General features: G+C 39.1%; 1 protein-coding gene and 2 non-coding genes across 3 annotated transcripts; all 3 read left to right on the plus strand.

Moving 5' to 3' along the window:
• The first annotated feature begins 13,103 nt into the window (after positions 1-13,103).
• Positions 13,104-13,212, plus strand: LOC141650224 (small nucleolar RNA R71). The gene has a single exon (XR_012546270.1). It is a non-coding gene; the product is annotated as a small nucleolar RNA R71 (small nucleolar RNA).
• A 14,795-nt stretch (positions 13,213-28,007) lies between these two features.
• Positions 28,008-30,672, plus strand: LOC141646292 (gibberellin 3-beta-dioxygenase 1-like). The gene is made up of 2 exons (XM_074454239.1): positions 28,008-28,582; positions 29,785-30,672. Exons 1-2 carry the CDS (start codon positions 28,074-28,076, stop codon positions 30,470-30,472), a joined length of 1,197 nt encoding a protein of 398 aa, XP_074310340.1. The 5' UTR covers positions 28,008-28,073; the 3' UTR covers positions 30,473-30,672.
• A 14,670-nt stretch (positions 30,673-45,342) lies between these two features.
• LOC141650720 (small nucleolar RNA R71) lies at positions 45,343-45,449 on the plus strand. The gene has a single exon (XR_012546738.1). It is a non-coding gene; the product is annotated as a small nucleolar RNA R71 (small nucleolar RNA).
• Positions 45,450-72,089: the final 26,640 nt, after the last annotated feature.

Genomic DNA, 72,089 nt, shown 5'->3' on the forward strand with positions numbered 1-72,089 from the left:
AAGTGCAAGGAAAGGGCAATGAGACAATATGTAATTTAAACTCATCATTGAAATCCTTCCGTTCCGACTCGACCTAAATGCGAAAGTAAACGTGATTTTTTGGATTTTTGGTGGTTTTTCAATTTTTTTTTTTTTTTTTTTTTTTTGTTTGTTTGTTTTTTGAATTGAAAACAAATGCAAGCTGAAATGCAATAAAAACAAATTCAAATGCAATAGACATATGCATATACCCTCCCCAAACCAAAACGCACAATGCCCTCATTGTGCTCAGCAGCAAATCACCAGCATCAACAACAGTAATGGGAAGAATATAAGTAACAATAAAATAAAAGAAAACTAACAAAGCGGGATCGGAAACTCACAAAAGAAGACCTCCCCAAACCAGCCAAAAATGGAGGAGGTCAGAATGCGTCTAATCCCCACCATCATACTCGCTAACCTCATCCTCCTCGGATTCCGAGTCATCCTCCTCTTCCGCCTCAGCAGCAGCGGCAGTAGTAGTCGTGGGAGTAGATCTCGTAGCAGGCGGAGGGTATCCGCCCACCGGGGGAACAAAGAAGGACGGGTGAGTCCAGGGACCTCGTGGGAGCATCCCCGTCCGAGCGTACTCCTCGTAAACTGGGTACATGGCTAGAGCCATGTCTATCCGGTGCTGATCAAAACTCATGCACAAGTCACCCGACACACGTAAAACCGCCCTTTGGTCCATGACCGCAGGGATAACAATAGGTGTAGGGGGACGAAAAGTAGCCGGGAAACCCGTGGGAGCAGGAGTGGAGGAGGAGGGGGCCTGTGAAGAGGAGGCACGAGCTCGCCTCGAGGTACTAGCAGTAGTGGTGCCCGCCCTAATAGGGAGCCTGTAGCTAGGCAAGGGCGGGCGAGTCGCCCCCAAAACAGTGGTAAGGGGCAAGATGGGAGGGAGGCCAAGGACAGGGATGGAGTCGCAAATGGAAGAATCAATCTTCCACCGACCCCGTGTATCAACCCACTTCACAGACCTGGCGTAGTCAAGGTCCATGAAGCGTGCGTCAGGGTCAAGAGGGGCCTCCTCTCGAGGGAAGACAAGAACCAGACGGTTGGCGATACGAGTCACCAACCCACCACAAACAATAGTGGCCAAAGAGGTACCCTCACTTATAGTGTGAAAGTGAGAGGCAGTCAAATAAGCTATGTTATAAATACGGGCTACCCGACTTTCAATGTTCAGATAGCCCGCCAAGATAGACAATTCAATGGTATTAACATTATTTGACTCCTTGCGGCCGAAAATGGTATTACCCATCAGCCGGAAAAAATAACGAAAAGGGGGTAAGTGGACGGAAGTGCCCGTCCTCTTAGGGTCATTCCAGTCAGAGATACACGACCACATTACCCTGTGCACATCAGAAGGTTCCGAGGTGTTACCCTCGAAACAAAGACCCAAATAACCAGCAAATTCGGCCAATGTCAAGGAGTAGGTGACATTAAACAGCCGAAAAGAAATGCAAGAGCTACTCCTATTAGCTTCAAAAGAAGCCTGGTCAAAAGCAAAAGACGAGAAAAACTCAAGGGTAAGAGTGTAGTAGGTGAACTCAGCCATGTCCACCAGTCCCGACATCCCTGTCTCATTTAGCAGAGACACGACAGATTCAAGACACCCTAGTTTCTCTAAAGTTGGGTTATGAATAAAACGAGTTGCCTGAACTTTTATTTTTTCGACCAAGGTAATAAATTTGGCTCTCTGAGTAGAGGTAGAGAAAGTCACCTGCGGATAGTCAGGTAGACTATCCGTAGTTGCCTCGATCATTAATCGGCACCCGCAGCCCGTTTAGCCGCTCCTTGATCGGATCGCCCACCGAACATCGTCTGCTTTCCTTTTGTCATTGTTGCTTCCTACAAAATTAACAAATCAACAACTAGCTTCCCATAATTTGAACAATGAAAATTTATAAACCCTAAACAAAATCAGAAATTGAGCACGAAATTAAGGTTTCGAAAATTTGGGGGAAACGGATTTAAGCATCTCCTAGTTGCTAAGATGGCTTGAAAATCAAAGGAAAAGGATAGCAGAAGCAATTAAAGCATAAATTTGACAAGAAATCAACCCCAAATAGATTTTCCCCAAATCGATTTTTCGACACAAGGTAACAATGCTCGAAATTTGGGCATAAAAATTCAGCGAGAATCGAATTTAAAGGACGAAAATAGGATTAGAAACATACCTTTGATGAGAACTCGGGAATTTGAGCAGGAAAAATCGAAGTAAAAGGGGTAGATGAGCAGGGAAAATCGCGAAAACGGGAAGAACAAGGGGTTTTCTATTTTTTTTTTTTTTTTGATTAAATGAGAATGAAAGAATGAATAAAGTAAGAAATAGAACTTCCTTATTAACTTGCATTCTGGTTTCGCGTGGTGGTCGATCGACTATCTTACCCAGTCGATCGACCAATCTTCCCTTATACAGCTCTCTGACTTTTCCTCTTCAGTCGATCGACTGATGCACTTGGTCGATCGATTGCATGTGCTGGCAAATAAACTCAAATACGTCAAAAATTTATTTTTCCACTTCAATTTCCCGTCTTTTTCATATAAACATTCAGTAAAGGAAGAACAATAAAATTGGTCCTAACATATTACTACCACGGCTTCCCTAATCCTAACATACTAAGAGAATTAGCTAGACATGATTAAAGGGAGAACATGAATAAAGGAAGAACAATAAATTAAAGAGGAATAGAAAGAGAAAGAAAGAAATACTGAATTAGATCCGGAAGAAAGTAACAGTAACAAAGTAACAAAGTGTTAAGAATAATTAGAGAGGAGAAGCCCCTCTAATTATGTCGTCCTAATATCCTATTTATAAGAAAAATAGGATTTATTAAACCTAATTGACGGAAATAAGCTTAAAAGTCCAGCCCATCAGCGAATCCACTCGATCGAGTGGAATAAAACCACTCGATCGAGTAAACTAAGCTCAAAACTGGTCGATCGAGAGGAAAAGTTACTCGATCGACTAAAGCTAAATATGCAACTGGTCGATCGAGTAGAAAAAGGACTCGATCGAGCAAAATTCTACTCGATCGAGTACTTTCCAGCAACAGTTTCCTGCTTTGCGCACTGAACTTCAAACGGCTGCCATTTCTTCGTTACTTGGGCAAACATGGTGATTCTGGTGGCGTTGGAAAGCTAAAAGGACAAGCTTTCATATAAAACTGGAATCACCTGAATATCAGTTGTAGAACTCGAGATATGGCTCTCCAAAGTAGGCACTAGCAATTTGAAGTTCTTCCTTTGCTCGCCTAGCTATCTTTCTTCTTTGTGCATCTCAAAATAGCTACACTCCCGCTCCAAATTCACTCGTCCTCCAAATGCATGCTAAATGGACGGTAAAAGGCTTGATTTCACTACTTTCTGGTCCATTCCTGCAAATAAGACAAAATAACCCAAAGTAGCATATTCGGGGCATTTCGTAGCATAAAGCTACGATAAAAGCGTAGAAATACGTGCATAAATAGGCTAAAAAGACTATACAAAATGCACGTATCAAATCTCCCCAAACCAAACCTTTACTCGTCCTCGAGTAAACTAAATGCAAATTAATGGAACGGTAAAGATAACTCAGAGCTAGCTACAAATGCCCACTTAAACCAATTTAATGCAGCAAACTAACACCTATAGCAAATAGTCAAATGCAAACGAGTTGTAAGATGTCTATAATAAAGCTGAACCGTCGACCTTGCAAGACCTTTAAAATCAGACTCTCACGGGTCACTCTTCTCTCATGAAGCAAAGGGTGAACATATATATGTAAGAGAGAAAGAAAAATAGTCGCTCACCTAGACTACGACCCACATAAACATCCATGCAGCTAATATGATAGACAATTCTAACTACCGTACATACATTCCAACCAAACAAGGTCCTGTCACAGCCGAGGGCTTACAAAAATATGGTAAAGTGAGGCAATGGGTAAGAAAAGGCAAAATATTTATGGGAATGTGGAGATATAGGCGGCCAAGCTAGTACCTAAACAAAACCATATAACAACATCCATTTCCAACTCAATTATGAATTAAGCACGAGTGCCCTTCATTTGGCACAAACTCACCAAACCGAACTGAAAATACTCCTCAATAAATATAAGTAAAGCATAGGAGCAGAAACCAACTTATCAAACAACATTTTTTTTTCTTTCTCTTTCTATTTTTTTTCGGTTTCTTTTTTTTTCTTTTTGAATTCTTTTTTTTTTCATTTTTCACGTCCTTTTTTTTCTTTTCATTTCTTTTTTTTCATCATCCTCCTTTTCTTCATAAATTACCAACTCCGAATTAATAGATACAAGCCAAACTTGATACAATAGACAATATACCGCAGAACAATCTAAACTAGCTTGACAAGGCAGGCTAAATTTGGGATTTAGCTAAGGATCAATAGGCAAATTTGGCTAAATGTGGAGTTAAATGGGTAAAAATGAAAGAAAGGGAAAATTGTAAGCACCTCCCTACATGTGACACCAACCACTAACCCGAATGTATGAAGGCAAAAAGCAATTGAATTTCATATACGTGCAAATTAATGAACATGTTATGCAAGGAGTAACTACTCACAATCCTACATGAAATCGGTCATAAATGACACCAGTTTATAAGACTCTAATCCTTAGAATATATAAGTAGGTTGCCAAAATTTTCAGGTCAAGTCTATTCGTTCAACTAAATTTTAACATAAACTCGTAGATATGCAAAAGACAAAGCTAAAAGATAATAGTTCATGCAAGGCTTAAGCAAAAAGACAATTATAGTACAATTTCATCACTGAAATCCACCGTTCCGACTCAACCTATATGCTAAAATAAACGTGAATTTTTGAATTTTTTTGAATTTTTTCTATTTTTATGAGATTTTTGAATTTTTATTAAAAATAAACAACAATGCATACAGAAATTAAACGTGACAACAGAAGTGCAATAAAAACAACATGCAGACACAGATATGGATGCATAACCTCCCCAAACCAAACCGTACAATGCCCCCATTGTACCAAAACATGGAAAGGAAATGCAAACTAAAAGAGAAAGAGAGTAAATACGGAAAGCTCACAAGATTGCGTGAATAAAGGGACCTCCCCAAACCGACCATGAACATGGGAGGTTGCTAAAGGCCCGGAAAACATCGTCACAAGAAGTTAATCCAAGTCAAACGAGTGAATGGGCATCCAAAAACTGCTCGATCGATAGGAATTCAGGTCGATCGAGTAGATTCTCTTTTTGCAGGTGGTCGATCGAGTAGAAAAACTGCTCGATCGAGAGGATTTGGCGGCAAAAGTGCTCGATCGAGTACAAAAAGTACTCGATCGAGTGATCCTCAGTGAAATTCCTGCAAAACGCAGTAAAAACAGCTCGCAAACTAACAAGACAAGCATTACTGATAAAGTTTATGGTACGAAGACCATTTATTACAACTTAAATGAAATAAAATGCAAAATAAAATCTCCGAGTTGCCTCCCGGGTAGCGCTAGCTTCAGACAGGTCCCAGCTCGACCTTTCTTTTTCTTCGAGGCTCTCTAATTAGTTACAATCAAAACAGCTCAAAGCGCGCAGCATGAGATCGTACACCTGCGCATGTGCTGCACAAAAGCATAAGTAGCACCATAGTGGATTGAAGAAATAGCAAATAAAAAATATGTAAACATTTAAGTCTAACAAATTTCCTATGCGAGCTCCTAAATTTATCCACAAAATAAAGGAGCGCGGGAGCAATTGTCAATATATTAGGGTCCCGTTTTAGTTTGACAAGATTAAAACGACAAGGATGGTGAAAAATCGTTAAATTACGCGTCCACATATGAGGAGGTATAGCTTTAAAAGAAGAAGTACGAATCAAATTAGGCAAAATACTATTAAAACAAACAATAATAAAATTATCATTTACTACCTCAGGTTGGTCGCTCTCAATGACAGAATCATAGATAAAAGAATTTATTACCTCTTCCGTGCTAGGAGTAATTACCGACTCAGCTGCTTCTTCATCAATCTCCTCAATGGATTTCATCCCGTAAATCTCAGCCTCAAGCGCATCCAGCTCGGCTTTGAATAGGGGAGACTCACCGTATCCATTATTATCGTCAAAATTGTCATCTAAAACGACCCCAAGTAACGCATCAATGCTCCCAATGGCCAGACTACTCGATCGAGTAGAATTAATACTCGATCGACCACTTTCCTCCTGCGTTTCACTCGATCGAGTAGAAATTTCACTCGATCGAGCACTTTCTTCTGGGAATCCACTCGATCGACTAATATTAGTCACTCGATCGAGCGATTCCTCCTGTACAGGGCTGAAATCCTCGTGTAAGGCAGTGAAATGTGATAGAAACTCGTCGTCCGAGTCATAAAAGTCATCCTCAGCATTGGCCAACACGGTTTCCTCAGGGGAAAAACCGCTCTCAAAGAAGGTATACCTCTTCTGGTTGCCAATTATTCGACTCAGCTGCTAACTGAGCAATTTCAGACTCCAGCTCAATGATTTGAGCATCCATACATCTATCACTCTCTTGCCTCATGGATACGAATGTCTTCATTAAAGACCTCAGTTCCACAACCTCTTTTTCTTGCATCTCAGCTGCTAACTGAGCAATGTCAGTTTCGAGCTTATTAAGTCGCGAATAAGTGCGTCTATCATAATCTTGCCTCACTCGATCATAATCTTGCATTTGAGATGCAAGTGTCTCCAATAAAGATTTCAGCTCCGCAATTTCTTCTTCTTGTATAACAGGAGGATCTTGTTGCGGTGGCCATTGATAGGGTGGATGTGGCGGCGCAATTACAGCTGCATTGTGCTCAGCAGAACCACATCTCCCGCAGCAAATCACCGGCTGTTCCATATAATAGGACATTGGTGATGGGTCAACGGTACTCAAGCCTTCCCTTTGACGATCTTTCACCTAGAACTGTCTAGGTAGTACCTGTAAGGCCTATCAAAACAGCACTAAAGGAAAGATTAGAACGACCTCAAGGGAAAAATCCCCTGAGGCTAAAAACAGACAAAAATTAAACAAGTAAATAATTATTTGCCTCCCTGGCAACGGCGCCAAAATTTGATACGGTCGTTTATGTACCAAAAATAAACCTAAATATACTAACAGAAGCTAGTGATAAGTAGGGTCGATCTCCACAGGGAGGCTAAGTTGCTATCTATCTGTTTAATTCGGTCTGTCGGGATGTCACAGTGTGGGGTTTTGATTAAACTACTGGGGCTAAGGCAAGAGGGAAAGGAAAGCGAGAAATTAACAGTAAGAGAGATTAACAGTAAGAGAAGGGAAATATGCTAGGAGTCGGTCTACCGTGACAGCTACACTATCGGGTCAACTGAGTCAATTAAATTATTGATAAGAAGAGCGAGGTCGTCACCTTTCGGTCCTTAAACCTACGATTATACCCTTTCGGTCTCTAATCGCCCTAGGGTCTCCTAACTTAGCTTTCGCCCTAATTAGGTATCACCTATTGTAATTAAGCAAGCTTTCCCTTCCAATCTTTCGATCCAGGTCGGGGTTAACTAGATAAATGGTCTCCTGCATGCATACATTCGACCTAATAGCAATTATATTGCCTAATACAATTCTTATCACAAGACTAATCTAATCAAATTGGTCCTAACATATTACTACCACGGCTTCCCTAATCCTAACATACTAAGAGAATTAGCTAGACATGATTAAAGGGAGAACATGAATAAAGGAAGAACAATAAATTAAAGAGGAATAGAAAGAGAAAGAAAGAAATACTGAATTAGATCCGGAAGAAAGTAACAGTAACAAAGTAACAAAGTGTTAAGAATAATTAGAGAGGAGAAGCCCCTCTAATTATGTCGTCCTAATATCCTATTTATAAGAAAAATAGGATTTATTAAACCTAATTGACGGAAATAAGCTTAAAAGTCCAGCCCATCAGCGAATCCACTCGATCGAGTGGAATAAAACCACTCGATCGAGTAAACTAAGCTCAAAACTGGTCGATCGAGAGGAAAAGTTACTCGATCGACTAAAGCTAAATATGCAACTGGTCCATCGAGTAGAAAAAGGACTCGATCGAGCAAAATTCTACTCGATCGAGTACTTTCCAGCAACAGTTTCCTGCTTTGCGCACTGAACCTCAAACGGCTGCCATTTCTTCGTTACTTGGGCAAACATGGTGATTCTGGTGGCGTTGGAAAGCTAAAAGGACAAGCTTTCATCTCCAACTGGAATCCCCTGAATATGAATTGTAGAACTCGAGATATGGCTCTCCAAAGTAGGCACTAGCAATTTGAAGTTCTTCCTTTGCTCGCCTAGCTATCTTTCTTCTTTGCGCATCTCAAAATAGCTACACTCCCGCTCCAAATTCACTCTTCCTCCAAATACATGCTAAACGGACGGTAAAAGGTTTGATTTCACTACTTTCTGGTCCATTCCTGCAAATAAGACAAAATAACCCAAAGTAGCATATTCGGGGCATTTCGTAGCATAAAGCTACGATAAAAGCGTAGAAATATGTGCATAAATAGGCTAAAAAGACTATACAAAATGCACGTATCAGTACCTTATCGCCAATATGGAACTCGCGCTTAATAATTCTCTTGTCGTGCCAGCGCTTCGTTTTCTCTTTGTAGATCCTAGCATTATCATAGGCCAGCAGCCTAAATTCCTCCAGCTCATTTAGCTGTGTCATACGTTTCTCACGAGAGAGGTTAGGATCCAAATTCAAATCACATATAGCCCACCAAGACTTACGCTCCAACTCAACAGGTAAATGACATGTCTTACCATAAATCAATCGGAATGGTGACATCCCAATCGGCATTTTAAACGCGGTCCGATAAGCCCATAAGACATCATCTAACTTAAGACTCCAATCTTTCCGTGATTTAGAAACAACTTTAGCTAAATCTTCTTTCAATTCTCGGTTAGAAATCTCAACCTGACCACTAGTTTGGGGATGATACCCCAAACCTCTACGATGTTGGACACCGAATTTAGTCAATAAAGCACTAAGTTGTTTCTCTTTAAAATGCATTCCACCATCGCTAATGACAACCCGAGGGACACCAAAACGAGGGAAAATAATCTTTTTAAACAGTTTAATCACGGCCTTCGCATCGCAATGGGGAGTAGCAATAGCTTCCACCCATTTGGACACATAATCTACAGCTACGAGGATATATTTATTACCTTGACTGCTCGGAAAGGGTCCTTGATAATCAATGCCCCAGACATCGAAAATCTCAACCTCAAGAATGCCTACCTGTGGCATCTCGTGTCTCTTAGAAATATTCCCCAATCTTTGACAAGCATCGCACTCAGCAACAAAATTGCGACAATCTGCATGCAAAGTTGGCCAATAGAAACCAGATTGGAGTACCTTAGCCACAGTCCGGGACGGACCATGGTGACCACCATAGGCAGAAGAGTGGCAAGCTTCTAGGATATCCTTCACCTCCCATTGAGGCACACATCTCCGGATAAGACCGTCTGCGCATTCCTTGAAAACATAAGGATCATCCCAAAAGAATTGTCTAGCATCATAAGCGAACCGCTTCTTCTGCTGCCATGAAAGCTCGGGTGGTATCTTACCTGTCACAGCAAAATTAGCGTAATCAGCAAACCACGGAGGTGGATAAGACCCCGAAGTAGTAATAGCTAACAGACTCTCATAAGGAAAAGAATCATTAATGGGTAACGAATCCTCCCTTTCTGTCAGCTGCAGACGAGATAAATGGTCAACCACCACATTCTCTGCACCTTTCTTATCTTTGATCTCCAAATCAAACTCCTGCAAAAGGAGTATCCACCTCAAAAGCCTCGGCTTCGCATCCTTCTTAAGAAAGAGAGTCTTCAGCGCTGCATGGTCAGTATAAACAATAACCTTAGAACCTAACAAATAAGACCGAAATTTATCTAAGGCAAAAACTACAGCTAGAAACTCCTTCTCAGTGGTGTAATAATTGACTTGAGCCTCATCCAGAGTTCGGCTCGCATAATATATGGCATTCAAAACTTTATTTTTCCACTGTCCCAAAACTGCACCAATCGCATAATCGCTGGCATCACATATAATCTCGAATGGGAGGTCCCAATCAGGCGGCTGAATGATTGGCGCAGAAACTAGAGCCTCATTTAACCTGTTAAAAGCTAAAAGGCACTCATCAGTAAACTCAAAGACAGCATCCTTAAGGAGCAATTGTGTAAGTGGTTTAGCAATTTTTGAAAAATCCTTAATGAAACGCCGATAAAAACCAGCGTGACCAAGGAAACTCCTCATTCCTTTAACATTCACGGGAGGAGGCAATTGCTCAATCACCTGCACTTTTGCCTTATCAACATGTATACCCTTATCAGAAATCAGATGCCCTAACACAACTCCCTCATTGACCATGAACTGACATTTTTCCCAGTTTAAAACAAGATTAACATCAATACAACGCTGCATGACTTTATCAAGATTAGCTAAACAACGATCAAAGTCATTACCATAAACTGAGAAATCATCCATAAATACCTCCATAATGTTCTCTATATAATCAGAAAAAATTCCCATCATGCACCTCTGAAAGGTAGCTGGGGCGTTACACAATCCGAAAGGCATTCTGCGGTATGCAAAAACACCCTGTGGACAGGTAAAAGTGGTCTTACTCTGATCATCCGGATGAATAGGGATCTGAAAGAACCCTGAATATCCGTCTAGAAAACAGAAAAATTTGTTAGAAGCAAGTCTTTCAGTCATTTGGTCAACAAAAGGGAGGGGGAAGTGGTCTTTCTTGGTGGCGGCATTCAACTGTCTATAATCAATGCACATCCGCCACCCTGTCACAACTCGCGTTGGTATTAATTTATTTTTCTCATTTTTAACCACGGTAGTCCCTTCTTTCTTCGAAACTACCTGAACTGGGCTAACCCACTTGGAGTTGCCAACTGTATAAATAATACCTGCATCGAGTAGTTTCATCACCTCGGCCATAACAACTTCCTGCATCTTCGGGTTCAACTTGCGTTGACCCCTGTCGTAAGGCTTGTGGCCTTCCTCCAGCTCTATCTTGTGCATACAAATATCAGGGCTGATGCCCTTAATATCATCCAAAGAATAACCTAAAGCTTTCCAGTTTTTCTTAAGCACTCACATCAAAGCAGAAAGCTGGTCATCATTAAGCTTGGCACTAACAATAGCTGGGTATTGCTCCGTATCATCTAGAAAAACATACTTAAGATTAGGAGGAAGTGGCTTACGCTCTGGCACCTTTACCTCTACAGCATAGGAAGAATCAGCTTCAATGGTATAGCAAGTGTTTACCAAATTTTCATTGGCCAGGCTTATGAGCATCTCATTTTCTTCCTCCGTGAGCTCGTAGCTTTCCATTGAGGCTACCAAAACATCTAGCTCCTCAGCATTCTCCGCTGTATTATCTGCACACTCATCTAAACGGGTTAGATCAGCTAGGGGATCCTTGGCTAAGGATTCCCTCCAGTTACAATTAACAGCCCTGTCAACAATATCAACGGAATAACACGTATCTTCATCAGCAGGTTCAGTCACCTTACGAGCAAGACTGAACTCAATGGTGTCATCCCCTACCTCTAAGGTTATGATTCCGCGTTTGACATCTATTACAGCCCCAGTTATATGTAAAAATGGTCTACCTAAAATAATAGGTATCTGACTGTCCTCTGCAATGTCCAAAACAACAAAATCGACAGGAATAAAAAACTTACCCACTCGAACGGGTACATCCTCTAAGACTCCTAAAGGTCTCTGAGTCTATATATTTGCCATCTGAAGGGTAATATCGGTCACCTTAAGTCTACCAATATTTAGCTTTTCGCAAACAGAATATGGCATGACACTGACACTGGCCCCTAAATCACAAAGGGCCTTTCCAATTTCGTGGTTACCTATAGTACAAGGAATTGAAAAGCTACCCGGGTCCTTTAATTTAGGTGGTATGTTAATTTGCGAAAGAGCATTACATTCTTCCACAAAAGCAACAGCACCATCATCATGAAAATTTCTCATACGATTCAAAATGTCTTTCATAAATTTAGCGTAAGAGGGTACCTGGGTAATTAGATCAGTGAAAGGAATGGTTACCTCAAGATTCTTGACCATCTCCAAAAACTTACCAAACTTGCGCTCCAGCTTAGTATTCTTTAAACGCTCCGGATACGGGACTGCAACACTGGCCGTAGGATCAGCAACCTTCGGCTTCCGTAAATTTAAAACCTCCGTCAAATCATCAATAAGTATAGAATCATGCAAATTAATTGACGGATTTGCGTCCTGCACTGGAGACCCAGTCGATCGACCATTGGGCTCGGTCGATCGACCACATACACTGGGTTCGAACAGTTTCTGGTCAGAAACTCCTTCGTCAGGAACTTCGGTCGATCGACTGATATTGTTGGTCGATCGACCACATGCGCTGGGTTTAATTAGTTTCTGGTCAGAAACTTTTTCATCAGAGATTCCAGTCGATCGACTGATGATGTTGGTCGATCGACCGCTGGTATTGGCAGTAAAGCTCGTTTTCGCACCAGAATTCAAATTTGTCTTTTCATCATTTCCCGAGTCTTCTCTTGGCTTATCGTGACCATCATAAGAAAGGCCACTTCGGAGATTAATGGCATTAATGGTTTTAATTGGCCCCTCACATTTGCTTGAAGAATTGGCGACTTGGTTAGCCGCTAAATTCTCTAACTGCTTCACAAAATTCTTTGCAGATTCAATCTCAGCTTCTTCTATTTTCGTGACTTGAACCAAAAGAGCTCGGATTATTTCTCTCAATTCCGCGATCTCATCTGAGTTATGAACAGGAATTTCAATTTCTCTCTCGGAAACCTTAGAAGTCTCGAGCTTTTCGAGTCGGGCTGTAATAGAAGCTATGAGTGTCGCAACGGCACTCATTTCATCACTTTGCTTTCGCGAGTTTCCACGCGAACTCCCAAACTCAGCTCTATGGACTGCCATCTCCTCAATAGTGTTCCAACCTTTATTCTGACCAGTATTATTTTGGAACCTACCATTCGCAGCTGCATCCAGGATAACCTTGTAGTCATCATATAAAGAATTGTAGAATAGGTTGCAAAGGTACCACTGCTAGAAACCGTGGTGAGGGACAGACCGAACCAAACTCTTGAAACGTCCCCATGCTTCACAAAATTCCTCATCAGGTCCTTGATGGAAATTTGTAATTTTGCTTCTCAAGGCATCAGTCTTTGCGAGTGGGAAGTATTTTTTGTAGAAAGCTAATGCAAGAGATATCCAATCCGTGACTCCAGCTGCTACCCTATCAAGGTAGCGGTACCAATCTCGCGCAGAATCCTTCAAGGAGTATAAGAACATCATCCCCTTTACTTCATCTTGGGTCACCCCAGTGACATGGTATGGAACAGCAGAGAGTCCGTGAAAATTTCCATATGCTTCAAAGGATCCTCGTCCGGTAGACCAGCAAACTGATTTCGCTCCACTAAATCGATATTGGAGGAACGAAATTCGAAGTGACCATGAGTAGGGGTGGGTAAATCGTATCCCTTTGGAACATGCTGCACTTTTGGCTGAAGATTATCATATATTGTAGTCATGATCGCGAAACAGAGAGTACTCAAGCCTTCCTCTCAAAAATCTGTCTTCTAACTGTGCAAAAGCAAAACTAGAAGCAAGAGTAAGCAACGGCCTCAAGGAACCAAAGTTCCTTGAGACAAGAAAAATAAACTAAAAATAAAGCAAACAGAATTACACCGTCTCCCCGGCAACGGCGCCAAAATTTGATACCGTCGTTTTGTATCAAAATTAAATTTATAAATCCGAACTAAAACTATAGCTAGTGATAGTAAGGGTCGAACCACAGAGAGACAAGATCAATTCTATTTGCTATTTTCAGTCTATAAATGTAACAATTGTGGGGGGGGGTTGGTTGATTGATTCTCTACTAACTACTGAAAATTAAATGAAGTTTAAGTAGATAATAAAAGGTAGCTAGGAATTTCGGTTCACCATGGCTTAAGGGTCAGTCTAGTAAAGTCAAGGTCTGTCCAATACCGTCTCAGGATGTCAAATAGGTCGTCAAAGTCCCTATTCAAATTAAGCCTTTCGGTCTCTTTTCCACCCTAGAAAGAAACTAAATTACTTTCGCTCTATAGTCCTTCCAACTACTTGTAAGAAATCTAACTCCGCTAATTTCTCAATTTAGCAAAGGGGTAAAATCTCACAGCAGTAAATAAGACCGGTACGGGTTCAACCTAGACTTAATAAAATCATCTCATGGCGCCATGGATTCCCTAATTCCTAGCATAGGAGTTTTACCTACGCATGATTAAAACTATAACAATTGCAAACTTAAAGACATACAATGAAATTGACATGATTGAATTGAAAATTAGATAGAAGATTAAAACTGAATTACTTGAAAATAAATTGGTAACAACAAGAATTAAAAGGACAAGAATAAAGGAAGATTGAAATTAAATTAAAGCTTACTAAGGAAATTGATGAACAAACAATTAATTCGAATCCGTGCCTCCACTTCGTGTCTCCAAAACTAGATCTAAAACTTCAGTTGTTGAATAATAAAAAACATAACCTAAATTATTGTTGCCTCCTACTGATAAACGTTCTGCCCATCAGATAATTACAAGTGGGCTTTCAAAAGTTTAACGCATAAAGTAAATCACAGGTTCGCGACCTGGTCGATCGACCAAGTGGCACGGTCGATCGACCACCAAGACAAGATCTTTGCCTCTCTTTGCACTTCCACGGTCGATCGACTGGAGATGTTGGTCGAACGACCAACTACGCTGTGCAGTAACTTCTTTTCTCTTCCAACCAGCCTCTTCACTCCATGCACGCATCCCAAGGTGAACAAGTCCGAACTCCCATCTTCCGAGTTTCCATGAAGTTGCCTCTGGAGGACGATTAAAGCTTGATTTAGCTCACTTCCACTCATTCCTACAATAAATCATAGAAATTCTAAAGTAAACCGTTTCGGGAAAAATAGTAGCTTTAAGCTAACAAATACGCATAGAAATACGTGCCAAAAATGTGAATAAAGTGTATAGAATATGCACGTATCAGCATGCATGCTGGTGTTGTCTTATTTTCTTGATCTTATTATTAGATGTGGATGCTGGTGTTGAAATTCTTTGAATAATGTTGCAAAGATATGGTGCTTTCATTGTTACAATATGTATTGTTACAGGTTTGGACTGTAATGGAATTACAGTAATTTTAAAAAAAAAAAGGTTCAACAATAACAACGGTTATATTTAAATTACCCGTTGTTAATACTTTCAACAACGGTTATAGTTACATTACCCGTTGTTATTACTATCAACAACGGTTATAGTTACATTACCCGTTGTTATTACTTTCAACAACGGTTGTAGTACCCCTACCCGTTGTCATTTATTTTTTTGGACATATTTCATTTTGGCGCAAATTTGGTGAAAATATATTACAACGGGTATATTTTAACCGTTGTAATAAAGTTTTGACAACGGTTGACTTTAATTGACCCGTTGTTATTAACATATAACAACGGTTTTGTTTTGAGGACCCATTGTCAATAGTTTGTCTTAAAAAAAACTAATTTACAAACACATATAGCATACCACACAAACACACACAACACCAGTTCAACCGTTGGTATCCTGAGTTTATTATTCTCTCTTCCTCGCTTTCTACATTCTCGTTGCCGGCCGTCGCCCAGATTCTGTTGCCTTCCCTTATCATCCTGCTCGTTCTCTTTATCATCATCATCATCAGGTATGTTCACTTTAATTTTGTGTTTCGTCATTAGGGTTTTAAGACGATCATCTTTTTTTCTTTTTCATGCATCTGTTTGTTTTTCGTCTTCTTTGTTATTTTTATCATCCCGCATCATCTACTTCACTCCTCTTATTAGGGTTTAGGATTTTAGAAGCTCAATCTGTTGTTTTAAATTTTCATTCCTATTAGGGTTTAGGGTTTTAGATAATACTCTGCATGTACGTTGTTAAGTTGTTCATTTCCTATTTCATTCATATTTGGGTTTTAGGATTATCATGAGTGAAAAACGGAAAAAAAGTCAAAAGAATAATAAGCCTGGGGATAATAAGCCTGGTGAGAGGGGTGCTACGAAGTGCAAGGAAGCCCTTGCAGCTATAGTCGTTAAAGAGCCGATGAAAATAACATGGAGCTCGAAGGGTTTCCCTACTGGTCCAAATGCGGGTTATTTATCCGGTTGGATTGGATGTTGCACAAGACAGTTTGTGCCTATCCATTTAGATGACATTAGAAATTTGAATCCAAAATTGGCGGAGTTATACTTAGCTCGTGTAAAGGAAGCCTTTGATATTGCCGATGAATGCCATGATAAATATTTAATGCATAAGGCAGGGGATGCCCTAAGGCAGTGGAAGTGTGACGTTGCTAGGGATTGGTTGTATGTGGACAAGGCAACGGGGGAGATGCGTAAGAACCCACCGAGAGACAATAAGTGTCCCACCATCAGTCAGGAACAATGGGATCTTTTCAAAGAGATGAGAACTACTGAGAAGTTTCAGGTTAAATATCCTCGCCTTTTAATGATTTGCCTATCATTATTTTAATTAATGAGTTCTTTATATAATCTTTTTATTATCTCATCTACTTGCGCTTTTATATAATTATTTGAAGGCCGTTAGCAGAAGAAATCGTGCTAACATTTCATGCAAGAAGGGGAAATGGTATGGTTCTCGAGGCGGTTACAGAAAGATAGAAGAGAACCTCGTAAGTAGCATGCATTCCCCTGTGAGACTTTATTTTTTTAATCACACTTGGACTTGCATTGATACACATTTACATGTATAACTGTTACCATGTTAATGTGTAGGTGGCAAAGGGAGTGACCAACTTGGATCGGCATGTAACTTATAAAGAAGGACACACGCCTAAAGGATCCCGGTCGCGTGACAAATATGATGAGGAAGTGTTGGCCAACATAGTAAGCATTATTTTATTAAGACGAGTTCATTACTAACTTTAATATTTTAGTCACAAATATAATTTGAATTTTATTTAATATATTATAGGACAACGTATTGAAGGAGGTAGAAGAAGGGAAATTCACTCCCAATGGTCGTAATGACGTTCTTGCTAGAGCGATTGGCCGACCCGAACATCCAGGTCGATTGAGGGGCGTCCCGTTACAGGTTGGAGTAACGAAATATTATGGAAAAACTGCCCCGATAAAGAAGAAAAGGAAGACTAAGTCTGAGAAGGCTGACATGGTACCATTTATTCTATTATTTTCATTTAAGTTCAATTCACATGTTATTATTGGGATAAAAACTGCTGAAACATTACATTCTTGGCACGCAGCTTCAGTTAATGGCATCGGTACTACTAAAGTTGAATGCTGGAGGCAAGCTTTCCGAAGAAGAAGTGAAGATGATGGAGGATGTCATTTATAAAGGGGGTAATAAGGTACAACAGATTGGTCAAGAGGCCGCTACTACCTTGGCAATACATGAGAAGGAAGTATCGGTCAACGAGATTCAGAAAGATCAGGTACCTAATGCTTCTGAAGTTGCAACAACTAAAGCCGATCAGGGACCTAATACTTCCTTATTTTTATTTTTTTTTTTTGGGTAAGATCAGGGGGTGTGTTCCCTGCCAGCTCTAAAATGCTATAACTTCTGACATCGTGCCATTGGTTAATTTTTGCCCCTTATAATGAAAAAGGGTAATAAACAAATTAATATTACGTTTCCCCCTACAATTGCATTTTCATAACTAATATATCTACTTGTTAATAATGATGATGTCTCTTGATGTAGGACTCATTGGGTGCTAGCAGCCATCATGCCGACGAAGAAGAAAGTATTTTGGTTGGACTCTATACATCATCCACCAAGCGAGACTTTTAAGCGCTTGATTATTAAGTAAGTTTATAATACTGATTTATTTATAATAACATTAAGTTTCAATTTTTATTTATAGCAAAAAGCTCATTTTTGCCACAAAAATATGAGTTTCTGCCTCCTTTTTTTTTTTATAAAAAAGGGGCCTTTGAGAAGAAAAGAGCTAACGAGGATCAACCCACGAAAGATTCTGATCATGACCCTACTTTTATTACGATAACAGGGGTACGTGCTCAAATACAATATCTTAAGTGCAAAAATCTGTGTTTAATACCAATACAATACCTAAAGTTCAAGATTCTGATGTGAGCCTTCTCTCGTCTGTTTGTTTTTATGTAATAATAGGTCCTTCGCTAGCCGGATAGCATACAATGTGGATACTACGTTTGTCGGTTCATGTTGGAGATTATTAGGCGAAGATTTATCCTTATTCCAGAAAAGGTTAGTAATTTAATAATGTGTTTATTACTTTTTTTAAATTAGAGCTGATGTTGTCTTGCTTGCTGCTATACCATGATGTTGCTATGCAGTATTTGATGTTGTTACAATAATGTCTTGTCTTTGTTTTTTCCGCAGTATGTAATCAACCCGTCACAAGAGATTCAGCAGTACAAAAGTTTAGATATAGACAAGGTAAGGGACATGTTGGGCAAATACGTCTTAGAACATAGAAATGCATGATACTCAGAGCTTAGATCAGCTTATTAGTAAAATTTTTGTTGAAGTTAGGGAATGATTAGTTCATGTAAATTTAACTCCTTGTAAGTATATATATATATATATATATATATATATATATATATATATATATATATATATATATATATATATATATATGATCTTCTTCTTTGTGGTTGAATTGAATCTATTGAGTTCGATGAACCCATTTGTGATTTATCTTTGTCTTTGGTATATGGTCTTTGCGATATATGCGAGGTTTTTGAATGGCATGAAACAAATTTAATTTTTAAAAATATTAGGAGTTCGTAATAAAAACGGTTACTAAAAAAACCGTTGTGAATACCTTTCACAACGGTTACTAAAAAAAAACCGTTGTGAATACCTTTCACAAATACCGCGCATAATATTCAACAACAGGTTTTAAACGAAGAACCGTTGTTAAAAGTCTTCACAATTTTGGAGGGAAAGTTACAACAACGGGTTTTAAACAAAGAACCGTTGTTACTACAAATTTCAACAACGGGTATGTAGCATATACCCGTTGTTAAAAGTCTTCACAATTTTGGAGGGAAAGTTACAACAACGGTTATACATATGACAACAGTTGTTATATTATTCCCACCAAATTTTTGAAACACTTTCCACAACGGCTTACACGCAACAACAACGGCTTTTAACCGTGGTGAATACTTTCGACAACGGTTTAAGTAAATAACCTAACCGTTGTAAATACCTTTTACAACGGCCGCTTTAACAACGTCCGCTTTTTGTTTTTACAACGGTTTTTACCCATTGTTATAGCCTGTATCTGTAGTAGTGAATTCTCTACCCTAGCCTAACCGTTACTCCATTCAACTCTCATACTAATTTTGCAATAATTTCTACCACCATAAAGATTATATAAAGCAACCCATTATATACAACCCTTTGAATGCTTTGTTTTTTTCCTAATTAATATTTGTGTTATTTAAAGTTTGTGAACACTAATTTTAGTGTACATCATTTAACTTCCAAATTAGCATTATTTAGCCTCTCCTATTTAAGATCTTCTCATTTTTTTTCCTCCAAAACAATCATTTGGGGGTGGTAAAAATTTGCAGTATTTTCTTTAACTTGAATTTGGAATGACGAATTACTAATTTGTGTATTGTTTTTTGTTGTACTTTTGTTTTGTAGGCGGTACGAAAGGAAGACCTTGTGGTGAAGTCGTATGATTAGCGGCTAACTTTTGATGCCATGCACACTTCACAGGTAAATTCACTTTTTATACAACTAACAACTTCAATATTTCAATTTGGTTTTAAAGTTTTCTAATTCGTACATAATCAAATTCTAAAATTTATGAATTTTTATTAGATGATGATCAAAATTAAAGAATAGGATATGTATCAATGATGAAATAAATTCCGATTTCATTTGATATTCACAAAAAAAAAATCAACTATCTAAATTTTAATTTACTAGAGATAACCTGTGATTTTCACGGGTAACAAAACTAGTTAATTGTCTTATCTAAAAATGCACGCGGTGCCCTTGAACTTTGATGTTTTGCCCGAAATACCCAATTTTTTTATCCGAAAACCTTTAAGAGGCTATAACTTGTGTTTACGAGCTCAGAAAGTGACGATTTTTTTTTCAAATTGATTGTCTTTTCGAGAACTACGACTTGAAAAAAAAAATTGTCGAGTTTGGAATTCGTGACCAAGAGATATGGTCACTCAAAGTTTGTTCGGTAAAAAAAACTTTGACGTACAAAAACTCCTAGCCACGAGATCCAAATACGATAATTTTTTTTTTCAAATCGTAGTTCTCAGAAAGATAATCGATTTGAAAAAAAAAATTCACTTTCTGAACTCGTAGACACGAGTTATAGCCTCTTAAATTTTTCCGAAACAAAAAATTGGGTATTTCGGGCAAAAATCGAAACTTCAAGGACACTTATTTCTTCGTATTGTAAGTAAAAATAGAGAACTTTTCATTATACTCCTAGTTAGATAACCCCTCCTTTTCTATTTTACTTATATTTGTATTTAAGTTTATTGATTAAGGGGTATTTATGATATTTCACTAATTTTTCTTAAATATTACTTTAAATCAAAGTAAAGTGAAATGAAGGTAGTATTTGATGAAAGAAATAGAGATATATGTAATGGGACAAAAGAGGCACAAATCTAAGCGCCACTTCCTATGGAAGAGGGTTTCTCTCCATTTCCTAAAAAGAAATGGAGAGGCAATTTCCTTTCGGTGGTCCAGATCGTATTCTGGCATCATTGAACGGCTCAAAATTAATGGGTAAAAATAAAGGGATAATAAGGTTTGGTGGGAAAAATATTATTAAATGAGTTTAAGAGAGAAAATGGAGAGGATCCATTTTGCTTCCTATGTGCTTACAAAACCTATCTTTACCTTCTACACAACTCTAAGAAATTATTAAAAAAAATGTAGCATTTTCCTTTGTTTTTGATTTATTTCCAGCTACTTGTCATATACTACGATATTATACAAATAATTACGGAATATTTCATATACATTTTGAACCTTTTACTAGAAGGACAAAGATGGCCTTCCACATTTTTTGCAAATGGCAATTGGTGTCTTAACAAGTTTTGAAAGGTTAATACATGTATTTTAATAATACAATTTCTATGTTGAAACAAAATGTAAGGGGCGATTGACAAGTTGGTTAAGATATAGAGTCCTTACGGTCTAGGTAATTTGGAGGTTGATTTCGTCGCATCACATTGATACAAATCACAAATTATATTATCCGACAATTGTATATTATGTCGACTTAGAAAGCGAACATTTTATAATAAAAAGTAGAGGTAGCAATTATTGACACGACTCGAAAACATGATACGAACCCGATACGAAATAAACGGGTTCGGGTTAAAGCGTGTGACCCATTTAAGTAATTGGGTTGACACGAACACGACACGAAACTTAAATGGGTCGGGTTAGGATTGAGCTCTTTTGACACGAACTCGACACGAATAACCCATTTATTTAAAAGTTTCATAATATAGTTGAATTTAATCAATAATCCAACCAAATAACCTAAAAATAATCATTTTCATTTATCATTTTTGGGATAAAGGGCTACAAAGCTTACCTTAGTTTATTAGTTATTGGTTTAAACGGGTTAAATGGGTTAAGAATGACCTGCTAAAAGATGAATCGGTTAAACAGGTCGGGTTGAGTTATAGAAAAATTAAATGGGTTGGGTTAGGGTTAAGACAAATGACCCGTTTATGTAATTGGGTCGGGTTAAGGTTGAGGTAGTGAACTAGTGATGACCCGTTTAAAGTTGACACGACCTGATCTGTTTACCAGGTTATTAAAAAGTAACACTTTTATGTTAAAAGTAGCCACATTTTATTATTATAAAATAAGCATTTTTTAAAAGTGATTATTTTTTGACATAAAATGTTCACTATTTATGAAAATAAATGATCACGTTTTATCCATTATACCATATAATAGCACTAGACATATCAAAACTTGACCCGACCCGAAAATCGACCGTAACCCGACCCGTAAATAATCTGTTTTTTTCAACCTGAACCCGAAAGAAACCCGAACCCGTTTTGACCCGTAAACAGAGGGTCAAAACTCGACCCGCGGCGGATTGACCGTTGGGTCAAGACAATATATCTTTTTTAAAATACACAATGTCATATATGTATTAATGACTTGAAATTTTTGAGGAAATATATGTATATATGCGGTATGTCACGTCATCACCTTGAAGTGAGTGTCATGCCGTCACTTTCACCGTAGTACGTCAAACCGCATTCCACGTCAACCTGCTGCCACCTTATCATTTCGATCGACCACATGCATGCCACATCATCACCTCAAAATGTGAGTCACGCCGTCACTTTCACCGCATTCCACGTCATCACTGCCACCTTATCACCCCGGACCATATGCCACGTCATCACCTCAAAGTGTGTGCCATACCGTCACTTTCACTGTATTACGTCGACTCGCATTCCACATCAACACCGCCTCTTCATCACCTCGACTCGCGTGTTATCCAAGTCAACATGCCATTTCATAAGCTTGAACCCCGTGACACGCCAACATAGCCACCTACTACCTCGAGTTGCGCATGTCAGGCATCACTTCCACATTATTATCACCTCGAACCGCATGCCACGTCATCATTGTCATCTTACTTGACTGTCCCTTTCGTACTTAGCTAGTTAGTGAAGGTAATAATGTTGATAATGATGGCGATGGTGGTGGTGGTGGTGGTGATGGCGAGAATGGTGACAATTAAGTTAACTAAGATGAGTAAGAGGAGACAAAACGTATAAATGATAGGAATTACATCATAAAATAAAAATGTTATGAAAAGTTGGTGAACGACCCGTTTTTTGACCAGAACCCGTATACCCTTGACCCGTATTTTACCCAACCCGAAATACACCCGACCCGTATTTTACTCGAACCCAAAACTACCCGACCCGTAACCCGCCCTTTTGACCCGTTTGACAGGTCTAAATGGCACACAACAACTAAATACAAATACAGTAGGTCTTGTGTAAGGCGGTTTACACTAATATAATTGTAAAACGAATCCAAATACAACCCATTTAGTGGGTAAAATTGATTTTTAAAAGATCTCGTCTATGATAAATTTGTGTAAAACGATCTTACGCAATTTTTTTATACCAATAAGTATAATAGACTTTTTCTTTTTTTTTCTTTTTTGAGTTCGAATGAACACATTATATCGCGGTGAGAAACAAACCCCCAACTTAATAATTGAGGTAAAAAGCTCTTATCACTTTAGTTAACTCTTGTTCTTAGTATACTAGACTCCTCACAAATTAAAAAAAAAAAAAAAAAACTAACGTATTGTTTGAATAAACAAAGCGTCTTGCTTGTGACGGCCGTCTTCATTGAGATTTTGTGTTGAATAAATAGCTACTTGTGTGCCGACATTCCACGTAGTAAAAGAAAAAGAATCTCATTAACTTATCAACTTGTGAGCTTGTGACGAATACTATCCGTCTTCAATGAGAATTTGTGTTAACTTATTATAAACATTTTTGTTAATCCTATTTAGAGAATTAAATGCTCTACCAACTGTTGAGAAATCACTAATGCTCCTTATCTACTGGTAAGTTAGTTCCTACAAGCTTATCTTTGCCAAATTATATTCTAAGCTACAAAATTTTTGAACTATTAATATATTCTAATAGTTTAGCTTAATTTTTCGCTAACTATATTGGACCCACATTTTAAGATACTAATTTTTTATTGGTTGTTTCCTTATAATAGGCCCATTTAAGCAACTAATTTAATAAAGTTAGTTACTTAAACAAAGCTAACCTACATGGGCAAGTCCAATAGTTTGGCCACTAGCTTGCAATTTTAAAAAATTGAAAGCAAGTCCCTAGGTCATATCATTGGACTTGCTTATGGTAGCTGTTGAGAAATCACCAACTTGTAAACATATTTTATGTGTCAAATTATCAATTCATAAATTATACAACCAGATATACAATATTGTTATACATCAAAGGTTATTTTAGTCTTTCTCAATTACTTTTGTTATAACCTAAACAAAACTAACGTAATTTAATTCATCCCCTTGTATCTCTAATTACTTTATTTTTAAAGTTGTTACAATCAAAGTAGGAAGAAAAACCACCATTTCACTTGCTCTAAGTGAGCTTTTAATTTGTTACCTCTTACAAGCACTTATTTTGTATTTAATTTTGAAATTTTCAACTTCTGTTAAAATCCTATTTTTTTTGTGTGTTTGCTCATTGTTTAATTGCATAAAAATTTACTGTTAATGCATAATATTGACGACCTCTTTATATAAAAATTAATTACTCAATCATTGACGAATTTTGTACTTCGAGATCTTGGTGACATTGCTAAGAAATAAATCAAATTGTTACTCTAGGATTTCTTTTATACTCAATCATTGACGAATTTTGTACTTCGAGATATGCTAGTGACATTTTCATTCTAATCTTTCATTTTATTATCTTAAGTTTGGTGAAGAGTTTCCTAAAATTTAATGACACTAGCATATCTCGCTCATATTAATTTATTAGAGGATCTCCAATGGTTATAATTAAGGATCGATCTGTTTGCAATTTTGTAAAAATTTCAAGCATATTGCTCACCATTGGAGACGGAAAATTATGACCCGCTTGTAAGCTACACCTGCTCTATCAAGCTACATGCTTGATTTTTGTTGCTTGATTTTTATTGGTCGATTAATGTTAAGTGGGTTTATTCAAGCTACAAGGTATACTAGCATACCATTGGGAGAACATGTAGCTTGAGAGCAATATTGTTGAAAATAATTATATGGCATGTCAAGCTACAATATAATTCAGCTTACCATTAAAGATGCTCTTAAGAGCATCTCCAATGGTTACAACAAAGGACCTGCTCTACCAAGCTACATGCTTGATTTCAAGGTGCTTGCTTTTTATTGATTGGTTTTATAAAGTGGGCTTATTCAAACTACAAGATAATGTAGCTCACCATTATGAAGGTATGTAGCTTATAACCAAAGGTTGCTAGAAATAACTATATGCCAAGTCAAACTACAATAACATATGGCTCACCACTAAAGATGCAGCGGCATAGCTAATAAACAAATTTAACAAAAATATTCTCATCTTGTAAAGGCTCTTATTTATATTAATTGTAAGGTTTTTTTGTTAAGCACAATCTTTAACTTAAATTATTTCTGTTCATTTGCAATGGGGTGATTTTCAGTCGATGTTTGAGATAGCAAATGAGGTCGGTTTGAGGTGTTCCTGAACTCCCTGAACATGTGGGAATACAGGCTTTTCAGGGGTTGTCAAGATAGTGGTCAAAGGTGGTATTATGTGGAGCATTTTCGGTCACTTAAGTATTTCGCACGTGAGAACCTACTTTGACTTTTTTGTTTTCTTTTTCCCTCCAATTCACTCCCCTCAAACCATCAGTTGCAACCAACAACCACCACAAACAACACAACTACGACCTACCTTGCACTCCCCTCTACCTGCATACCAAATTTCAGACCAAACAAAGCATCATAACCCCATTAAAAGGCCCACGTAAAACCCCCGACCACCCGCTATAAACCCAAGTTTACAGCAACCCTCTGTGAACACACCAATGGACCCCACATAAGGCCACCTTTGACCACCGTGTTGACAACCCCTGGAAAGCATGTACCCCACCTTTCCAACGAGTTCAAGGGCACCTCAAACCGACCTCGTTTGCTATCTCAAATATCATCTGAAAGTCACTCCATTGCAAGTGATCGGGAAGTTGTCGGAATTCGGCAAAAAAGTTGTGTTTGACCAAAAAAATTTATTAAAGGTTGTGTTTCCTAAAATTATTTTTAAAGGTCGTGTTTGTAAATAATTTTTTTTGGGATATTCTCTCGTGTACCCCTCAACTTTTTCATTTTCTAAGATATACCTTTTTTTTTGCAAAAAAAACTTTGAACGTCAATAACTCTTGGCCACAAGTTCAGAATACAATAAATTTTTTTTTTTTCAAATTGACCGTCTTTAAGAGGTCTTTAGTTTGAAAAAGAATTCACCGACGTCTCAACTCGTAGTCGGGAATTATGGTCGGTTAAAATTTATTCGTTAAAAAAGCTTTGACCAACCATAACTAAAGGCTACGAATTCAAACAATGGTGAATTTTTTTTTTCAAATTCAAGGCCTTGACGAGATAATTGGTTTGAAAAAAAAAATTTACCGTTTTCTGAACTCGTAACATAAAATTATTGTCGGTCAAAGTGTTTTTGAGAAAAACGAGGGGTATACTTTAGAAAACGAAAAAGTTCAGGGTACACGAGAGAATATCCCTTTTTTTAAAGGGTGTGTTTGACAAAAAAAAACCCTTAATTATAATAGTACAAGGTTATTTGGTTAGTAAAAATTAATTTTCTAAACCTCTTTTCTATATGATTTGGGATAGCGACTGCTAAACCTATTACTACATAACTCCCCTTTGGATACGGATAAACCCTTTAACCTATTTATTTTGACCACTTATATTTATATGATGATTTGATAATCTATTTTAACTTTTTAAGGCTTTGTTTGGTAAATTAGCTGAAAAAGTACCTGAAATCTGAAAAGGTAGCTGATAAGATAGCTGGAAATTAGTAGCTAATAAGGTAACTGATTATATACAAAAATGTTTGGCAAGTTAACTAAAAAAGTAGCTTATTTTCGTGAAATGACGTAAAAGAATATAATAATAATTATTTAATATATAAATTGAAGGGGTCTAAAATCTCAAATGTTACTCTAGGTAGCATTTCATTTCAGGTAGCTTATTTGTGCAATTAAGCTATTTGCCAAGAAACACTTACAAAAATATAAGCTACCTGAAATTTTGGTCAAATAAACTATTTTGACCAAATAAGGTATCTGAAATGTACCGCCAAATGGAGCCTAAATATGATTCTCATTTTGACGTCATTAAAAACATATTCGTTACAACATTATTAGTTTTTTTTTTTTTTTTTTTAAACACACATCTAAACCATTAGCCTATTAAAAACAAGTAAGTCACTTGTAATTAGGGATGGCAATGGGTCGGGTCCACCCAGACCCGGCCCCGGACCCGAGATTTTTCCTTTGGACCCGTACCCGACCCAGACCCGCAAGGGTCTAAAATTTGAGGACCCATACCCGGACCCTATGGGTAAGGGTCGGGTCCGGGTCTACCCGCGGGTCCGAGTTTCAGCCACTTTAATAACAGGATTAACAGGTATGGGGTCTATAATATTAAAAAAAAAAGCATACTACTTTAACATTATGAGTTTATTAATGTTTATTGTACACTACCAAATCCAATATACATACATACCAAAGAGATTAAGAAAAACAAAGAAGACCTAAATTAATTTTACCTCCAAATACATGTGAAAGAATCAAACTCGGAATCCTAAAATCAATACCGTATGAATTCAGAAAAGTTGTGATTTTGATTTTTTTTTTTTTTTTTTTTTTTAATAAAGGGTCTAAGGGTCGGGTATGGGTCTCATAACTTAGACCTGGACCCGAAATATTTTCTTAAGACCCATACCCGACTCATACCTATTGGGTCTGAAAAAATAAGACCCATACTCGACTTATTAGGGTCTAACCCTCAGAATCTGGGTCGGATCCCCGACCCAGTGCCATCCCTACTTGTAATACTTGGCCAATTTTGTTGGGATTGTTTGTTGTTAAGTGGAAGGTAGAGCCCCCCTAATTTAGAATTCATGTAGATTTTATTGATGGTCCTTGATTATTTTTGTTTTTTCCATCGTCATATACCAAATGCCCCTCTCACTTTCACCCTCTTGTCCTTTCCTTAAACCATTTTACCGCCAAAAAAATGTACATTATCTCCCAACTCAAATTTTATTCATTCCTCATGCACTTTCTATATAAGTACACTCATTTTGTACCATATCTCTCCACTTCTTCTACTCCTTCTATTTCTTCATTTCTTTACATTTCCCATAAAAATAATAATGGCATTTAGAGTGTTAGATTCAATTAAATCTCAAACAATCAACAACAATAATAATAATAATAATAATAATAATAATAATAATAATAATGTCTTAGACTTAAGTTCAATAAAAGAACTACCCGATTCATATGCATGGAGTCAATATGATGATCCGAACCCGGTTGTACAAGCCGGGGATGAATCGGTACCCGTTATTGATCTCGAAAACCCGAATGCCCTAGAACAAATCGGGCTTGCATGCAAGTCATGGGGAGTTTTTCAAGTTACAAACCATGGAATACAAAAGAAGTTGTTGGATACAGTTGAGGATAATTGTAAGAGCCTTTTCGGTCTGCCGGCCGAGCAGAAGCTCAAAGCGGCCCGACTGAGTAATAGCGTTACGGGTTACGGCCCGGCACGTATCTCGTCCTTTTTTAAGAAGAAAATGTGGTCGGAAGGGTTCACCATTTTTGGGTCTCCCCTTGAAAATGCTCGCCAACTTTGGCCTAATGATTATATGAATTTCTGGTAGGTATTTTTCTTTGATCACATGCATGCATGCAATCACATGCAAAACAAATAACTTTCTTAAAATTAATTGTAAAAATGATAAATTGGCATGTCTAAAAAAATTGGTAATTATTCTAAAAATGCTAAGTCATAAATATAAGTAAAAACAGCAAATCTTGTTTAAGACAGTCTTAAATTAAGACCTTTCACAACTTCTTTTTATTTTACATTATTTAAAACGGCTTTGAATACGTCTTGACTTAAGATCATCATAAACACGAATTTGCGAAGTAAAAAGTCTTTGCACTATTAAGCAATATTCGGTCTACTACTGTAAGTCGGTTATATTAAAACTCAGTATCACTTATTAACACCTTGACATTTTCCTTTAATTCAAAAAAAAAAAATATCAATAAGTAGTGGTGAAAGCACCACCAATTTTTGAAGTTTTGCGACCACAAAGTTTTCAAATAGATAATGTTTTACCAAGAAAAATGAATAAATAATTTCATTTATATATAACATGTGTCCTAAGAACACAAATCAATAAGTTAAATATGAAAAAATTCATAAGATATTTTCACTAGTCAATTATGGTAAAAATAAATTTATATTTGTATTTTCCCTGACAATATATTATAATCTTCCCATATTTATCTTATTATATTGTGTACTCTTAATTAGGATACACGTACGATGGAAAAACTGTTGATAAATTAACTAAGGATCCATTAAAAACTTTTTTTGCAAGTGTCTCTTTATTAAAGGAACAAATCACGTAGATTTCATATACTTTACAAGGATATATTCTAAGTTTTTGGTGTGTAGCTAGGTTCACCATCATACACTCTCATCTAATTAAACGACCACAAAAGAAAACAAATGTCATGTTTTGTTATATATGGTCCACTAATTCACAAACAAGATAAGAACATGATTATCCACTTTTTATTAGATTTGATGCCATTAATTCTTGATACTTACTTTATTTAAGGATAACAGTTTTTTAAGGTGTCTTTAAGAATACATGTTAATAAGTTAACTAAATAAAGATTTATAAAAATTTATCATAAATTGAAGTGTTATTAAACCCATTTTTACCGTATTTAATTAGTGATTTATTCGGTGAATATTTCTTTAATTAGCTTATTATCGCGTGTTCGGTTTAAAAAATCGTTAAGATTATCATCTAATGTAATTATTTTGTAAATTTTTTTCAGTGACATTATTGAGGAATATCAAAAGGAGATGAAAGAGCTAGCTAGAAAACTTACACACTTAATCCTTGGTTCACTTGGCATATCCAATGAAGACATAAAATTGTGTACAACAACAAAAGGTGATGATGATATTGATAATATATTCAAAGGTGCGAGTGGTGCTATCCAACTAAACTCGTACCCGATCTGTCCCGATCCAAACCGAGCCATGGGTTTAGCGGCCCATACAGACTCAACCCTATTCACCATCCTTTACCAGAACAACACAAGTGGGCTCCAAGTATACCGAGCTGACACCGGGTGGGTCACAGTCCAACCACTTGAAAATGGACTTGTGATCAACATTGGTGACCTCATGCAAATCTTGTCAAATGGGTTGTACCAGAGTGTATACCATCGGGCCATGGTTAATAAGACAAGACATCGGTACTCGGTTGCGTACCTATATGGACCGCCATTCGGGTCGGGTATTCAGCCCATTTCCAAACTCATTGATGCAACACACCCACCTTTATATAGGACTGTTACTTGGGCTGAATATTTGGGCTTGAAGGGTAAACATTTTCATAAGGCCCTATCATTGGTCCGACTCGATGATAATAATAACGTTAATGGATCTAAAATAGTTGATGTACCTGAAAATATTAAGATTGAGTTTGAGTCTAAGGTCCTTGCTGCATGTGGGTAAGCAAGAGTTTAAAGATTTTTTTTTTTTTTTTTTTTTTTTTTTTTTTTTTTTTGACATTAGCAATTTTTTTTCGTCACGAGGTTATTTTTTTTCAAGATCTTGACTAGCTCAAGACGCTGTTATAAACCTCGTTGATTTTGTTAGGATATAAAATGAGTGTAACATTCGTTAATCAAATAAATTACGGGAAATTAATGTCATTTTATGTTGTTTTTATATAGAATTAAGATCTTATGAGATACAGACATATATATATACTCTCTGGTGTCAAATTCACATAATAAGAAATATCAAGTAAGATGGTCGGTATTCATAAAACAAACTTATAATACTAATTAATATTAGGAAATGATAAATGCAGCCCTTAACTATGCTATTAATTACATCAGTTTTTTTGTGCAATTTTGTCATAAATTCCTATACTAATACCAAAATTAGAAGATTTTAATTCTTTCAATACAACCCTAAAGGCTATATTTAACATTACCCTTAATATTATACTCAACTTGTTTTTATTATAAATAAAGCTTACAAGTTGTTATAAATTGTTATAAGCTACTCCAGTTATTACAGTTTTATCCCATAACTATGCGTTAGTACATTAATACTCGTAATATGCGTTATCCCAACTCTCCAACATGGGTGTTGTGTCTGACACGTGTCGAATGTTAGATAGTGCCGATGTCGTGTGGGACGTGACAGGTATAAGACACGCAACACAACGGTTGAGTATTAAAGTGTTGGAGTAACCTAACTCGTAACTATTACATAATTTTTGGTAATTGAAAATGTGTGAATTTGAATAAGTGAATGTTAGAGAATGATTAGAAGGTACTAAACCGTGCAAATTAACACACAAATAGATCATGAATCTATTTTGGGTTATTAATTACTTACTGGTTTTTTACCCGTAAAATTCACGAAACTAACTATGTTGTCGATGGTGTCATGCAAACCCAAATTTGCGATCGCACTGGACCTTAAGGACAAAATAGACTCGTAAGAAAAAAAATTATTAATCAATACGCATATATTTATTGTTACATATATGACCACAATTTACTAAACTTTTGCCCACGATTATTAGTATTTTGTCACGTATATTGATGCGTTTGTTAGTGTTTTTTAACGATTGTTGTTATTATTGTTTTCTATTTTTTTTTTATTATATTTCATCCGTCTCGGTCATTTTTCTACCTTTTATTATTACTAGTTTTAAACCGTGCAAAAAAAAAAAAATGCACGGGTCGTAATAACAAACGTGATAAAAAATTAGGTCTTCGCTAACATTAAGACTCGTGTTTTAACTATAACTCGGATGTTAACCTTATAACTCAGCTTGTATTTGATCCAACTCGTATTTTGTCCTGAAACCTGACTCACATGGCCCTAACAAATCTAGGCAGGATATTTTTATAAACAATATTTATTGCGGAAGACGGTCTCACAACGTGTTAATAAAAAACACCCATTTATTAGTAGGTTTTTTTTGCATGTTAGACCATCTTATTCTAAAATAAATTTATGTTTCATAAAACCGCATTGCTAAAAAAACCCAGCAATTTAATCCCATTATTTTACGTTATCATCTTAAGTGGTCCATATAAAATGACTAAAGGAAAGAGCCTAAGAATATGAAGTACTGTAGTAAATAAGTCCATAAATTTACCTTATTAAAAATATATAAGATAGTCGAACAAGCAGATATACCATATGACTTGTTCTAAGACTTTAGCACTAAGGATTTATTGACTAAATATTATTCTCAACAACGTCCAATTTTCGTAAAACAATCATATCTCACTCGTTACTTGGTCGTTTTCGGCGTGTGACCCATCGTTAGAATCGTAAGAAAACAAGCTATCGCCTCAAATTGGAATGACAGCAATATCATTCTTAGAACTCGACTTATGACAGTTTTAAGACAACCCTTAAACATGAATAAGGCAAACAATAGCAACTCAATACTTCTAAAACCAGTACATAGGTGAACTTTTATCATACGCACATGTAAATTAACACAACATTCATATACTACACATGCTAGAAGTCACTTTCATCTTTTCTTACCATATTCAAGCTCATACTTCAAAACCGAATAATACGCATCACATCTATCAAAATGAAATTCAAACCAAACATATCACAATCCGATACTATTCACATTGTTCCTCCACTCACCCATGACAATCATATTACTCGTCAAAATGACCACATTAGTCCACATACCCATATTAATGCACATAGACTACCACATAGTACAATTTCCACATCACTTCCAACCAAGATACACATAAACCACTCTATTCATACACATATAAACACACACACACACACACACACACACACACACACACACACACACACACACACACACACACACACACACACACACACACACACACACACACACACACACACACACACACACACACACACACACACACACACACACACACACACACACACACACACACACACACACACACACACACACACACACACACACACACACGCACGCACGCACGCACGCACACACACGCACGCACGCACGCACACACACACACACACACACACACACGCAACAATCCCCTTGACACACCCCGTAGTGACCGGCTCGAAGTTATAAGGGCCAAAATGCGACTTTGGGACGTCTCCCAAGCCTTTGCGATAGCTCCAAATAACTCTTACCCGGGTTCATTTTAATTAGACTCCCTATGTTCAATTGGTTCATTGGGTTTAGGTTCCAAAATCATCACTCTGATACCACTTTGTAACACCTCACATACAAGGTGCCTTACCAAGGACCACCCTAGCATGTGAAGCTGCTACCATCTCGGTTGCCCGAGGTTAGTATATCCAAAGTAACCATTCAGAAATATTTATTAAAGTATAACGTTTACGATTACAATGTCTCAAGGAATACCAAAACGAAGTGTATAAAACACAATACATTAAAATCCAAAACATCTAAACTCGTAGCAGCGGAAGCTTTACTCAAAGTGATGACATCCCATCCTCGTCCCCGTAGCTAAAGATAACCATCACCTGTCACAATCTGCTCACCATCCCCGAATGGATCACCACAGTTTTACAAAACAACAACGGGGTTAGTTCACTGAATAATCAAGATAAGCAATATACAAGAAACAACCACGACAACAACTATACAGCTATTCTCCAATTCCAATCATGCCTCATATCTGACTACACACTCAAGTGTGTAGTCCTACCAGATTACTACCGCAACTGATAATACACACCGCCAGTGGGGGGTCGCGACCTTCCCCACCTAAGCCCCGCTCATCACAACGAGCAACAACCCATGTCCATTAATGTGCACATCCCCCTTTGTGACGAGAACCACATGGGGTGAATCAGGGGCGTGAAGCCACTCTCGCAAGTGACTCCACTCAGCCGAGGACGCACCTCACCAACATAGCCAATCCACCATAACTCTAATAATCCAGAAAGACAAGCCAACAATGATACTAATCATGCCAATACAATCATAATCATCTTAAATCAATTAGACAAACAACTGAGTAGAGAAACCCTACCTTAGCACTGATCTGAATACGTGTCTACAACGGAAGCTAGAAACGCTCTTCTACAAATCTTTCACCTAACAATAACCACAACAATCTAATCACAAACATGCAAACACCCTTTTCCCCAATTCCCAACACTAGGGCAAAACCCTAAAAGACAATATTAAACCAAAGATACGGAACTAGTGACTTACCGACGAGACTGACGTGAAAGAGATGAACAAAAGACTCACGAGCGATCAATCGCCTTGAGAGTGATTAAGGATGATTAGAGAAGCGTAGAATGTAATTTAGGTTTTGGTAAAAATGAATCGAAACGGTTAAACGAGGTTTATATAATCTTTCATCATCCTTAATCAAACTGCGGAAATAAATCCCGTTGAACTGGTTACTCGGTCTAGGAGTGAGAGTACTCGGCCGAGTACCCCCTTACTCGGCCGAGTATTACACTACTCGGCTGAGTGTTCCTGGACAGTAGCCTGACCAGAAAACACACGACACTCTACTCGGCCGAGTTAGCCCTATTCGGCCGAGTAACAAGACCCATAAAACCGTGGTATTACAGTCTTCCCTCCTTAAAATGAACTTCGTCCCTGAAGTTCACACCCATACCTACATAGCACGCTCACATATCACTCCACCAACCAACACCCCTCAACTCTCATCCTCCAACCTTGACACTAACTCACCCAACAACGCCTACCTCAACAACACAGTTCGCAACCTAGCATCAACCATAGAATAGCCCTCCTAACTCCATAGTATTATCGGATACCAACAACACTAGCGCCGCCAACTTTGTCTTACTTCCATACCGCTCACTAGAAACTTCCAATACCAATACAATCCACCAAGCGACATGTTTCATTCTACCACCCTTAAAATGAACTTCGTCCTCGAAGTTCACTCACACTCATAACTTCACCACCCAAAACTGTCTAACTTTACCTTTGATAATATCAATCACAAGTCCATCCTTTATTCCACATCAAGACTCAACGCTTCTAACTATACCACAGTACGCATAACCATCAAACTCTCTTTGTCGCATCCAATTCCTCTTAAGATAAATGTTACGTCCTCGTAACCCAACTAGTACTAGATCCTTAGCTATTCCTTCCCATTATCACCATCTCATGTCACTGATAACTAACTATAACTTCAATACCAACAACCATTTCTACATCCAAGACTCCCTTTCCCAAATAGTTCTCATACCTCTAATCATTTTGCACACCATCTAACCTTTACCACAAAATCCTTAACACAACCATTATTTCAACCCTTCAATCAAGACTGGAATACTTCATTCCTCTTTACTCACCCGTCATCCCCTCCACATCACTCACGATCCAAAATTTTCATAACCCCCCCGGAACCTCGAATTCTTTTTTGTATTGTCGTCGAATTCGTCAACAATCTAACCTGATACTAATTCTATGACAACAACAACCACATGTGCAACTCTCGTCCATATTATACTCTAGTCTCACCCACAAGTCAAATTATAGGGAACAACAGTAAACAAAACAACAATCTATATGCCCATACTAGACTGACATAATCTTTCAAAAAATCATCTCACAAGTACCCCACCAGTAACAACCCGGATTATAAAACAAAGGAAAAAACATATGATATAAAGATATTATCAGAGTATGTGATAATAAATGGGTCTAGGTGGCGGAAACACCTGACCAATCCGGTTTGCTACTAAATCAAAAACCAAACTAATACATTATTAAGGTTCTCAAAACATAAAAGCAAACTGCTAATTTATTATTAAGCTCGCTTCGCACATTACCTAAGCAAGCATCAACCAGTCAGCAACATCTGAACAACCTGAGAATGGGGGTCGACAATCAGTCGGGAGTAACTAGATGCTCTCCCAGTCATGTTTACAACAATTGAATATAATCAACAATCAATAACAATTGAAATGTAAAACCAGTAATCATGCGAGATAATCTACACTCATGAAAATCAAACTCAGACTTACTACTCATGACATTCATAACACTAGATGGATGAGACTATATGAACTTAGACCATATGCGAATACTAGACCATGAGCACCTACAAACTAAAGTAGACACGATCCACAGCACATAAGGCACAAAGCTAGCAACAAAGCATAGCGAATAGAGCGAACGCCGCTAGAACATTTAACTGATGAACTAGCAGATGGAACGTTTAACTGACGAACCATCAGTTGTGAAGTATTTAAGTGATACTCCACTGTACTATGTATAGCGTATCACCAGTGCCTATATGCCTAAGACCTGGCCAGACCTCTCGATGCATTAACTGTAAATCGAACGACACTCGGGACCCGAGCGTTTAATCGATTTAATCTGGCCACCCCGAACATAGACCAATAAACCTCGAAGAGCGAGCTCTTGATTCATTCCGATAGTATTTAACTGATACTACCGTCATCTATTCGACTTAGCCAACAAATAAATGCACAGTTTAACTGACTGCACACGACATGCGTGAACTACATCACGACTCAACTCAGAAGAACAGTTTAACTGACTGTCCAACTCATGCAAATGCACAGTTTAACTGACTGTACAACTCATGCGTGAATAACATCACGACTCAACATAGTAGTACAGTTTAACTGACTGTCCTACCTACATACGAACAAGAGTAACCAAGGACATATGAAACAAAAGGATATAACACGTTGAACACAACACAACATGTGAAGCAAGCATACCCAACCAATGTTATAATAACTTCAACTATAACTATGTTATTTAACCATTCAATGTTATAGTAACCCTAATCATAACATGAACCCTGGATGTGAGGTTATAGTAACCTCGACTATAACTTCAACATATATATGATCGGTCCGTTTTGCATTCACAAATAAATAGATGTGGTCGTTGGTCACGGTCGAATCAAAACACAATTTATAGCTTAACAAGCAACTCTACAATTAGTAAAGAGGCAAGTAAAGGTCGGATCCCAAGGGACGGGAGTTGAAATGAGATTTCTATTGTAACTAGTGGTGTCTAAGGGGTGTCACAAATTGGGTTGATGTAGAAGGTTACTAAACTAGAATAACAATGAAAATAAACAAGCAAGATGAATTAAAGGGGTGTAAACAATTGATTAAAGGCACTAGGGTGTCATGGGATCATAGGGGAATCATGGGATATGATCATACAAACATGTTCTCAAATTATAAGCAAGCAATTATTGTTGTGATGGATTGAGTTGGGTTATATCTTACAATCCTAGGAAAGTTTGGGTCCTGGAGCCGAATCGATTAGATTGTACAACACCTACAAGTCGACTTAATCTTCCCTACTCAACAACATGCATGGTCTAATGAGACTCGAGTTGGGTTATGTCTTACAAGTCTCATTGAAAAGATAGGAGATGATAGTAAATGCAAGGATTCATAGGCTTAGCATTTCATCAAATATAACATGTGCATGAGTTGAGATCAAAACAAGCAAGCAAATAAGATATGAAAGCATATTAATTTAAGCATGAATCATTCCCCATGTTGGTTTCCCCTAATCACCCATTAACCCTAGCTAAGAGACTACTCACTCATTATCATGTTGATCATGCTAGCAAGGTTGTCAATCATACCAACAATATGAAACATGATGAATAAATGAAAGTAATTAACAATAATTAAAAAGGGATTAAGAGGTTATACCTACTAATGATTCCAATAATAAAGCAAGAATAATAGAAGTACTTGAATGCTAGATTGAGAGGTTGTCAATCTCCCAATAATAACCCAAATAATCTTCAATTACCCAAAATAAAGGATGAACAAAAGAGAGATTAAAGAACTAAAACTTGGATTAAAACTTGATTAATACTTGATTACAATATTGAAGAGAGATTTGATTGATATTAACTACACTAATTATTGATAAGAAGAACATGCTCCTCTAATTAGACTAATGGAGTATTTATAGTGAAAATTAGGGAGGATGCATTAGGGTTAACTAAGGGCTAAACTAGTAATTACACTTTTTAAGTAGAGCAAGGAGAAGCCGGTATTTTTGGAGAGAAGGGCTTCTCTTTTCGTAGCTTGAAGAAGACAACCCGCATCTTGTGAAGGAATCCGGGCGGATTAGGGTCGGGGACGGCCGGATTTGGCGATGGAATCCGATCGGATTCTCGGGGAATCCGGGCGGATTGTTGAGGGGAATCCGAGCGGATTCAGCTGGGACGCTTCGGATTGTGGATAGGCGGGACGGGCGGATTGCGACAATCCGCTCGGATTGTCGATCGGCGTGATACTTCTTCTTTTTCTTCCCTTTTCTTCATAAATTCCTTGGGGATTTCCTTGGGGACTCAAGGATCCTTTCTCAACATTGCTCTTCTACTATGATATGTACAAAGGCCTTCTAATCTTGTCTCTCCTTGATGCTTGGTCATTGAATTTGATCAATTTAGTCTTGTTTTGCCATGAAAATGCAAGATTCTTACTCCTTTCCTACCACGGAATCAAAATCTCAAAGAATATGCAAAACAAAGAACTAAAGATAAGAAATGACCCAAATAAGCACTAAAAAGCATGGAAACAAGGGTAATTCGGGGGCTAAATATGCGCCAATTATGGTCACATCAAATATCCCCAAACCGAACCTTTGCTCGTCCCGAGTAAAGAGGTGACAAAAACTAGACCTTTATTTAAACTATCCTAATAATATAGCCGATATGAGACAATTAGCGGGTCTCACTCCACCCCTTCAACTCACAACAAGACAACCATGAGGTAGGATGCCTTCTTGCAAGGCAAGGTGGGTCTTGCCAAAATGGCGACACATCCAAACATTAAGCACACAAAAACACATAATGGATGCATCTACAAAAAGAATAGCCACTCCCTCATCAAGTGGCGAAAATTATCTACAAGGGAAGCAATTCAAGGGTACACAATCCTTCATAGATGCAATTTGTTCAAACTACTAAGCCTAGAAGGATACCAATAAATCACCTCCAAAATGTGTCAAGCTAGGGTACCTTTGTCCTCAATCGTTAAATACTTTTGTCAAGAGTAGACTCCCTATGGCGTTAGAAACACTGGAGGATCGCGGAATTCCCCCTCTTGCCTAGACAAGAAGAAGGGTCGTCCCCTCTCTACCATGCACAAAAATGGATATGATGGATAAAGGGATCAATAGATATTTGAGTTTCACTTTGGGAGTTTGCTTTTGTTTTTGTTTTTCCCCCCAATTTCATGTGGCATTTGACATTTGAGAACACTTTCTTGCCATTTCTTTTTGATTTTTGGCATTTCAATACTTGACAACTTTTTGCATTTCTTTTTGAACATTTTCAAAGTCACCCCAATTAGTAACGAGGGTGCCTTGTATTTGAAGCTTTTAGGAGTTCTATTTTTGCTCCTCTTTTCTTTTGATGCATTTTTGCAAACTTTCTTTCACTTTTCATTTCATTGAACTCAAATTGATTTCTTTTTATGCCCATTCCCTTTGATGACAAAAATGTATGGTAGAACATGGATGAATGATGGATGCATGGTTTCAAGGGTCACCTTGGAATAAACGGTAGCCAAGGAGTTATCACACCACAAGGTACTCTTGACTAGGCTTTAATCCATGGGTCAAAGGATACTAGCATGACACATCCTAGGGTGTTTTACAAGTATTCTAACAAGCAAAGTCTTAAGAATAAAAAGCATCTACTAGGGCCTATATACACTTGTCAAGCTTCCCAAGTAGACGGTTTCGCAAAATTTTTCTAACCATGCAAACTACATGCCATGATGCAACTAACATATAAACATCCTAATGCATATGATTCTACCAACTAATATGACAAATAAACTAAATGCAAGTCCTAAATTCACATTGTTATACCGCATCAATCAAAATAAAGCCACATAGTCATTAACATAAAGAGGAAAAAGGAGATTGGAAAGATCATACCATGCGGTCTTCAATATCCTCATGTCTCGGATGTGGCGTAGTCAATTAATGTGAAAAAGGATAAAACAAACACAATATATACAAGACAATATATACAAAGGAAATGAACTTGTTTTTGGGTTTTCAATTTTTTCAATTTTTATGATTTTTGAAATTTTTCAATTTTTATGGGTTTTTGAATAAGAGTTAAATGTTAGAATTCCCATCCCCACACTAATATGGGCATTGTCCTCAATGGCCAAAATGATGGAAATTATGCAAAGATGATGCATGATTTCTATACTAAATGCAATTCTATACTAAGCTACACTACATTATGCATGGTTTTTGTTATGACGGAGAGGATAATTTAGATTACCTCCCGTTGTGTATGCATTAACTTCCCCAAACCGAGTGAGACACTATTGCTAATGTCCAAGGATGGGTATAGTTCATGCACACACTATGCTATGCATGAAACTAGTTTGTCATTTTGGATTTTACAAATGGGAACAATAAAGACACCTCAATGGTACCGAGGTGTGAGTCCTTTTATGTTGCTAGGACTAAACCAACAATGATCAAAATGAAATAAAATACAAAGAGATATAGACAAACCATGGGAGTGTAGGAGTCTCCAAGGCTTGCTAGTCTTCCATCATGCTATCATCATCACCACTTCCCTCATGAGAAGTGGTCACATTGCCACTTTCCTTGTCACTTTCTTCCTCATCTTCTTCCTCATCATCATCTTCACCATCTCTTTCTCCTTCCATTGCTTCTTTCTCAATATTATCATCAACTTCTTCATCATTTCCAACAACCTCATTATCTCCCACCACGTCCCTAGATGCACCCGGAAATAAGACTTCTCTATCCGCCCAACTAGGCAAAGGACAAGATGGATCAAGGAGTCCTTGCCTAGCTAGATGTAGGAGGGGTGGATATTGAGCCAAATACGCATTTTTCCGATATTCATGGGCTTGCTTGTGCATTGCTTGCATAAGAAGAGTCACATAGTCTTTCCCAATTTCAATTCCTTCCGGCTTGAACTCTTCATACTCAAAGGGGTAAGGTGGTATGATAATGGAAGAGGAGGGGGTTTCAAGATCACCCTTTTGTTGTTGAATGATATACTCGGCTTCTTCGGAAAGGGGAAGTAGATAATTGGTCCGGTGGACGCTTAGGCGACAAATCTTCGAGGGCAAGGTGAATGATCTAGCTTCACTAGTTAGCCATCCATATTCAGTGTCAAGGGGGTTATGGGCAACCCACTTGAACTTGTGAATCATAATGTGCATATCAATAAGATGGCCACCTTCCTTTGCTTTGTACTTCTTATCCTTATTGAAATTAGGATCAAAGTGCTTAGCTAGGACCGTGACTAGGCCGCCATTGACAATAACGGTCGTGCCCTTCTTCCCATTATCAACATTAAGCCATCTATCAACCAATAGCCTCAAAGAATTGTAAGGCTTGGTGTGAATTCTTCCGATATTCAAAGCCCATTCAAGGAGAATAAAATCGAGTCTTGTGAAATGATTGGTGTCTTTCCTAGCAATTATGGTATTTCCCACAATCTTGTGCCATACTCTTATGCCCGGATGATGGACCAAAAGAGCACGACATGCATGAAAATCCTCAAATTTCTTCCCGGAGATTGCCTCCCAAAGAGGTTCGGGGTCATACTTTCCATAACTCTTGAAATAACTTTCTTCATCACTAAGACCCAAAATTTCACCCAATTCCTTAAAGGTAATGCGTCTACTAACATTAGCTAGACGAAACTCGATATTTTCCCTATTCTCAACTTTGGTGACTTTCAAAGAACTTAAAAATTCCAAGACAAGGGAGGGGTATGTCAATTCCTTTGTTTCAAACAATTTCTCCAACCCCATGGCTTTGAAAAAGGCTTTTGTTTGTTCAAGAACACCCAATTTTTCCAAGGCATCTTTACATATGAATTTGGTGGATTGAATAGATTTCATAGCAAACTTGACAAAGGTATTTCTATGGGTATCGGAAATAAAAGTTACCTCCGGATAATGCAAAAGTTGATTAATTACCGGAGTAGAGGATGTTGATGGTACCATAGAAGGTTGTTGTTGTTGTACTTCCAAGTTTGGTGTTGCCACCACCATAGCCAAAGCTTTCTTTGTTTGAAGAGCCTTTTGCCTTTGTGAGAGTACCTTAGCCTTTGGTGCCTTGGTTGCCTTTGTTGCACCCTTAGTCCTTGCCATTGATGAGCTTAACCAAGAAAAGAATGAAAAAAATCTTCAATTTGTAGGATGCCCAAATCGATTTAAAGGTGAAAGGCTTTGCCTTTATGAAAACAAAAATCGACTCAAAGGTTGAAGATTTTGTTCTTGGTTTTGATTTTTGTTGAAGGTTGAGTGATTAAATTGTTGTTGGAAGGGTGGTTTGATTTGTTTTTGTTGAATGTTGTTGAGGGTTTTTGTTTTTATGATGGAGAGGATGAGGGTTTTGATGTTGTGGGTAGTGTTTATGAATGAATGAGTGAATGAATGAAGGTGGGAGGGGTTATAAAGGGGCCGAAATTTTAAAGCTGCGAGGGCAATCCGTGCGGATTAGGCACAATCCGTGCGGATTCTGCTTCTTCAATCTTTGCGAAAGCTCGCCTAAAGACGGGCGGATTTGGTACAATCCGCTCGGATTGTCTGAACACGGGACGGGCGGATTTCTTCAAAGACGGACGGATTTCAGTCCAGAGATTTTTGCTTGTTTTCCTTTGCTGCAAAGACGGGCGTCTTTTTTACAAGACGGCCGGATTCTTCAGGACGGGCGGATTTTTTGGAATCCGCTCGGATTCTTTAACAGTCAGGAAAATCTCAAATTTCAGTTCAGTTCAGGACGGGCGTCTTTTCTGCAGGACGCTCGGATTGCACAAGACGGGCGGATTTTTGGGAATCCGCTCGGATTCTGGTCCTTTGTACCCGGATTCATTCCATTCGTGCACAATGCATTTCCCTTTACCATTCTTCCATTCTTCTTCAAGGCTTGTGTTCTTCGTTGTGGGGGCACTTCTAAGGCATGGATTGCCTAGGCAATTCCCATCCCCACACTAAGGTAAAGCACTACACATCAATTGAAGTCGTTAGTCCCTCCCTCACTTCTCTCTTACATGACAATTATTTTGATCAAAGTAAATAAAAATCCAAAAATGACAAAAATGCAATACAAGAATTGAAATGTAAGTTAGGGAGTTAGAAATATTTACAAGTGGTGGTTTAGGGAGGACTCCACCAAACTCTCATTCTTGATGAGATGTCAAGGGGGCATGTTCAAGGTGTTGTTGATGTTGCTCAACACCTTGAAAAAGTAATCAAAAGTTTGTTCATTATTATGGTAGAGGTCCTCAATAGACCGTGCCCCTTGTTGTTGATCATGATCGATGGCATGCCCAATGTAGGGATTAAAAATCCCTTCAAACTCGTCGTCCCAAAGACCACAAACTTCATTGAGTTGATCATTGAAAATCTCTTGCTTAGATGGAGACAACTCTCCCAATTTCTTTTCTTGGCCAATGAGGCCATCCTCTTCTTCCTTGGTTGATTTTGATGAGCTTTGCAAGCTCTCCTTGTCACAATTCACTTGCTCTTTGAATGGAGCATCTTCAATTTTCTTCCTCCATTGGAGTTCCGATTTCTTCCTTTCATCTTTTCGGCTATAATGATCAATCATGAAACATGGCTCATGCAAACGAGGAGCTCTCATGGTCTTGTCAAGATTAAAAGTTATGCTTTCATCTCCCACTTCTAGAGTGAGCTCTCCATGTTTCACATCAATCACCGCACCGGCGGTGTGTAGGAAAGGTCTTCCTAGGATGATTGGAATGTTGGAATCTTCCTCCATATCAACAATGACAAAGTCCACCAGGATGAAAAACTTCCCAATTCGCACGGGGACATCTTCCCATATCCCTAATGGTGTCTTCGTCGATCTATCGGCCATTTGAAGTGTGATGTTGGTGCATTTAAGCTCTCCCATTCCCAACCTTTTACTTACCGAGTACGGCATGCCACTCACACTAGCCCTTAGATCACATAAGGCTTTGTTGATCGTCGTGTCGCCAATGGTACACGGTATTGAGAAGCTTCCCGGATCCTTTAACTTTGGAGGTGAACTCCCTTGAAGTATTGCACTACTCACCTTAGTGAAGGCGATAGTCTCAAGTTTCCGGATCGACTTCTTCTTTGTGAGGATATCTTTCATGTACTTCGCATAGGCCGGAACGTGGTTGATTAATTCCGTGAAAGGAATTGAGACTTCTAAATTTTTCACAATTTCCATGAACTTTCCAAGTTGATCATCAAATTTGGGCTTGGCTTGACGACTTGGAAAAGGAAGTCTAATCACAATGGGCTCCTTCTCTTTGGCCTTGTCTTCATTTTTCTTTGAACTTTCTTCTTTTGATGATTCTCCATCTTTGGAGTTTTGCACAATTTCTTCCTTTTCAATAGCTTCCACAACTTCATCCTCAACTTGCTTCTTTGGTGCTTCATACCTTGTACCACTTCTCAAGTGAATGGCACTAACCGTTTCATGTCTAGGGGGATTACTTTGAGGTGGTAATTGCCCCTTTTGTCTTTGTGAGCTTGAAGATGCTAGTTGAGTCAATTGTGTTTCCAACATCTTGGTGTGATCTAGAATGTTGTTGATGGTGGTTTCTTTTGCTTGGCTATCTTTTTGCATTTGGGTGAAAAATTCTTGTTGATTCTTTTGCATTTGGAGGACCGCTTTTTGGACATCAAAGCCTTGGTCATTTTGGTGATTGTATGGATTTTGATTTTGGTAACCTTGGTTTTGATTGTAAAAGGGTCTTTGATTTTGGTTTCTCATGGGTGGTGGAGTGTATGTTGTTTGAGGGTTTTGAACATTTTGGCTTTTGTATGAGATATTTGGATGGAACTTGGTGTTTTCATTGTAAAAATTTGAATAAGGGGTACCACTTTTGTAAGCTTGGAAAGCATTAACTTGTTCGGTTGTTCCCCTACACTCACTTGGGTCATGACCCAAAGTTCCACAATTCTCACATATCCCACTTGGGATTGATGAGGATGCCGTCATGGCATTGACATGATGCTTCGATGATTTTGAGTTTTCCTCAAGTCTAGCCATAGCTTGTTCAAACTTCAAGTTGATTGTGTCAATGTGAGCACTAAGTTGAGCACCCAATTGAGTAACGGAGTCCACTTCATGCTTTCCTCCTCTAGTAGCCTTGCGAGGTCTACTATATTGTGAATTATGGACCGCCATTTCCTCAATCTTGTTCCATGTTTGATTGTCATCAACTTCGGTGAACATTCCATTTGATCCCATATTGAGAATGTTCCGAGAATCTTCATATAAACCATTCCAAAATTGTTGCACCAAAAACCATTCGCTAAGTCCATGGTGAGGACATGAGCGACAAATACCTTTGAACCGCTCCCAAGCTTCATACAAAGACTCTTCATCCCTTTGCTTGAAACCCGTAATTTGAGCTCTTAGCATGTTGGTCTTTTCCGGTGGGTAGAATTTTTGTAGAAAGCTAGAGCCAACTTCTTCCAAGAATCTATTCCAAGGGTGGCCTTATCAAGGCCCTTCAACCATTGCTTTGCGGTGCCGATTAAGGAAAAAGGAAATAAGACCCATCTAATTTGGTCTTGAGTCACGCCCGTTTGAGAGATAGCATCACAATAATCGCAAAAGGTTTCCATATGAGAATGAGGGTCCTCACTAGGCATTCCCCCGAATTGGCTCCTCTCAACTAGTTGGATGAAGGCGGACTTGGTAATAAAATTTCCGGTGAGATGTTGCGGTGTAGGAGTACCATTTGGTAGATTCTCCTCGGTGGGTACGGAGTGTGACGAGAATTTTGGCATTGTAGGTGGATTTTGTAGGGTATTGTGTAATGGGTTTTCTTCTCCTTCTATTGCGAAAGGATTGACAAACTCACTAGTGGGTTGAACAACTTCACCAACACCTCTCAAATTCCTCCTAACAAGTCTCCTATTATTCGTCAAGGTTCTTTCGATTTCACGGTCAAAAGGTAACAAATCACTTTGTAACCTTCTAGACATGCAAAATATCAAACAACTCAAAAACAATTAGAACAAACCTTGAGGATTTTTACTTCCTCAAGGCGAAGAAAGACACAACTAATAACAAAAAGGAAATCTAAATCAAACAAACACCGTCCCAAGAACGGCGCCATTTTTGATCGGTCCGTTTTGCATTCACAAATAAATAGATGTGGTCGTTGGTCACGGTCGAATCAAAACACAATTTATAGCTTAACAAGCAACTCTACAATTAGTAAAGAGGCAAGTAAAGGTCGGATCCCAAGGGACGGGAGTTGAAATGAGATTTCTATTGTAACTAGTGGTGTCTAAGGGGTGTCACAAATTGGGTTGATGTAGAAGGTTACTAAACTAGAATAACAATGAAAATAAACAAGCAAGATGAATTAAAGAGGTGTAAACAATTGATTAAAGGCACTAGGGTGTCATGGGATCATAGGGGAATCATGGGATATGATCATACAAACATGTTCTCAAATTATAAGCAAGCAATTATTGTTGTGATGGATTGAGTTGGGTTATATCTTACAATCCTAGGAAAGTTTGGGTCCGGAGCCGAATCGATTAGATTGTACAACACCTACAAGTCGACTTAATCTTCCCTACTCAACAACATGCATGGTCTAATGAGACTCGAGTTGGGTTATGTCTTACAAGTCTCATTGAAAAGATAGGAGATGATAGTAAATGCAAGGATTCATAGGCTTAGCATTTCATCAAATATAACATGTGCATGAGTTGAGATCAAAACAAGCAAGCAAATAAGATATAAAAGCATATTAATTTAAGCATGAATCATTCCCCATGTTGGTTTCCCCTAATCACCCATTAACCCTAGCTAAGAGACTACTCACTCATTATCATGTTGATCATGCTAGCAAGGTTGTCAATCATACCAACAATATGAAACATGATGAATAAATGAAAGTAATTAACAATAATTAAAAAGGGATTAAGAGGTTATACCTACTAATGATTCCAATAATAAAGCAAGAATAATAGAAGTACTTGAATGCTAGATTGAGAGGTTGTCAATCTCCCAATAATAACCCAAATAATCTTCAATTACCCAAAATAAAGGATGAACAAAAGAGAGATTAAAGAACTAAAACTTGGATTAAAACTTGATTAATACTTGATTACAATATTGAAGAGAGATTTGATTGATATTAAGTACACTAATTATTGATAAGAAGAACATGCTCCTCTAATTAGACTAATGGGGTATTTATAGTGAAAATTAGGGAGGATGCATTAGGGTTAACTAAGGGCTAAACTAGTAATTACACTTTTTAAGTAGAGCAAGGAGAAGCCGGTATTTTTGGAGAGAAGGGCTTCTCTTTTCGTAGCTTGAAGAAGACAACCCATGCTGTGAAGGAATCCGGGCGGATTAGGGTCGGGACGGCCGGATTTGGTCGATGGAATCCGAGCGGATTCTGGGGAATCCGGGCGGATTGTTGAGGGGGAATCCGAGCGGATTCCAGCTGGGACGCTCGGATTGTGGATAGGCGGGACGGGCGGATTGCTGACAATCCGCTCGGATTGTCAGTCAGCGTGATACTTCTTCTTTTTCTTCCCTTTTCTTCATAAATTCCTTGGGGATTTCCTTGGGGACTCAAGGATCCTTTCTCAACATTGCTCTTCTACTATGATATGTACAAAAGCCTTCTAATCTTGTCTCTCCTTGATGCTTGGTCATTGAATTTGATCAATTTAGTCTTGTTTTGCCATGAAAATGCAAGATTCTTACTCCTTTCCTACCAAGGGATCAAAATCTCAAAGAATATGCAAAACAAAGAACTAAAGATAAGAAATGACCCAAATAAGCACTAAAAAGCATGGAAACAAGGGTAATTCGGGGGCTAAATATGCGCCAATTATGGTCACATCAATATAACTTGAAGTTATACTTACCTCAACCATAACCTTGACACGAAACTCAAAGTTATACTAGTTCCAACAATAACCTTGAACCATAAATCTCAGGGTACGTTAGTTCCAGTTATAACCCTAACTCGCACTTCAATGTTATAGTAGATTCAGCTATAACCTTAAATTCATATTTCCAAGGTTATAACTCAAACAACCATAACTAGAATAACTACCCAAAGTTGTATTAACTTTAGCTATAACACATGAATCATCATCAAGGTTATACTAGCTTTAGCTATAACTTTGGAGAGAACTCTTGGCCGCCTATCATGCCGCCACTAGGGTTTATTCGCAAACCCTAATTACGGTCATGACACCCATAATAAACATGTAAACAACGTACAATGCATAATTAAAACATTAAATCATATACAAACATGCGAAAACATAATTAACTTGACAATAAACGATCAAACATGTACTAATCATACAAATCAATCATTAAATCACATTAATTACATCAATTGGCATAAACACAATTATAGGAAAACACCTAGTTACCTTATTAGCAATTGATGATCCAAATTAATAATGAAAGCCTCCATGAAAGACACGACCATCAAATCCTTGTCTCGATCCAACACGTGTCAACGTCCCCAAAAACCGCCATTAAAGAAAGTCACAAATCGAACCCTTGAAAACGCCATGAAAGTACCATAAAGACTCTTCTTCTTCTTTACCCATTAAAAACAAGAGACTTTAAAGGTAGGTCCAAAGGTCCATATAAATAATTCTCATAAAATTATTTGGAGAATAATATGTTGTAGAGGTAAGAGCAAGGATTGTAGAAATATAATTTGTGTATGGGTTTGGAAGAAGAAAAGATATTCAACAATGAAGTCAAAGCGAGAAAAGAGAACAAAAGATAGAAGAGGAGAGAAGTAGCGTGCCGCAGACTTCACGCGTGAAACAAAGGGATTGACCTAGTTGTTTGCTAGGTTAATTCTATTTATAAGGAGATTAACTAATGGGCTTTGGGTCCATTAGCTCATACATTGCATTATCTGATTACAAATCAGATTGGATATTATTAAAACGCTTGGAGAACTCATATAAGAAAAGTAGTTATTAAATTAAAATAATAAAATCGTGCACGGATATTTTAACCCAATCAAAAGTAGATTAAAATGAGAAATAATAAAATATAGAACAGAAGTTATAAATATATATTTTTAAAATACATTATTAAACATCGAAATAATTAATTTAATAAAATACTTTTATAATAAAATATTATTATAAAATACGGGGTGTTACAATCCAACCCCCTAAAAAGAAGTTTCGTCGTCGAAACTTGAAATTCAAAGATCAGATCAAAAGAAGGTAAGAATTACAAGTGATCATCAATAAAAGTCATATCGGAATCCTAACCGTTGCGCACTCTGATCCATATCTAAACTCAAACCAAATAAAAAAATATCCCAAATCCTCAACGTTATCATAATCTTCACACACTCTACAATCACCAAAGTTACATCAAACTCATACCATCGAAGTCCATAAAGATCATTAAGTCAACATCTAGTCCTCATATTCAAACACTCATCCAACTACCTTTAACCATCATTCAAAAATATATATGCCCTCTCAAGGTTGTAAACTCATTACTATTACTCCAAATCCACATAACTTTTAACAAATACTCCAATTCTGTTTTTCCATTAACTACAAGATCTGACATTAACCAAAACCCCAAACAGACAAATCTCTAAACAAAGAACATCTTTCGAATGAGAAAACGCTTTCACTCACGAATGCCATTAGAATCACTCCTACTCTAATATCCTCAAAGCGAGTAGTGCTTACTACCAACCACAACTTTTAAGCTCAAAAGACTTTAATATAAAATCTCGATGATTCTCTACATATATCTAGTATCCAAAGTCATCAATCTCAAACCTCAAACTCTGACTAGACTGTCAAAATCCTATCCAACCTCAATCTCATGACAAATCCTTTGTCGCACTCGCAAGACCAATCCATTTCCTTTAAACACCTATAGTCACAACGTTCCTAAGCGCCCAAGGAACCATACACCTTTAGTTAAGCAAAACCTATTGTACCACAACACACTTGTCATCGACAACGCAATCCCATCAATGTATATTAATACCACCATACAACTCTCATCACCTGTGCCCATATAATCACCCAACTTATAACCTCAATTTGTAATTACAGTTTACTATCCATGAATATTATCTCAACATCACAATTCCACCATAAGACTGCATAAATCTATGTCCTTCAAATAAACCACTCATACTCTTAAAAGAAACATCTTTAACCCAAGATAGAACAAACAAACATCTATATACCCTTAATATAAAAACACCCTCAAACCTTCTTAGCTCAATATAAGACCTTTAATACTAATTCTCCAAAACTCTATACGTTATCCCAATTAACACTCGCATACAACTATGTTACTAAGTTCTCAACCTCAAATAACCAAACATTAATCTCAAGGTTTCTAACATCACTCGCAAAAGGATCCAAGCTTCCACTACGAGATGATCACAAGTAGCTCTAAAGAGATTTGAAACGTTTTCAAGTTACCATAAAGAATAAATAACTTGCAAACCAAATCAAAATATTTCCGTGCAATACCACAAAGCAAAAGAACACATTCCTTTCGGAAGTAAAAGCTTAGAGAGAAATCAACGTGAAAAAGGGTAATTACAAAAGTTCAAAGAAGAAGGAACTGGAGTTGAAATAAAGAACAAATAGAGAGTAACAATAGATGAAACAAAGAGAGGACAAAGATAAAAGAAACCGCTGGTCCGAAAGCTCAAATAGAAGAGGTATGGTTAACACGTGCAAGGATTACAAGAATAGACGACTCAAAAACAATTTTATCTACTCGAAGACAACAATTTAAGATAAAATAAATAAAGCAGATAACCAGAGTCTTACAATTCTCGTACAATCATCACTCAAGGTAACAACGTCTCGTAACATCCTTTCATCACATCTCCATAATACCTCAGAACCAACAAATCCTACATAACTGCCCCTTTTACAATCACTAGATCCTCAAATTATCAAATCTCAAGATTACAAACTCTCACGACTATCAACTCTCTCAAGTCCTTCCACTATCAAGAACTCCATCTAATCACACTTAATGAATCAATCCATAGGAATCTCTGTACCCTCAGAAAATGAACACCACGATCCATTATAACCATCGTCGACAAGGCTATTCACTAAGTCAACGCGAGAACATCTTAACATTAACATCCCACAAGTCCATAAATTACATTTTGTCTCTCTCAAACAATCCTTTAAAACGTACGATTAGAAACAAATCCTCAATGGATAAATCATAAAATCTTTCATGACTCACTAATAGTCATCAAGGATTCTTACACCTCAAATATGACATCCCGATAAAAGACGAGCATACTCTCCAAAATTCCCAGCGTATTCAATCTAAACTTCACGATGACATTCAATTCAACTCTAACATTCTACTCTCGATCCATAAATAACTCCCATAACCTTTCTCTTAGCACGTGGCAAAACTCAATAATTGTAACCATTAAAAGCAAGCCACGATACTCCCAAATAAAACCATAAGATAAATCTACTCCTTATGTCTCCCACTTGTGAAACTATGAAACCAGAACCATATATCTTATGCCACAAATCATCACCCTCTAACATCAATAAGGATTTCCTCAAGTATCTCAAAGGACTTAAGAACATCTAATCCCAAAAGAAACATCATTTTAACAACCACTTATACCAAATGAGACTTCATCTTAACAACCTCTAATCCCAAAGGAAACTTTGTCTCAAAAAGTTCTAATCCCAAAGTAAACTTCCTCGTTACAAAACCCATAATAATAAATGTTATTCCCGATCATACTTGAACCTCCCTATCCACAATCCATCTTAACTTACTGTCTCAAGACCCAAACCACAAGGGGAATCAGCTCCGAAATTTACCTCAAGCACGACAACACCATCAAGTGATCCAAAAAGGATGAAAGTACGATAAGAGTAAAGCTCGGGTTATCAAGGAATAAAGGTTTTGACCGACATATAACCAAAATTCATGACACATAACATGCATAGGACGTTTTCAAAATTGACCGTCTTTAAAATCAACAAAGCATGCTCGAAAAAGTCATACATAAACAACACATTTTATACAACTAATGACGAAACAAAAATCAAGTCATAATGACACAATACATAAACAAAACATTTAATACTATTAATAACAATATGGGATATTAAGGCAGAAATAAGCAAGTGCATAAACAAACAAATACATGAATAAAACATGTAATACAATTAACAATGTTACGAAACATTAAGGTATAAAAGTAAGTACATGAACAACCCGGATTATAAAACAAAGGAAAAAACATATGATATAAAGATATTATCATAGTATGTGATAATAAATGGGTCTAGTTGTGGACGCGGGCCACGGGGGCGCTTGGGAAACAAGTGTTTGCATTTGTGGAGTCGCCACCAATTTATTGTGGAAAATTGGAAACCGTTCGAAAACCTCGTGCCATGTCAAGACACAAAGTAGTGATATGAACACCAAGAACTCGTTACCCTTAACATTCTATGTCTAGAATGACTCTCGTGGATGCCAATGAACACGGATGTTCACAGAGATCTGGAGTAAGGGGTGAGGGTACGTATTAGAAAGCTCTTTTGACCGAACACCTAATCCCGCCCGCCTCGATAGCGGCCTCTACTAATGATTAGGGAAAATCGTCTATAATCGATATATTGTCGATTATATGCATGCAATGCAACATCCAAGTTTTAATCCTAACATGAGAGAATTAGACTAAGTCAGTGAACAATTAATTTAACATATAATTGGGTCGAAGTTGGGATTTAAGTTCAATTACATGTGAAATCATACGAGCAATGCGATAAAAGAAATACAATAATAAATACAATAATGAAAATTACAATAATTACAACGGATTAATGATTTATGTCGAAAATACCTTTAAAACGGATAATTTGGGAAAAAGAATAAATAGACGAACAGATTATTAACGATAACACGAATGACAATTAATTGAATACGTAAACTAATTAAACTAGGTCAAGGCAGAACGGAAGTTGAGAGGCAATAAATCAACTGGAAGAGGCGCGATTCTTTGCGTCTGTTCCAAGGCGAGTTCAGTTGTGGCAGGCGCAAATCGTTAGCATTCGTGGGTGAATTTAATGATTGATTACGATATTCGACTCGGATGAAAGTGATTTAATACATTAATTACATATGATGAATGTGATAAAACAATAAAACATGGATGAAACGAATGTAAACGAATTAATTACATGAATGAAAGATTGATTAGTGACATGAGTGAACTAATTAGGTTAAATATATCGAATTAATGAAGAATTAATGACGGATAAACAGATGGGAATATACCAAAGATCGAATTCCAGAAACTCGATATGAATGAATCGAATCTCTACAACCCGGATTGATTTTAATGACGAAAACCCGCGAATATTGGTTATAAGGGATTTAAGTCGGGATTTTATGACGAATTATATACTAACAATGATTAATAATATGTAAAACTATTATGTGAACGAAACAAAAGCAAACAATGACGAAAGAAAACAAAGGAACGAAACTAACAGAGGACGAAGGAAGAAGAAAGGAAGCAGGAACTGCGGCAGCCTCACGAAGAGGCGCAGCAGGTGCTGCGTCCCTTCGAAGAGGCGCAACAGTTGCTGCGTCCTTTCTCGACGTTTGTCTCCTGATAATCCGAAAAAAAAGGGTTTTAAACATGGTTTTACAAATCGGTTTTAGAAGTACTTTCGACAAAAATCTTACATGATGATTACAAAAAGTAAATAACAATAAATAAAGAAGGATTTACACCCTCAGACTTACATGTTCGACGAAACGAGATGAACTAAGTTTATGTTTTAGTGATGCTCGACTCGAATGTAACGAAAGTGCCCTCGTAAGAGGAAAACGATTAAGATTAATTAAGTTGATTATTGTGGAGTTGGTCAAATTGGTCGGTCATGCAAAACGAGGCTGGTACTCAGAAAGATCCGAGCTTACGTGGTCGAAAGTTCAAGCACTTAGACGCCAAAAAGTAAGAACGTGGTATAGAATTCAAAGGGAGAAGAGAAGGGCGGACACTCGCGTGAGAAATATGAGGAGCGAAGGCTCCTATTTATACTAATCACGTGAAGGAATTAGGGTTTTCGGAGAGACTTTGGAAGTGAATCTCGAAAAGATATGAAAAGATACGAAAAATACGCAGAAAAGGACTTGGGAAGAGGCGCAACATGCACTGCGTCTCTTGGAAGAGGCGCAACACCTGTTGCGTCTGTTCCCAACTGGTTTCCTCCTGCGGAAGAAAGATTTCCATGTTTAATTTATGGAATAACGGATTAATCTTATTTTCCTTAATATTTTGTGTGAATATTACGGGAAATTGTTTACCAAAGATTAAAATATTGTGAAATATGGAATAGAAATATCCGGAACATTCCAGAACATTCTGACTCGGGATTTAGCGGTTATCAGAAAATGAAGACGGTTTTAGGCCCGGACTTCAAATGTACTCTAATTACTGTCAAAACAACCGTATCAGCGCGTAGATGACAATTAAGAGGTAGACACAAGTGTTTGAGCAATCACTTGACGATAAACTTATGAACTGTCACAAATCGTTCCGCGTACCAAACATGCAGCCCAATCATCACCGGGTGGTTTGCGGGAGGTGCAGAAGTGAGGTATCTACAGAGCCCCCACTTTGACTGAGGCTTGGACAAGGCGAAAGTCAAAGTATAGCCATCAGGTCAATCGAAGATTACAACCTGACGTCTGTGACGACGCGAGGCGGCTCAAGGGGTCTGAACCAAGGACCTGTCGTCGGGAACATTTTAGAGTTTATCGACTATCGGGGTGGGTCGTTTAAAGAAAGTCCATTAGATTACGTAAGGAAGCTCGCCAGCCATAAGAAGAGACCATACCTGAAACTTCTTTCTCGAGATGCTTCCGGAGGTGCACAGAAGCTAAAGGGTAAGCATAGGAGCTAAAGGATAAGCATAGGAGCTAAGGGTAAGCGTAGGAGCTAAGGGTAAACATAGGAGCTAAACAGGTAAGCATAGGAGCTAAGGGTAAGACCTAAAAGATATATAAGGATTGTGCTCTAGGGTGTGGGACCCTAAAGGAAAGCATCGATGGGGAGGAGGCCAAATATAATCACAACCTGAGAGGTAACTAAGGCTCGAGTGTAAGAACTCTGCCGGTCTGGGAACTTCTGGAGAACGACACCTTTATCGCACTCCGTGGGGAAACAAGAAATATCGTGAGTAGCAGGACACAGGCGGGAACTGCTGGGAGAAATCTGCTTGGGTCATCTTCAAACAAACTTCAGAAGAACTTGAGAAGGATGATTGTATGTCGCGAACTCTCATTGGGAAAACCTTATCGGGAACTTATCTCCATGTCTCGAGAGGGATTGTCTATCTGCTTACTCTCGCTGGGGGATATAATGAAGGCGTGTCGAAACACCTGTCAGATAATACTTGCTCGTTGTGGCAAGCAAGGTTTTGGAAGCAATAAATAATGTACGATAGTCTGCAGTTGGCTTAGAAATGCGGGTCTGAGCGAAGAATAATCGTCAAACGGACCAAAAAAGATAAAATGGCATCGGGGAAGAGGCGCACCAAAGATGGGCCCATAAATAACGAACTCATAACGAATTTTTGAAAATTCGTATGAAGGGAAGTTGAGGAAGAGGCGCAGCAAGAGCTGCGTATCTTGGAAGAGGCGCAGCACCTGCTACGTCTATTCCTGGGGGTGTCCTTCCTGCGTCAAAAGCGCGATGAAACAGGGGTTTCATTTCATTATTTCGAAACACAAACCATCAATTTCTCTCTCAAATCTCAACCATTTCCGTCAAAATTTAATCCAAAAGCTTGCATTTGCCATGACTAATCGAGGTATGTATATCATTCTTGAATTAATCTTCTATAATGGACGAATTGGATCGACAAAATTCAGGGTTTTCAACCCTAAAATGTCGAAAAATTGGGGCTTTTCCCCCAAATGATCTTGCCTTGAAAAATTGACCTTTTAAATGGCTAATTGGTAGTATAAGGATCATAACCATGTATTTGTTTCGAATTTTTGTTGAGTTTTGGGCGTTTGAGTGAAATTGTGACGGTTTCACAGCTAAGCCGTAAATTGCTTCGAACATAGCCTTAAGAATGCCCGTTTGCGATGAAACTTGATATTTGGAATCCTTGGATGATGGGTAAACTTCCTACCATCTCGGAATTTTGGTTTGTGACGGCTTTTTCAGAACACTTTTCTAGGGCATAATCGCCGTTATAACGAAATGCTGTCGAAATTTCGACTCGAACCCATGACTAGGCTTCAACTTAGGCTTCACTTAACCCAAATTACCACGTGAGTGATCGGGTTTGTGTGAATACGGCCAAAGATGGCGAGAAAAGAGCGAATTCGGGGCTTCTAAAACTCGAAAATCCCCTAATCAAGGTTCGTCGTCACTTGACGCGCCCTAAAATTACTTTAACGTTGCAGGTGACGAGGTTTCTACTTCTGGGAGAGCTCCCATGGACATAGACACAGCCGTTGACGCTTCTCGTGCTCTTGAGGAGACTTTCACTGCTGTTGGGGCAGCTGCGGAGGTTGCTGAGGATGAGGTCCTCGAGGAGGAGGAGGAGGAGGAGGAGGAGGAGGAGGAGGAGGAGGCCCCGAGACGGGCCAACGTTGGGCGAGGTGGTCATCAACTGAAGGGAGCACCTGCGTGGGCTAAGACCTGGGATAACAGGCACTTGCTTTGGGCTGCGGAGGGTCACCTGTGCTATAGGACGGTGAAGAGCTTGGTAATCTTGAATTCATCACTCATCACTCATCTTCTTTTGTTTCATTTATTCATATCTTTTCCAATTTCATTCAAACTAAAGATATCATTTTCTTCAAATAACAATAGGAGGCCGGGAACATCAGATCGTTCTCGGGCTACATGACGGCGATGGCGTGCTACGAGAGGCTGTCGGCGGAGGAGCGAGCCATGATCGAGCGGGGAGCATTTGGCGCCCTGGTGCAGGCTTGGAGGGATATCGCGAAGAGGAAGCTGCGGGCTAACCTTAGCCTGGTCCGCGCTTTCTTGGACCGATTCTGGGACACGACTTCCACTTTTCACATGCCTTTTGGTGAGGTGGGAGTCACGTTGGAGGACTACGGCATGATTTCTGGTCTGCCGTGTGGGACCGAGGCGGTGGAATGGTCGGAGGCTGCCATGAGGGTGGACTCGGCCGAGGCTAGGAGGTTGATCGGCTGGAACTTGGCGCCGAAGGCTGCTGTAGTGCCTAGTTCTTATGTCCGAGACTACTTTGCAAGGAAGACCCCGACGTCGGTGGTGATTGACGGGAGAGAGACGGCTCCTCCTCCATGTACAGCTAAGCAGAGGGCCCGCTTGTGGCTCTGGTGGTTTCTGTCTTCGATCTACCTCGGAGACAAGGGAGAGAGGCTGTCGACGAAGCTTCTTCCCTTTCTTTCTGACCTGAGCTCCCTAGAACGTTGGGACTGGGTCACTGCTGGTTTTGCGGTCCTCATCCGCTTCTTGAGGGCCATGGTTCGTCCGGAGTTGATGGAGAAGGGGACTTCTGTTGGAGGTATGAACCTTCATTTAGACTAAAATCACTTCTTTTCCTTATCGAACTACGAAAGATCGTTATTGACTATCTTGCTCCACGGGCGTGGGTGTACTCCTACTTTCCGAGCCTCTCGCCTAAGAGGACGGAGCCGCTGGAGATGGCCTATCCCGTTGTGAGGGATTGGGTGATGTGTCGCACGAGGAGCAAGCGTTCCTCTCATGGTGTCTACCGGCGGGACGTGAACTCTATTCAGCTGGACAGCGTGAGCATCTCACTTATATTCGTTTTGCTTCTTTACTACTTTTTAACCTATCAGAAGAATGATTTCCTGCTTGTCTTTTACTAGTGGGTGCCCAGGCCTTGGGCGGAGTACGCTGACGCTCCTCCTTTCGTGGCTGAGGTCCTTCGACCTAGGAGCTCTAGCCGGTTGCTGCTGAGGACGTCGATGGGTCCTGTGTGGTGATACCCGTCGTTGTGAGTACCAAAAATAAGATTTATAATTTCCTATTAAGACTAACCTAGGCTAGTGGTAACAGGGTCGAACCACAGAGAGGCAGACGTAATTTCTAGTTGTTTATATTCGGTCTAAGGTAACAAAAAGGTGGGGGTTGATTGGATTGGTCTATAGCTAATGAACAATCAAATAAAGGTAAACTAATGAAATATATAGAATCAAGTATAAAAGAGGTACTAGGATGGTCGGTTCGTTATAGTTTCGGCGGCAGCATATTAAACAGGTCTAAATCAAAACACATGAGGCGGGAAATAAAGAGGTCCTCTCGGTCCACTCTTAACAAATAGCATCTTTTGATCTCGCTATAGGTCCTTAATATCACTAATACTAACTTTCGTCCTGAAAAGTGATTTACGGTCTAAAATTTACCTATCTTTCGATCTCAGCATAGCTTAGTCATTTTAATTGGTGATCTAGCAACTGTCCCTATCTCTCGATCTAATGGGTCAGTCATATCCTAAACATTCAACTAGTCGTGTGCACTCGATTCGTCGAATTGAGAATTAAAACAATTAAAACGAAATAAAAACCTCACGTGGTCAGTCGATCGACCGGGTAGGGTGGTCGATCGACCAACACGCGAATCAGGCCGTGTTCTTTATATTACCGCCTACACTACAATTCCCCTACGTCCTAGCACATTTGATTTAGCTACTCATACTAATGATGATAACAACAATGAAATTAACGAAATAGACAGAAGGTTTCATGCTTAAAACGAATGAACAAACAATTAACAATAAGGATAATTCGGTTTCGGGAGACTAACTAACAATTTCTATACTATCAATGCAGTAAAGATGAACTGAAAATAGAGCAAGTGAATACCGAAATTGCAGAAGGATCGTAACGGAATGATTGAAAGCACAACGAAAATCCAATGCAAAATAGTTTCCCAAACCCTAATTATTTCTAAAGAACTGTGTGTAAAACTTAATGTGAAAACTTGATTCCAAAACTAGATGAATAACTTGGTATTCTAGGTCACGTTATATAGCAACTAACGTAACTTTATTTCCTAAACTTAACATAACTTTGGGCTTCAAGATTCACGGTCTTTTAATTCTCGTCTGGAATAGCAGTTGGGTCGATCGACTAAGAAAGGCAGTCGATCGACTGCTCTTCAGTATACAGTAGCTTCTGGAACCCGCAGGTTGGTCGATCGACTGAAGGTAGTGGTCGATCGACTGCTTGAGCTGCTACTTGACTTTCATAATCTCGTGGATTTGTCTTTTGGGCCTTGGATTGCGCACCAAGCTCATTCCTTAAGTGGATTCTTCGTGTCAAATGCAATGCAGGATACTCGGGGACGTATTTAGCTTGATTTCCGCTGGATTCTTCACATTTCTGCAATAATGTACAAAAATACGGAAGTAGACGTAAATAGGGAGAAATGTAGCATAAACTACATGAATGAGCTCTGAAATGCGTGTAAAATGGGATGTAAAACATCATATAAAAGACACGCATCAAACTTCCCCAAACCGAACCCTTGCTTGTCCCCAAGCAAGAACTAGACTCGATCTAATGACCTAATGGAACGAGTTCAATCTCAGAGCGAAATGCAACATGTAAAGCCTAAACCAATTTAATGCACAACCAACGATCAATTAGAGATGTGAATCATGCAAACGAGTTATAGAGTCGTTAAAAACTACTGAACCGTCAACTGTAGAGACTTATCAAATTGGACTCTCACGGGTCGCTCATATCACTCAAATAAGCACAGGTGAATAATGTAAAGATAGAAAGAATTCATTTGTAGTGACACTCACCTAACTACGACCTATAAGAACATGCCTGCAATATAATATGAAAGCAATCTCTACAACCGTGCATACGCATTCCAACCAACAAGAGACCAATGACACATGCCGAGATATATATGTGGATATATGAGGTATGGGTAAGAAGAGGCAAAACATTTATGGAAAAGTGGAGGTACAGGTGATCAAGCTAGTACCGAAACGGAACCATATGGAAACATCCAACTTCTTGCTCAAAACAAATGAAACGGTGCTATAGCAAGCACAAATCTCACAATCTCCAGGTATAAAGGTAATCAAATAACTCCCCATAAGATAAGAATAAATCATGGGAGCAAAAAATCGCCAAAAGATAAAGGCTTGAATTATGCGAATTGATTCTTTCTTTTTTTCTCGAACCTCAGTCGATCGACCAAAAGTGGCAGTCGATCGACCGCACGAACAGTACAGAACTCTTTTTATCTTCTTTTTCGAATCATTTTTTTCTTTCTTTCTTTTTCTTTTCTTTTCTTTCCTTCATTTCATTTTCCCAACTAAATCTCAATAAGAGCATTTACTACGAAAAACTAAGTAACAATCCTAAAAACTAGACTACTAGCTTGACCAAGGCAGGCTAAGTGTAGGATGTAGTAAATAGGACAAAAAGGATATTTTTGGCAGTGTGGAGCTTATGGGTGAAACGAGAAAAGGGAAACCTCTACCACATGTGTCAACTAACCACAGGCTGAATGCATACAGGTATTAAGCATATTAAGTTCATATTTATGCAAATTAATGTGACATGTCTTATAAGGAGTACTACTCACATTCCTAAATAAACTGGTCATAGATGTCACCAGTTATAGGCTCTAAATCTCAGAAATATGATGTAGTTTGCCAAAAATCAAAGTCAAGTCTCAAGTTCAGCAAAATATTTAACGAAAACTCGTAGACTATGCATATGATTCTACTAATAACATGTCAATTAGCAAGGCTCAGGCAAAAACAGATGCAAATGCAATGTCATCATTGAAATACTACCGTTCCGACTCGACCTATATGCTAAAATAAACGTGCATTTTATTGAATTTTTTTTGAAATTTTTCAATTTTTTTTTCTTTTTGTATTTTTTTGAATATAAGAATGAAATAAACAATGCAAAACAAAATGTAAACGTGAATGCAAGCAAATGATATGCGACGCAAAACCCTTCCCCAAACCAAATCACACAATGTCCCCATTGTGCAAAATCATGTAATGAAGAAAAGAGAAATGGGAATTTGCGGGAAAATAAACAAATAAAAATGACATGAAGTGGAAATCGGGAACTTACAAGACTTTGAGCGCAACAAAGGAAACCTCCCCAAACCAGCGTGAGCTAGGAGGTTTCTGTAACACCCCCATACTCCAAGTGCCTTACCAGGACCACTCAGGTATGAAGGTATTACCATCTCGGTTACCCGAGGCAATGATAATCAAATAAACAATAAAGAAACAACGTTTAAATAGAAATACTTAGTGAAGGGTTACAATTCTTGAAACCAAAACCAAAAGTATAATACATGTCCTCAAACTGACTGTTTACTGTGCTAACTGAAATGTAAAGAAACTACTAAGCTACAACGAAAGACTTCTATCATCATATCGTGGCAATCCCAGCTATCCCAGTACTCATCTCATACCTACTCAATATCTGCTCACCATCCCCGAATGGATCACCGCAGGTTTACAAAACAACAACCGGGGTCAGTACTAATCACACAATTCAATATATATAACAACAATAAGATAAACAGACAGCTTGACTGTCACACACACAACCACACCAATTCCAATCATCTCAATCACGATCGTCCTTTGGACCCCCTGCCGATGGGGGACCGCTGCCGTTCCCACCAAATCCCCGCTCCTCATAATGAGCGATAACCCTGTCCATTAATGTGCACACCCCTTCTGTGGCGGGTTCCACAGAAGGCGAAACTAGGGCGTGAAGCCACTCCCGCAAGTGACCCCACTCAGCCGAGGACACGCCTCGAGGACCATAGACCACAATCACAATCACAATCACAATCACAATCGTCACAATACAATTACTATATCAAACAATCAATCTCAACACATCAACAAACATCCCATTATGGGACTAATACTGAGTAGGAAATCCTACCTGGAAAGCACACAATCAGACGGTCTCTACTGCTGAATCAAAAAGCTTCCTCTATGAACCCTCCTCCTATCATACAACATATAAGGGCTACCAAATCACATACTACACATAAACCTCCAAATCTCTAAATTAGGGTTTAACCAAATCAAAGGAAAGACAATATAAAGGGTACATAGATCTTACCCTCGACGCAAGGAACTCAACGGTATAATCAACGCTAAAAACTGACCTTCCAAACTCCGGGTATTGCTAATAATGCGATTAGGATGAAGAACTTGCTTGCTTTCTCTCTTAAACAGTAATTTAGGTTTTGCAAAAGTGATTTAGAATAATGACGACAAAGCTTATATACCTTAATCGCATAATTAACAAAACCCGAGAAAACTCCCCGTAAAACCGGCTACTCGATCGAGTACCCGAGGTACTCGATCGAGTACCCCCTTACTCGATCGAGTGCCCCAGCTACTCGATCGAGTACCCAACAGGTCAGAAACTTTTCTAAAACGCAACCTACCCTTACTCGACAGAGTAAGGCCTACTCGATAGAGTACCCCAAGACTTATAAATACGGAGTATTACAGTCTTCCCTCCTTAAAAGGAACTTCGTCCCCGAAGTTCAAACCACTACTAAACAAAGGTACTCCCATAACATTCCCGACTCAACAAGCAAACAAAATTCAACATAAAACATGTTACTAACCCAACTTATCCCGACAAACATCCCGACACAACATATAAAAGGGGTATAAAACTCTTAAAAACTGTTCGCGATCATCTCCTACCCCCCTAAAAGAAACAAGGTTACGTCCCCGTAACCATACATACCTGATCAAAAAGGAAAGGGTAACGCTCTTTCATAGCCTCCTCTGGCTCCCATGTAGCTTCCTCGGTCTCGTGGTTAGACCAAAGGATCTTAAGCAAGACTGTCTCACCACTCCTAGTCTTTCTAACCTTTCGGTCTAGAATCTGCTTAGGCACCTCAAGATATGATAAGGACTCATCTAGCTCTAAGTTCTCGGCCTCTAACACATGTGACGGGTCACTCACATACTTCCGCAGCTGCGATACATGAAACACATTATGCACTCTCTCTAATGCAACTGGTAAAGCCAGACGATATGCAACTTCCCCAACCCGCTCTAAGATCTCATAAGGCCCTATAAACTTCTGACTTAGCTTGCCTTTCTTCCCAAATCTCATAACCCCACGCATAGGAGACACTTTCAGAAGAACCTTATCCCCAACCTGAAACTCTATATCCCGGCGATGTAGATCTGCATAACTCTTTTGTCGATCCCGAGTTTGCTCTCATCCGTTCCCGATCATCTTAATCTGTTCCACCATCTCATGCACCACCTCTGGTCCTAAAACCACTTTGCCTCAAAGACTATCGTCCCAACAGATTGGACTCCTACATCTTCTCCCATACAAAGCCTCAAACGGTGCCATACCAATACTAGTGTGATAGCTGTTATTGTAAGAAAATTCTATCAAGTCCAACCTCTGCTCCCAGCTACCACCAAAATCCATCACACAAGCTCGCAACATATCCTCAAGAGTCTTGATTGTTCTCTCATCGCCCTCCTGTCGCAGGATGAAATGCTGTACTCATCTTCAAAGTTGTTCCCAACGATTCCTGCAACTCTTTCCAAAACCTCGATATAAACCTCGCATCTCTGTCAGACACTATGTCCTTAGGGACTCCTTGTAACTTAAGCACGTTCTTTCGATAGGCCATAGCCAATTGTGCCTTAGTCCATGTATCTTTCATTGGAACAAAGTGAGCTGACTTGGTCAGTCGATCCACTATTACCCAAATCAAGTTGTTACCTTGTTGACTCTTTGGCAAACCCACAATGAAATCCATGGAAATGGATTCCCACTTCCACTCAGGTACCTCTAAAGACTGAATCTTACCTTGTGGTCGTCGCTGTTCCCCTTTAACTCTCTGGCATGTCAAACAACGGGACACAAACTTAGCTGTCTCTTTCTTCATCCCAGGCCACCAAAACGTTTTCTTCAAATCCTTGTATAGCTTGTCACCACCCGGATGTACTGAATATGGTGTGCAATGTGCCTCTGTCATGATAATCTTTTTCAATTCCTCATCATTAGGGACACACCACCTACCATCAAACCTCAAACTACCATCTGTATGAATAGAAAATCGGGACACTGTCCCTTTCTCCACTCCAGCTCTCCACTCCACTATCTTAGGATCCAACGCCTGTTTACCTCGAATGTCATCATAAAACTCCTGTCTTGTCATATCACCCATGACATCTCCTTTCGCATCATATGTATCCCAAACCTCGCTACCTCATCTCTCAGCCTCATCAAAGATAGAGTGTACACACGAGAATGTACACTCTTCCTACTCAAAGCATCAGCAACTACATTGGCCTTCCCTTCATGGTAGATAATTTCCATGTCATAATCGCCAATCAACTCCATCCACCTCCTATGTCTCATGTTCAACTCCTTTTGAGTGAAGATGTACTTGAGACTCTTGTGATCAGAAAATACCTTAAAGATTGCTCCATAAAGGTAATGTCTCCAAATCTTGAGAGCAAACACCACCGCACCCAACTCCAGATCATGAGTAGGGTAGTTCTCCTCATAAGGCTTCAATTGCCTAGAAGCATAGGCAATCACTTTACCATTCTGCATCAACACACATCCCAACCCATTCTTCGAGGCATCTGTATAAACCTCAAAGTTCTCGGTCCCTTCAGGCAATGCTAAGACAGGAGCTGTGGTCAAACGCTCCTTTAATGTTTGGAACGCCGTCTCGCAACTCTCATCCCAACGAAACCTGTTCTCTTTCCTCATCAACGCTGTCATAGGTCTAGCTATCTTGGAGAAATCTTTCACGAACCGTCTGTAGTACCCAGCTAAACTCAGAAAACTCCTGATCTCAGCAACATTCTTTGGTGCTTCCCACTTTGTCACTGCTTCTATCTTTGCCGGATCCACAGCTACCCCATCTTTAGAGATCACATGCCCCAGAAAAGCAACTTTCTCTAACCAGAACTCACACTTGGATAGCTTAGCATACAACTCATGCTCCCTCAAAGTTTGTAACACGATTCTCAGATGCTCCTCATGCTCCTCCTTAGTCTTGGAGTAGACTAAGATATCGTCGATAAACACCACTACAAACTTATCCAAAAACTGTCTAAAGATCCTATTCATCAAATCCATAAACACTGCCGGTGCATTAGACAACCCAAACGGCATCACCACATACTCATAATGGCCATACCTCGACGTGAAAGATGTCTTTGGTATGTCCACCTCTCTAATCTTCACCTGATGGTACCCCGACCTCAAATCAATCTTAGAAAAGACTGATGCACCACTCAACTGATCAAACAGGTCATCTATCCTTGGTAAAGGATACTTGTTCTTCACCGTCACTCGGTTAAGCTCTCTATAATCTATGCACAACCTCAGACTCCCATCTTTCTTCTTCACAAAAAGAACCGGTGCTCCCCACGGCGATAAACTAGGTCTAATGTATCCCTTCTCTATCAGATCATCTAACTGCTTCCTGAGCTCCTCCATCTCCTTAGGACCCATCCGGTACGGTGCCTTAGAGATTGGCCCCGTCCCCGGTTTCAACTCAACGGTGAAATCTATCTCCCTCTTTGGTGGCAACCCCGGAATCTCGTCAGGAAAAACATCGGCAAACTCCCCCACCACTGGTATCGCATCAACTGTCGGACTCTCTATCCGGTCATCTCTCACATGGCAATCCCAGCTATCCCAGTACTCATCTCATACCTGCTCAATATCTGCTCACCATCCCCGAATGGATCACCGCAGGTTTACAAAACAACAACCGGGGTCAGTAGTAATCACACAATTCAATATATATAACAACAATAAGATAAACAGACAGCTTGACTGTCACACACACAACCACACCAATTCCAATCATCTCAATCACTGACTGTCTACTGGACCAGCCCTGCCAGTGGGGACCGCAGCCGTACCCACCAAATCCCCGCTCCTCATAATGAGCGATAACCCTGTCCATTAATGTGCACATCCCTTCTGTGGCGGGTTCCACAGAAGGCGAAACTAGGGCGTGAAGCCACTCCCGCAAGTGACCCCACTCAGCCGAGGACACGCCTCGAGGACCATAGACCACAATCACAATCACAATCACAATCACAATCACAATCACAATCGTCACAATACAATTACTATATCAAACAATCAATCTCAACACATCAACAAACATCCCATTATGGGACTAATACTGAGTAGGAAATCCTACCTGGAAAGCACACAATCAGACGGTCTCTACTGCTGAATCAAAAAGCTTCCTCTATGAACCCTCCTCCTATCATACAACATATAAGGGCTACCAAATCACATACTACACATAAACCTCCAAATCTCTAAATTAGGGTTTAACCAAATCAAAGGAAAGACAATAAAAAGGGTACATAGATCTTACCCTCGACGCAAGGAACTCAACGGTATAATCAACGCTAAAAACTGACCTTCCAAACTCCGGGTATTGCTAATAATGCGATTAGGATGAAGAACTTGCTTGCTTTCTCTCTTAAACAGTAATTTAGGTTTTGCAAAAGTGATTTAGAATAATGACGACAAAGCTTATATACCTTAATCGCATAATTAACAAAACCCGAGAAAACTCCCCGTAAAACCGGCTACTCGATCGAGTACCCGAGGTACTCGATCGAGTACCCCCTTACTCGATCGAGTGCCCCAGCTACTCGATCGAGTACCCAACAGGTCAGAAACTTTTCTAAAACGCAACCTACCCTTACTCGACAGAGTAAGGCCTACTCGATAGAGTACCCCAAGACTTATAAATACGGAGTATTACAGTTTCAGTAGCCAGCAGTGCTACCAATAAGTACCTGAAAGACAAACTAAGTGATACCCGTCGTTGTGAGTACCAAAAATAAGATTTATAATTTCCTATTAAGACTAACCTAGGCTAGTGGTAACAGGGTCGAACCACAAGGAGGCAGCTGTAAATTCTAGTTGTCTAAATTCAGTCTAAGGTAACAATAGTGGGGGTTGAGTTGAGATGGTCTGTAGCTAAGAATAAATAAAGACAATAAACTAAAAAGACGGTTTAACCAGATAATTAAAGAAGGGGTACTAGGATGATCGGCTTATTAAAGCTTCAGCGGCAGCATACTAAACAGGTCTAAATCGAACACAAGTGAGGCGGGAAACAAGAGGTCCTCTCGGTCCACTCTTAACAAATAGCATCTCTCGATCTCGCTATAGGTCCCTAATATCACTAATACTGACTCTCGTCCTGAAAAGTGACTAACGGTCTAAACTATACCTATCTTTCGATCTCAGCACAGTTTAGTCGATTTAATTGATGGTCTAACAACTTCCCCTATCTTTCGATCTAATGGGTCAGTCACAAATTAGGTATCTAACTGGTCGCATGCATTCGATTCATTAAATACAACGTTAAAATCAATTAAAACGAAGGGTAACCTCACGAGGTCAGTCGATCGACCGAGAATGCCAGTCGATCGACTGACACGCGAATCAGGCCGTGTTCAATACTTTGCCGCCTACGCTAAAATTCGCCTACATCCTAGCACAAACTATTTAGCTACTCATGCTAAGCGTAAAAACAATAACTTTAATAATGAAATTAACTAATGGATTCATGCTTGAAACGATAAAGAAAACAATTAACATAAACAATAAATTGGCTGCGGGAATTAACTAGCAATTCTATACTAATGACGAAATAAGTAATAATCTGGAAATTAGAACAGAAGGAATACCGAATTTCGCAGAAGGAATGTAACGGAGTGATTGAAAGCACAACGGAAATCCAATGCAAATTAATATCCCAAACCCTAATTAGTAAACTAAAACTCAATGTAAAATTTCTGATAATAAAGCTTCGATGATAAACTAGGTATTCTCAGTTACGTTATATAGAAAGTATACGTAACAATTATTCCAAAACCTAAACTTAATGGGCTTCAAGTTCCTCGGTCTTTTAATTCACGTCTGGAATAGCAGTGTGGTCGATCGACTGATGTGCGGGGTCGATCGATCGCTTTGAATGAAAGCTTCGTAACCGAGGGTTGGTCGATCGACTGAGGGTGGTGGTCGATCGACTGCTTTAGCTGCTACTTGACTTCTATAAACTCGTGGATTTGTCTTTTGGGTCTTGAAATGCGCACCAAGCTCGTTCCTTAAGCAAATACTTCTCGTCACATGCAATGCAGGATACTCGGGGACGGATTTAGCTTGATTTCCGCTGGATTCTTCACATTTCTGCAATAATGTACAAAAATACGGAAGTAGACGGAAATAGGGAGAAATGTAGCATAAACTACATAAATGAGCTCTGAAATGCGTGTAAAATGGGATGTAAAACATCATATAAAAGACACGCATCACTAAGTACCACGCATAAACCGAGAAAGCAATAAAGAAGCGATATTATGTGCATAATTGAGTAAAATAGAAGAAATAATTAATGACGGAAAATAAATTGGGGTAGAAAACTCCCTTAATTCCGCAAATCGACCAAACATAGCAGGAGAGAGATCGTGAACAAGTACAGCAGTGCAGTGCGGTCGATCGACCATACCACTCAGTCGATCGACCAAGTGAACAGGAACAGAAGCTCCTGGAAACCGCAGACCAGTCGATCGACCAACCAGACCAGTCGATCGACTAGAAATACTGCTGTAACTTCTTATTTCTTCGTATTCGCTCAATTTCTTGAGCTAATGAGGCCTAAAAACCTGCAAGTGCACAATAATACGCGCCCAAAATTGTGCAAAACCCAAAGTAAAGTCTAAAGCATATAAAATCCTAAGCAAGCAAAATAAAATGCGAAGTTTCGCGCACACAAAAGCAATAAAAAGTGTTTAAAACCAATAAAATGTTTGATAAGCAAGGTGACCAACTAGTAGTTGATCAGAAACGGCCACGGTATGGCCCACTTCGTCGGCTTCTGGCTACTAGAGGTAGCCTCAACGGTGCTTATCTTGTCAGCTGCACCCTTCTTAGCTTCCATGTTCGTATGGCTCAACGGATCAACACTTTCATCATCTCCCCAGTCAATGATCTCTTTAGACTCGTCAGAATCCAAATCGGACTTTCTTGCTTTGACCGGCTCGTCATCAACTTCCTCATCGGTGGCATAGCTAAGGCAACCAAGACCTCCTCGTGAGATGTTTGGCTTCTTCGCAGCTGGAGTGATTTGCAGCTCTTCCTTCCCCAAACCAGCTCCTGCAATATCAGAAATAGACAAATCTTCCTCCAATTTGCTTCCAATCTGGGGCGGAGGGGTTACAACAGGAATAGAGATAGGTAAATCAGGAAGCACAAAGTACGATTTCTTGTCAGAAACCGTGTTACAAGTCACAGGCCACATGGGGTCCTTTTTCTTAGAAGGTTGGGCAAAAACAATAGAATGCTTGCCTACTTTAAAAGTCAAGGTTCCTAGACCGACATCTATGACTGCACCAGCAGTGTGCATAAATGGCCTACCCAAAATAATGGGAATATGGGCATCCTCAGGCATGTCAAGTACAACGAAGTCGACGGGGAAGAAAAACTTCCCTATTTGGACAGGGATGTCCTCTAAGACTCCTATTGGCTGGACCGCAGATCGGTCAGCCATATGTACTGTCATATCTGTCACTGCAAATCGAGTTAGTTTGAGCTTCCTAGCTAGACTCAAAGGCATGACGCTTATACTAGCTCCTAAGTCACATAATGCCTTCTCAATAGAGAAGGTACCTATATTGCAAGGAACAGAAAAGCTACCCGGGTCCTCTAGCTTATGGGGTGCAGTGTGAGATAAATAAGAGCATGACTTTTTGGTTAATGCGACAGTGTGCACATTTTCAAGTGACTTTTTCTTAGACAGGAGTTGTTTCATGAATTTAGTGTAGGCAGGCACTTGATTGACCAACTCAAGGAAAGGAACTTGTACATTCAAACTACGAATAACCTTTTCAAATTTATTGAAAGATACCTGTTCCTTTGTCGGCACTAGTCTCTCTGGATAGGGGGCTGAAAGAAGTACCTTAGCCCTTTCTTCTAAGTCTCGCATGCCGGCATCTGTGGACTTAGGCTGAAAGTCCGCTTCCTTCTCCTTATTGAAGCTTGAACCCTGCTCAGACCGTCTCAAATGTGAGCCATTGACCGACATTGGGTCGAACTTCGAAATCGGGACGGACCCATCAGCACTCGGGTCTTGCCCCAATACTTTCGGAGTTGTCGAACCCCGGAACAAATGGTCTCTCAAATTATCGGGCATTGAAGGACGAAATTTCTCAATATCAGCAAGGGTCTCAGTCGATTGACCACCTTACTCAGTCGATCGACTGAGATGTACAGTTCTAGAAGCTCCTGTAACCCGCATATCAGTCGATCGACCGGGTATATCAGTCGATCGACTGATATACCTGGTAGATGCCTTGTTTTTGTTATTCTTCGTTAAAGCTTTCTTTTGACTTGGTTCCGCCTCATTCTTTTCAGGGGCATCCTCGACCATAACAGGCCCCTCCAGGGTAGACCCACTCCTCAAAGTAATGGCATTCAGGGTCTCTTTCTGGTCAGTTTAAGTGGGTAAGTGTCCGGGAGCTCGAGTGGTACTCTTACTAGCCAATTGAGCAATTTGGCTCTCTAGTAGCTTCATCCCGGCCTCTCTAGCTTGGGACTCCTTCACCAGCAAGTTTTTAAACTCAGCAAAATCATAACCATGGGATTGTTGTTGCTTATGATGAGGGGGCACATAAGCTTGCTGCTGCTGCTGTTGTGGAGGTTGAGTCGGATTTAGGACATTCTGGCTACTCCACCTCAAGTTGGGGTGGACGTTCGGCTCATAGTACGTGTTTGTCTGCCTATAGTGTTGAAAGGCAGCACAAGACTCGAAAGGACTGGGACAATTCTCTGAGACATGTCCCTCAGCTCCACATCTTCTGGCACGAAAGGACCGTCTCAAAACAAAGCATTTACTTGGTATATCCCACCTTTAGAAGCTCCTCCCAATTCATATTTGTCGAACCTTGCAGTGAGGGCTTCTAGTGCAGTAACAGAGGAAGATTCAGCAGCTCTCCTCTGGTTTCCTCTCGAATTCCCATATTCAGCCTTATGAGTGGCCAGATCATCGATGATCTTCCACCCCTTGGTCTCTCCCATGTTCTTAGCAAATCGGCCATTGGTGCATGAAGATACAATATGGCCCTCGATCGTCATACTGATCCATTATAGAACCGATTGCATAAGCTCCATTTTTCGAACCCATGGTGCGGTATGGTTCGCACCAATTTCTTGAAACGGACCCATGCTTCATGAAAATTCTCGTCTGGCCCTTGTTTAAAGCTCGTGATCTGAGCTCTAATGGCATTCGTCTTCGAGGCAGAGAAGTACTTTTTGTAGAATGCCAGGGCTAAGGAATTCCAGTCGGTGATCCCATGGGCGGCTCGGTCCAGATCTCTATACCACTCTCTTGCAGCGTCACGAAGAGAGAAAATGAACATGGTCTCCTTGATCTGATCTTGGGTTACACCGGCCGGCGGGGGTATAAAGCAGCAATAATCAATAAAAATCTCCATGTGCTTGGCTGCATCTTCATTTGCAGCTCCCCCGAACTGGTTTCTCTCAACCAGGTTAATATAGGAAGGCTTTGGCTCGAATTTTCTCGCCTCCCCAGGTAGTTCAAATCCTTTGTAAAGATTCGCAGCTGTAGGCTCTGAGTGACTAGCAATGGTTGCTTCTTCACCATGATTGGGATTTACGGAGAAGTAATGTCTCGGTGAAGAAGTAGAGGCAGGAGATGTAGGTGGATCTCCTTCGAACAGAGCGTTCTCGTAGTGGCTTGACAGAGTACTCAGCTCTTCCTCTGTCGGAAATACCCTTTGTGATCGTCTCAACTCGCGCAAGGATTTCTCGATCTCAGGGTTTAATGGTACTAGTTCACCACCCTGTGACCTGCGCATAAGAAGAAACTACAAAAAGAATATAAGAAAAGTTTAAGGAACGGAAGTCCCTTAAACTAAAGAAAGACTAAATAAAAAC

Source organism: Silene latifolia, chromosome 3 (assembly GCF_048544455.1).
Source record: "Silene latifolia isolate original U9 population chromosome 3, ASM4854445v1, whole genome shotgun sequence".
NCBI lineage: Eukaryota > Viridiplantae > Streptophyta > Magnoliopsida > Caryophyllales > Caryophyllaceae > Silene > Silene latifolia.

Excerpts from the sequence above, each read along its gene's own strand:
- LOC141646292 (XM_074454239.1), top strand. The coding sequence starts at position 28,074 with ATGGCATTTAGAGTGTTAGATTCAATTAAATCTCAAACAATCAACAAC. Across the intron at positions 28,583-29,784 it reads AATGATTATATGAATTTCTG|TGACATTATTGAGGAATATC; the intron begins GTAGGTATTTTT and ends AATTTTTTTCAG.